The sequence below is a fragment of the Ambystoma mexicanum genome, chromosome 5q (genome assembly GCF_040938575.1).
Source record: "Ambystoma mexicanum isolate Mex_15411 chromosome 5q, UKY_AmexF1_1, whole genome shotgun sequence".
NCBI lineage: Eukaryota > Metazoa > Chordata > Amphibia > Caudata > Ambystomatidae > Ambystoma > Ambystoma mexicanum.
In genome coordinates, this window is record NC_090933.1 from 969,616,932 (window position 1) to 969,689,020 (window position 72,089).

Genomic DNA, 72,089 nt, shown 5'->3' on the forward strand with positions numbered 1-72,089 from the left:
GACAATTTGATTGATACCTTCCATCAAGCAGTCACAAATGACATACACAAACTGCAAGACTCCACACATACGAAACAAGGGCGCAAATGCAACTTGACGCGCCAACAACAATTAGCTTTGCAAAAGTTGGCTTCTAATGAGAATCTGATCTTCAAAGAGGCAGACAAAGGTGGCAATGTGGTAATAATGAATAGGAGGGACTACATTGCCATGGGCCTAGAACACTTAAATTCACCTGGCTGCTATGAAACTTTGCCCTCAAATCCAATTTGCACACTCAGGGCAACAGTCAGCCAACTTGTGGCCAAATGGTACACCAGAGGCCTTTTAACAGATGTTGAAAAACGGTTTCTTACTGTAGATGGTCCAATTATGCCCACTGCCTACTTCCTGCCCAAGATTCACAAACCCTTTACCAGAATACCAGAAGGAAGACCAATCTTGAGTGGGGGTGGTGGGATCTTTGAGCCAATCTCTATGTACATTAATGAATGTCTTGCTCCTCTTGTGACTTCTATCCCCACCTTTATCAGAGATACCATGCACATTTTACACATACTGGATCAATTACCTGTACTTCCAAACATGTTACTAGTGACACTTGATGTCAAAGCACTCTATACCTCCATTGAGCATGCGAAAGCAATCATTAGTGTTGATCATATTTTCCGGGAGCACTCTGCCTCATTTTATGAACACATAGAAATGATTAAAGATCTCTTATCGTGTGCTCTCTCCAACAACGTATTTTTGTTCAACAACATTTATTACCGCCAACTTATTGGAATAGCAATGGGGGCAAACTACGCCCCAGCCCTTGCAAACATATTCATGCATCATTTTGAACAAATGGTTGTCTTTACAAATACTATGTTCTCACCATATATCTATATTTGGAAAAGATATATAGATGACGTAATTCTGATTTGGAATGGCTCCTGTGACACCCTGAATGATTTTGTGAACTATCTTAACACCAACATATGGGGAATTCAGTTTACACAGACTGTTAGCACCAGTAGTATCAATTTTCTTGATTTAACTATTATGATTTCTGATGGTAAACTGATAACCAAAACTTTTCGCAAATCCACTTCAGTCAATTCTCTGCTTCATGCGAGCAGTTGCCACAAGAAATCGGTTGCACGCAATATCCCCAAAGGGGAATTTATACGTGCTAGACGCAACTGCTCAACAAATGAGGATTTTAAAATTGAATGTTCATTTATTCGCAACCGTTTTCTGGAAAGAGGTTATGATAGTCACCTCCTTGACAAAGCTCAACTGGAGGTCCAATCTCTGCAGAGAGAGGTTTTACTCACTCCCAAAGTACGCCCTCAGAGTACTCATAGCAACAAATTGAAATTTATTACCAAATATAACACAGAGAGTTCAAAACTGTATAGCATAGTCAAGAGACATTGGCACATTTTACAATTGGACAGAGATATCACCCCCTGGGTAGATGATTCGCCAAATTTCATCTACACCAAGGCTAGCAATCTTAAAAACATTCTCTCTCCTTCATTTATGTCCAACCCACAATCCAAACCAACTTGGGTACAGCTAGCCAGTATAACTGGTTTTCGTAAATGTGGGGGGTGTTCCATGTGTATGTTCGCACTTGAAACTAAGCAACTAGACTTTGGCCATTTAGGTAGATATTCAATCAACTCCTTCATGAACTGTAATACCAAATTCTGTGTATATTGCATCCTTTGTGTATGTGGGAAGCGCTATATTGGCAGTACAATTCGGCCTTTGAAGATTAGAATCAGGGAACACTTGGCTTCCATCTCTCAAGTAGATTCCAAATACCCATTATCTGTACATTGGCAACAAGTCCACCAAATGGACAACAAGGCTGAAATCAGATTCACTGGGATGGCCAAAGTTTCATTACCACAACGAGGTGGCAATTTGGTTCTGAAACTACGCGAATTAGAAGCGCGACTCATTTGTCGTTTTCGCACGGTCATACAAGGCCTCAATACAGATCATGAACTGTCTGTGTTTTTATGAGCAAAATTGCAATATATAGAATGCTTATTTCAATTGGTATGTAATCTACAAAATTTACCCTCCTCCTTCCCCATGCGGGGGTTTCTTCGTGTGCCATACATCTAGCTGCCGACAATTCTCTCCCCTTCCTAAAAAATTTTTTCTAAGTGCCCATATGAGAGGGTTCAGGAAGGTATGATTCTTCCTCTACGTTTGTTTTGAATTACTGAGTGTCTTATGTATCATCTGCCCCTTGCTTGTCCAAGGAATCCTGATTTCTCTCCTTGTGAAAAGTCAGGCCTTTATCTTTTTGCCTCCTCTATTTTCATTCTAAAGTGTCTACTCGGCACTTACCCACATGGGCTTTGTTAATTTTAATTAATTTAAACATACACCACAATGCTGGGTTAAATTTTATTGCAAATTATTGTAATTGATTAAAGTGAACTTGTTGTCTCAGCTCACTTTGAGTACATCTGTGCATTGTTCGCCTCTTCTAGTCCCTTCTTTAACCGTCTTTCGTTTTATTCGGTCGACACCTCAATACACACAACCAAGATGGCGATCGCACGTCCCTTCACGTACGGCTGCGGTCGCTTTACGTCTGCCGGCTAACATAATAATGTCAGTATGAGTCGCGGCCAGCCGGCTCCATTTCGTTCCATTCAGCGGAGACGCTGGTGAGTTCAACACTTTCACGCAGATCCCTAGGTGGTAGGGACTGCGCGGCTCGCAATTATGTAGCCAGACACGCACCCGCAGCTAATTAATCCGTCTCCTTACCTTTTCCTTTTCCCTCTCATCTTGGACACACGCCAATTGGACGGCCTCTCCCTTCAATTTCTACCTTTAAGATACGCGGAAACGCTTTTATATAAACCCTTGAGTGCAATTGCAAGTGACAGGTACCATTTTGGCATTTGCCTTCGATTTTAAATGCTATTTGACTACAGATGTGGATTTGTCTAATTAGCTGCGCCCATTATTGTCTTTCAGTGGAGCGCATGTTAAATTATTCTCTCATTTACCCTAATCAGGGTAAGTACCTTGCCAGTATTTCAATTCTCAAATGATTGTAAGCTCCAATTTCTCATGGTAATAAATTATATGCTGCCCTAATTAGTTTTACGGCTTTCTCCCTCAGTTCACACTGAACACACCTAACTCACAGGTAAAAAGGCTCCCTTTTCAACACCAATCCAAATGATGTATGGCCCGCTTAGAACCTCCCAGCTAATGATTTTCTGGTTAATCTTTTTCCCCAATTCACTTTGACCTGATGAATCTTACTCATACATATGGTATGTTTTTCCGTTTTTTTCTTTTTATTTATTCTTTCATTTGCAATTGCGTTTGTTTGTATTCTGTCTTGTTTTGTGACTTTTTGAAATTTGTTTAAAAATTGGAAACTTGACTCTTGATATGATGTACCAAAAAATCTTGTGTTTCCGTACTATTAATGTATGTTTTTGTGGTCTTTCACCTTGGATGCACCGATACCTTGGGTCCCCACATCTTGCATCAACCTTGGTTTCAAAATTACTTTTTCCTTCTTTTTCTTGTTTTTGGTTAACCCTGTATCAAAAATGTGTATATATGTACAACTCTGTAGCCTCAGTTGAAGGGCAAGTGCCCGAAACACGTGTCAGGCTACCTCAGTGACAATTAAATTCACTATACCACTTTGGACTAAATTTGTGTTTATGCGCAGTGTGTTTGCAAAACAATTGTTTACTTGGTTCCTTACTTGGCGTTAAATTTGGCAAATCGCGCCTCCTGCATCCACCTGCAGCTTTACTCACTCCAACCAAATATATTAGATCCTTGCGCTGAACCTCAAATCCCCCCTCTTGCCACTCAATTTGGCTACAATAAAACTGTGCAGTACTGGCATGGAAAACGTCATGATGGCAAGAACTCCCCAGAGAGTGCACAGGGAAAACATGAAGAATAGGCTGCCACCCATTTTTGCCTATGTTGTGAGCACAGGAGGGCACTGCCTAACCGCCATTGGGCTACACACACAGTAGCCTGAAACCATTGGGAATGGCAATGCTGATTGCCAAAAGCAACCCAGAACTGTGGGGAATTCATTTTCTTAATCCCAAAAATGGTTGCATTACCAGTACTCACCACTATCAGAAAGCCGGCGTTTTAAAACCACCAGACTTTTGTGTAAAACTGAACAAATTAAACAAAACCAGACCAAGGAAAGACTTGCTAAGAGGTGGATACAATGTAAAACTATATTCTGAAATGACTTGAAGGAAGTAATTATTTAATGTATAGGTAAAAATTGTCAGTTTGATTTGAATGTAGAAAACTGGGAACAAAAAGTGACATTTAGCTGAAACCTGGCTTAATGAAACTGAATTCTGCCTGACAACTACCCCCGACAGGAGTTGAAACTGGATGCTCAGCCACTCTGCCCCTGGCCAAAAGGAGTTAACACCTCTCTGATTAGATTAGGGGTGGAGCAGCTGGGGACTACAGGGAGTTGAAGAAAGGCCTGTCCTGGACTCAGGCAAATGTTATATTGGGGGCGTCGTAAAATAGCTTCCTCTTGGGAGAAACTGGGGGGCAGCTGTGCCTCTGTGAAGAAGCTGGCTTGGGGGAAGTGGATAAACCAGTTATTCCACCCTGTGATGTGGGAAGCCACACCCCTTTTTGACCAGGGCATAATTTTAAAAAGATAGATAACTCATAGTGCAGACTTGTCAGAATTATATAAGTAATATCATTATTTTTGTGATTTTTCTGTGAACATTTTGAGAGGCGTTAGGACCCTGTGATGTATTCTGGGGGGTTGCTAGCGGAAAATAGGGTCTCACTCCAAATGTCTGCATGTTAAAAATCTGACACTTCATCAATTAATGTCCATACTCCTTGCGCACATGTGTGTAATTTTGGGTAAATGTCCGATATTGCAAAACCAGTTAAAAAGCGCAAAATGTTGTCATTTTTGAATGCAAGCCCCCAGGAAGATCAGAGGCGGACAAGCATGGACCATAAGGAATATATAATGTGCACATGTAATTTCAACAAATTGTATATCTGGGAAAGATGTATTTGAATCAAATATAGATTTGTGGGCAAACTGACCAGGGGAGGATCCTCTGAGCCATAAACAGATCTCATCATGATGACAATCCATTTCCTTCCCCCAATCATGGGAGAGGGGAGAATTGGGCCAATGACAAGTAGAGAGGGGCAGGCTTAGCTAGGCCCAGGCACACACCCATTTTCAAAACACATAAAAAGAGACTGCTGGGGCAGGTAGAGACATTCAATTCCATTTGCTGCGGAGCATGCTGACCGACGACTTCACATCCAGAGATCCAATACTTAGACTTCCAAACTAAACAGAGACTACAGAACTTTGAACCAAGAAGGCCCACTGCAAGCAAAAGTATTTGTCAGCAGGCCTCAAAATCATTTGCAAACTATTCCACAGCCGGGCGAGCTGTCTGAATTCTTTTGCCAAGAACTCTTGCCAGTACCCAGAAAGCAGTGTTACATCCAGAATCCACTTGATCTGGACCGGAAAGCAGAGCAGTATCCAGAACCAGAGGCCGCTGAATCCAGAGAGGCTAGACCAGCAGAGCAGAGCTGACCCAGATCGCTGTGAGCAGAACCGGTGCCTGATTGACCTGCCGAGCAGACAGAACCACAGCCGGACGTGTTGACCAGATCCGTGACGAGGCCTAGTTCAAATTTATATTGTCAGTACCTAGCAGAACTGTGCAGAACCAATCTCTTAGTTAAAATAATCTAATCCAAACTATTTTAACCTAAGTAAAACAGCCTCCTAGAAATCGTGTCATCTGTCATCTGTAAAGCTGCACAACTGTCACCTGTCAATTCTGAAGCTGCAAGCTGTCACCTGTCATTTTGAGTTTTACTTTAAATCCGAAAAACTACCTTTATTTAATCATCCGTATCTCTGGAACCGTTTAACTTTCCTCTGAAAGCTCAGAATCTAAGCTTTCCAACAAGCCTAGAACCGACTTGCTACTTCTTATACTTTTGCCACAATCACGATTCACACACTCACGAATTTACCGCGATTTGCTATTTTGGCTCGATTTCTCCACTTGTCAAAATAGCAGCTCCATTCTTTCTTTTGTTAAAATCCGTTTGCAACCTGGTAATAACTCATAGAGCATTTCTAAAGTGAGCCTGAACTAATACCAACACGCATCTCCGACTCACCCTGAATCTCTAGAGGGAATTAAAATCATTGGCACATTTTCCCATCCATTGCCATCACATTTAAAAAGCATTTTGGGCCTGTGTTTCAAACTCCTACCTGTTTCCTCTAAGCTTGCTGGGGGGGAACTGAATTTCGTATTGTATTTGATTGCATTCCTGAGAACTGTGTGCTCCTCTTTCCATCTCCTTCCATTTCTTACATTGCATAGGGGAGGGGGGTGAATTGCCAGAGAAAAAGTGATTATCTTATCTTTTGCTAAAATCATATCAAGTATTTCTGTACTGCATTTTATTCCTCATTGCTTTTCCCTTGAAATCATAAAAGTATTTTTGCTACTTTATCCATCCTATACTAACTCCTCATTGATTGTAAATAAGTGTGCTAGTGCCAGATTACCCATTGTTGATCAACATCTTATGTCTAAGTGTACTATCAGATATTAATTTATTATAAAGTGTGATATATATATATTGTTTAAATTCTCAAATAAACCTTTTAATTTGCAAAACAAACCTACTTCTTGGCTTGGCTTGGTGGGGTCAGGGGGATACTAAGAGGGGGTGTTATACAAGGGTGGTCGTCCAGAGTACTGAACTAGACATAAAAATACATTAATAAGGGTTTTCCTCAGCATCCCAAACTAGGCATTGACTTGGCTGTAGTGTTGATTGAATATCGCTTACAAAAGTGGGGGCTCTGAGCCGGGATATTCTGGGTTAGGTTTACCACTTGTGCAGATTAATACAGTGTGCCAACTGACCAGATGCACATATCCGGTTAGATCACCACGCTGTTTTACACTGTGAAAGCATCCCTCAAAGGAACGCTCTAAGGAAACGGTCTGTTTTGCAAAATAAAATACAAAGTTCTGTAAGTCAGGAAGGAACTCAAATTCCAGAATGACGACCTTTGTAGATATGAAAATAGCCAGAGAGCACTTCTTACATAAGCTATTTGTGAGAGGTGAGTGGACTCATCAGGACCAAACGGTCTGGTTGCAGGCAATCGCGCAACAGGTCACTGAAACAGGGTCAGATATATGGGGAGATCAAGGTCCCCTACATGTGGCCCTGAGCGAACTATATATGGCCCCTAAAGCCAAAGATGAACATAATAAGATTGCCAGGATAGCGGCATATTTGTAGCTATATATGGGAGCCATGCAGGACAAATGTGCTGAAGGCCAAGATCTGGCAAATAGGCAACAGATGGCATTAGAGAAGGCCCAATCTGATCTGGACTCTTCTGAGCAGAGGCTGCTCAGGAGCCAGGAGTCAGAAAATGATAGCAGCCAGTACATTACTAAAATAAAGGAGGATATGGATGTGCTGCAACAGGAAACGGCTGACCAGGATACCAGATTTCTGGCCTTGCAGAAGGAGTACCAAGAAAGTTTGGACTCCCTACTGCAGAGCCAGAAAAAACTGGAGCAACAATTAGATTTCAATAGGGCATGTGCTGAGCAGGTAGTCACCCTGCAAAGCCACCTAGATAGGGAAAAAGAGGAAAGCAATAAACTGATTTTGAAAGACCTGGATACCCAGGCAGAGTTTGACCAGGAGCGCCTGCCTTCCAAAGGCAAAGGGACGACCTGGCGGTACAGATGCAGGCTCTTAGTCAGGAAAGGGATACCTTAGACCAGGAACCAGGAAGTCTGCCACTTAAAAAGGAAAATGGAAGACAATCACCTGGCCCTCCAGGGACTGGGTGACCTCCAAAAAGAACACCAGAACTTGTTAGAGCACACCAGGAGGGTGGAGGATGCTCTGGCAAGAAAGGAGCAGGCCAATAGGGACACAGCTCAGGAGGTAACCCTCCTGCAGCAAAGACTGGCCCAGTACTCCAGGACCAATCAGGAGGCACAGAGAGAGAATGAGGCTCTCTGCCAGCACAATGATAGGCTCCAGCAACAGGTAGCCAAGCAGGAGAGACTGATAGAGTCTAGTAAGGCCTTAACTGAGGAACTGAAAGCGCAGGCTCTTGCATTCCAACAGGAAGCAGGGGTGGATAGAGATGAGGTTCGCTGGGAAAGAGAAACTCCTGAGCATAACCTCAGGAGCCCTAGTACCAGAGGCCTTCATCTCTCCCAGTCCCTGGACTCTGCCACCCCCATGTCCCCTCGCGCACATGAGCCCAGGGCCACGGGGATGGCAGATTACTATCCAGCTAGAAGTATGGGGCTCATAGGCCAGTACCTCCCAGGAATGGATGGGGGGGCATCTGGGTATGGGCACCCAAGCACAGTGCAATTTAGTGGGGAACCCCAGGAGAGTAGGCCCAGTAAGGGCATCCTGAAAACCTCTGCCCAGTTAGGTCAGTGGGGGGGATACCCAGCAAATCCTGGTAGCAAGGAGGGATCTGAAGACTCCTCTGAGCGTCACAGGACACAGGAGACCAGGTCCCCATATTCTGCCAGCCATTCCCAGGCTCGCAGAATCCGGGAAAACCTGGAAGATCAGACGGGCAGCTCTGGGAGCAGCGCTTCTGAGTCGGAGGATGAATGGACCAGGGTTACCCGAACCAAAAAGGCCAATAAGGCAAAAAAGGGCCTTGCTTAAGGACCCATTGAAACAAATAAAGGCAATAAGGAGTGTCATCACGCCTTATCATAAGAACGCCAAGTATTCTGTTTGGGAACACTTGGAGCTCTATGAGCAAATGATGGAGACTTTCCATTTGAAGGACATCCAAAGCTGTATTCAATATGTAAAGTGGACCTTCTCACCAGAATACTCCAGTTTCTTTGCGGGGCTGGAGGATCAAAACCATTCAAGGTGGTCCACATACAGGGCGGCCATCTTCAAACATTTTTCTGTGCACAGAAATCCTCAAGGGGCTCGCAAGGGAGCCTACAATTTGCAATGTGGGGAGGATCAGGCCCCACAAGAGTTTGTGCAAGAATTAAAGCGTGCTTTTGCGCGGACCACCAGAAGGGTGCGCACGGATAGCAGAGAATTTATCAATGCGTTTTTCCATGCCTTACCCAAATACATAATGACCCAGCTCGTGAGAGATTTTCATGAAAAAAGATCTTTAGACTGGGTCATTGAACAGGCTACCCGGATCTATGAGGTGCAGAAGCCTATCGAAAATAAAAATAACGCGCCGAAAACCCCCAAAACCAACAGCACCCCTGCTGCTGCCAAGGTGGCAGAGGAAAGGTTGCCCCCGTTTTAGATTTGGAGATGGGGGGGCCTAAAAACCTGCCTGCACCAAATAATTCACAGCCCAGAAGGCCCTCGGGCCAGTCACAGACAGGGAGTCGAGGAGGTAGTCCCACAAACGGGGTCCCCCGCTCCCCTGACTATGTAAGTCCCCGCTACAAGGGAAACCGACCAATCCTGGGTTATGTGTGGACTCCTCCAGCCCAAGGGGGGGGATCCAGCCAAGCACCTAACCCAGGGAACTTCCCTCCCAACTTCCCACAGGAGGGCAGAAATTCTCCAAATCCTGGGCAGAACTTTTTCCACAGGTATCCACCCAATTTCCAGCCCCAAAATCATCCATCCTTCTTTCCCCAATTCCCTGAGCCCAGACAACCTAATCCGGGAGAGGGGAGGCCAAGGGTGGAGGGGTACCAAAATCTTCCCAACCAGGGGTACTACCAGAGAAGGGATAGCTACCCTTCCCGGGATCAGCCCAGGGGAGAAAATAGAGCCCCGTATCAGCCTGAGCAGGTTTCACAACTTGAGCGCTAGGTCCAAAATATGGCACGGGATCTTGGTCACATACTGAGGGCTCAACAGAACCCTCAGATGAGCATGCCACCGCAGAATGCCCCAAACTCTGGACCTGGTGCTCCAGAACAATGACAGGGGCAGCACCCCGATAACCCACCGGTTTCCAGGGAGGAGGCACAAGGGGAAGGGGGGTGTAAAGCCTTGGAGGAAGCTTCCTTCCCAACTTGTAAACAGCCCCTGGAAAACCAGGAACCGGAAACAAAATCTCCTGCTCCTGAAAGCCTGCCTCCCTAGGAGCAGAGGGGGGGTAGGAGAAACAAAGGACCCAAACAGACCCACTTTATGGAGGAGGTACAGGTCTTCCAATTTGAGGGAGAGGGATCCTCAGAAGATCCTGGGAAAAGGATCTTCTCCTTCAGAGATGGAGGAACTCCTCCCAAGGAAAAATGGGTCCCAAGGGATTCCAATTCAGACTGGGGAGATGTGGAGACTGAGCTACCGCCGCCCATCATCTCATCCCAGAACCCACAATACCGAAATCCCCTGGTTCAAACCCATCCTGGTGACTGCCTCCAAAAGGGGGGGTGGCCCAGAACCGGAACCAGGTGAACCCACAATGGCTCTGATATCCAGTTGCCAACTTTTTCTTTCAGATTCCCAAGGCTCTCCACAGAATTCTGCCCAAATCTCTTCGCTAACAATGTCCAAATCCAGAAAGTTAGCCCACCAGTTGTCCAAAAATATGCATTATCTGTGCCCCCTTGAGGAGAAGGAGGGAAGATACTATGCACCGGTACAAGCACAGGGGCAGGGTACAATTTTGGCACTGGTGGACACTGGATCCCAAGCTACCCTTCTGTCCAAAAGGGCCTTTGAGGAACTAAATGCAGGAAGGGGGGAGAATTACCGTATTCCTCTCACCTCTCTTCCTGGACAATTGCAGAACTTTGACGGGAAGGAAATTCCTGCCGAGGGGACTGCAGATTTGGACATCAAAATTGGGCGACACAAGGTGAAACACCCGGTCATAGTAGTGACTCCAGAGGGCACCCCTTGTTTACTAGGGAATTACCTCCTGAGAAGGTTGTCACCCCTAATAGATTGCGTAAACAAGGTCCTCTGGACCCACATAGCCGACCAATAAAATTAAAACAGAGTGTCAACCATTTTAGTTTAAACGGCACATGCCACATGGTTGAACAAAAATCTGGCCAAGTAGAATTTCACTTCCAGAATAGCCAAATTCCAGACGTGACAGTAATAGCAGTAGGACAACAGACTGGTGGTGGGGGGTCCTCTCTATTTCTGAAAATCAACCTTCCTTCCAGTTTAAGGTGGTATTCCACACTGAAAGGAAACACCTTGAAATTCTTTACTAATCCACAATCAGAAACTCCCACTCCTATAGTCCAGAAAGATGTGAAATCAGCTCAGAGCCTGGCTGATATTCAGCAAATTGGAGAGCAGTTGTTCATCCCTGTTCGGTTAAATGATGGGAAGGACTCTGTTCTCGCTCGAGTGTGTGTGAACAACGGTAAGAGCTTCATCAGCGAAGCCATGTTCCGCCAACTCCCAAAAGATCCAGCCATTCCCACATTCAAACTGATAGACAAATGGGAAATGGACCTGGAAGCACCTAATTTCAAACATCTCCTGCCAAGCAGGTGTATGCTCAAAATCTCTATTGGCAACAAGAGCATAGTCCATAATTGTTGGGTCGTGCGAGACGTCACTGCCGCCTTTTACTTAGGCAGTGACATTCTCAATCGCTTTGCCATTAGTTTGGACCTAATAAACTTCAAAGCTTGGTCCCGATTAGCGGATAATCCCATGGGCTTTGATGATCCAGAAAAAGCATTTAGGTCAGCTCAATTGCTACCTTATGCAGTTGAAATTCAGATCAAAGAGGAAGTCACTATCCCAGAAAGGACCCGACAATTCTCCCTGGAAGTGAAAGTTAAAAGAGGACAAAAATTGAAAAACCCTGATGCTTATATCCTTCTAAATGCTTCTCTCCAACAGCAAGGGTTAGGGGTAAACCCAACACCATTAGTCAACATAGAACATGACACCATTCCAATAGAGGTGGATAACAGTGACTTAAAGAGTATTACTCTAGCCGCAGGCACCATTATTGGAATGGCGGTTCATGACCGACATTTCTCCATTGATTTAGGAAATGAACTGTTAGGACCGATCCCCAAGGACTGTTTTGACAGTGACAGTGAGGACAATACAACACCAGACAGGATTTTCACCCGGCATGGGGGGAACTTCCTGGTGTACACTTCTTGCCCTTATGTTAAGGAAGATGTGACTTGTGACTTCAGGAGGGATGAGGTGATTTTCCAGGTCCATGAGGGCTGCCTTTCCCACCTGAAGCCTCCAGTCCAAATCAGCACTCCGACCAGGGACTTCTCCACCCAGCTGGAGGAGGCCGCTGAGATAGCCAAACCAGAAGTCTTTCCAGGCTTCAGGCAGATGGTGGAAGAGAGAGTCAACCTAGCTGATGCCTGTGTGACTCTGGAACAGAAGCAAAAGTTGAAACTAGTTTTCTTGGATTTCCAAGATCTCTTTGCGGTAGACTCATATGAGTGTGGTCGCACCGACATCCACACCACAACAATTCCCACGGACCCTGGAATGACTCCAGTGTTTGTGAAGCAATATCGCTTGCCTCTCGCATCCATGGAGTCCCTTACTGAAATAATTAAGAACCTTGAGTCCCGGGAATAATCCGTCCAGTCCACAGCACTTTCAATAATCCGGAGCTGGGAATATTGAAGCCAAACGGCCAGTGGAGACTCTGCGCCGACCTTAGGGAGCTCAACAAACGGGTCCATACTTCCCGATGGCCTCTGCCCTACATTGACCAAGGGCTGGCCCAGATTCAGGGCTCACAGGTATTCACAGCAATAAACCTGACCAATGGATACTGGACCATGCCTGTCAGTAGGGAGGACCAATACAAACTGGCTTTTACCTTTGGGGGCCAGCAGTACACATGGACCCGGACTCCCTTTGGATACCTCGACTCCGGCAATTAATTCAACATTTTCCTACATAAGGCCATGCCCGACCTGGGTGCGAGGGGTAACCTGGCTTATGTAGATGATGTCCTCATCAAAAGTTCATCTGTGGAGGAACACATAGCGGAGATCCGTTATGTTCTGACACAGTTGAGGGCCGCCGGAGCAAAACTTTCCTTTCAGAAAGCACAGTGGTGTAGAACCCGTGTTCATTTCTTGGGGCATGAGATTACTCCTCAGGGTCTCTGTCCCCAAGAAAAGAAAGTGGAAGCACTCCAGAAACTGAAAGACCCCACAACTCTGCCGGAACTAAGGAGCCTCCTTGGACTGACTAATTACAGCAGAAAGTTCATTGAGGGCTACGCAGAGATCACTAGACCCCTGATTCATCTCCTGAAGGGGGGGGTCAAGTGGGAATGGGGTCCAGAACAAGCCGAGGCAGTAAGACAAATTAAAAGAAGCCTCTCACAAGCGCCTTGCCTAGCTTACCCTGTCAGAAACAAGGAGTTCTTCCTGGAGACGGGGTTCTCTAATATGTGCTTGACGGCAGTATTATACCAAAAGCATGACAAGGTCAATAAAGTAATCTCCTATGCGAGCAAAACTTTATCCTCTGTGGAGGAAAAATTCCACGATTGTGAGAAGGCACTCCTGGCAACGGTGTGGGCATTGAAGAATTACCGCCCGTTTATCCAGGGGGAACACATCATAGTGGAGACTCCACACCAGCATCTGCAATATCTCCAAAGTGACAGAATCCGGGCCGGAAATGTGAGTAATTCCCGAATTACTTCCTGGATTTTGTCAATGCAAGGATTTCCTGTGGAGGTCAGATATGGCCAAAACAAGAAGAGTCCCCTCGCGCAAGGTCTGGCTGACTTGCATGATTGTGCCAGAGAAAACTGTCTCGAGGACGAAAGTCTAAAAATCAAGGACAACATGGAGCCATACCTTAATTCCCCACACAAAGTCTTTGAAGAAGACAAGTGTGAGGGAATGCCCACTGTCTATGTGGATGGATGCTCTTACCATGTTGACAACGACAGGGAGAAAGAACTGGTGGCTGGCGTAGGGAATGCATGGGTGAAGGAGTTCCTAGAACCCTCCGCTGGACACAAAATTGGTCCCCGAAGTAGTCAGGTGGCAGAATTGATGGCTGTGCATCAGGCCATCCTCACTGCTGTCCAACATCAACTCCACGAACTGGTCATAATCACCGATTTGGATTATGTACGGAACGGGTTCGTGGAGCACCTGGTTAATTGGAAAAACAGAGGCATGTTATGTGCTAATAACAAACCCCTGAAACATGGGAAGTTAATCCAAAACATTGATGATCTGGTCACCTTGAATGGGATGACCATCTACTGGAAAAAGATCAAGGGTCATTCCAAAGTAGAGGGACCAGACAAAACTGGAAATTACTTAGCTGATCAGCTGGCCAAAACCGGGGCCATCCAAGGGTATCTCATAGAAATAACCGGGGCCATCCAAGGGTATCTCATAGAAATAGAGTCCCTGTTGGGGGAAATCCAGGTCACTGCTATCACTAGGTCCCAGACAAATGCTCACAATGATCTTTCAACTGCACAATGGGGTAAGGAGACCCCTGATGCTGATTTAATTACAGCTCAGAAGGGGGATCCAATTATTGGTAAGTTTTACCAACACCTTGAGGACCCTGAGAACTTTCCCCTGACGGTTACCGATTACATTGGGAAAGAGGACCTAAGAGTGTTGATGAAATGTCCAAAAATGTTCCGAATCCAAGACGGTTTGTTGGTAAGGAAATCTGAAGCTGGCCATGATCAGTGGGTGGTTCCTACCTCATTCCGAAGCCTGATGTTAAGTCACGCCCATGATGCGGCCACCGCCGGTCATAGGGGGTTTCACACAACCCTAGAAATCTTAAGAGAGGTAGCATACTGGCCACACATGGGGCAGGACCTCGACCAATACTTAAAAGGGTGTCTTGTGTGTGCACAATTTCAGCCATCATCCCTCACGCACCGTGCACCTCTCCAAAAGAGGGGGATGACACTGCCATGGTCAGATTTGCAAATCGACTTTGTAGGCCCTGTAATCCGCTCGTCTAGAGGAAACAAGTACATGTTGACCGTTACATGCTTGTTTATCAAGTGGGTGGAATGTCTCCCAGCCCCAAACTGCAAGGCAGAAACAGCAGCTTCCCTGATGATTAACCACGTCTTTTCCCGTTTTGGTCTACCTCAAAGGATTGAGTCAGACAGATGTAGTCACTTCACCAGTGAAGTAATGACAAAGATGTGGGAGATACTGGGGTCAAAAGAAAGCTACATATTGCTTACCGGCCCGCTTCTTCTGGGGCATTAGAGAGATACAACCAAACCATTGTGAGCATCTTAAAAAAGTTTGTGGCAGATTCTGGGCCAAGTTGGGATATCCGACTACCTCTGGTCCTAATGGCCATTAGATCTACCCCTTCATCTGCAACCAAAATGTCACCATTTGAGTTGATGACTGGATGCAAGATGGTGCTTCCCCAGCATTTGCTCTACAGAACCCAAGAGCAAACGTTGATAAATGCCTCCACAACTCATGAGTATGTGGAGAATTTAAGGAAACACCTTCAGCATGCTTTTGCCTATGCTCAGTGGAATCTAGAAAGATCAGCCGAGAGCATGAAGACCCACTATGATTTAAAAACTACCCGAAAGGAATATAAGGTGGGTGATCGGGTCTATCTATACAATTTCCAAAGGAACCAGGCCAAACAGCGAAAATTTTTGCCTACATGGAAGGGACCGTTTGAAATTATAGACAAGATCTCCCCTGTTGTCTATAAGATCTGCATCCACAAAGGCAGTCTGGCGGAAGGGGAAGACAAGTGGGTCCATATTAACCAGCTAAAGTGTTGCCATCCCAGGCACACTTTGCAGCAACAGGAGGAGTCCTCTGCAATACCAGAGGGGACCGCTCCAGATTAATTCAGTTCCAACCCTAAAATATCCCACATATAGTCTCTAAAATATTATACTCTTGTAAGCCACTGTCTTTGAATGATAACTTGTATCTCAAAAGTAAAATGTTAGGTATGTTAAAGTATAAAATGTATATGTCTGCCACACCATTAGTAGTGATGGAAAAATGTCTAAGAATAGGTATTGCCGCTTTTCCTTTGTTGTCCTAGGAGAAAGAAAACCTGGAGACTGGCCAAGGAGAACGATCCAAGGACCGGGAGCAAAGATCCGAGGGGCACGGGGTACCGCCCAATATTCCCATCAGGACCGGTGAGGAGAACAGATCGATCCAACTGGATGGGGGAAAAGATGCTGAACTGTGCCATCTACCGGAAGAAGATGAGGAGAACATCCCAGATCTTGCGAGTTCCATCTGAGAAAGGACAGAATGGCCATCGCAAGAGGGGGGGCTTGTGGGATGTTTTTACCCATGCATCCAAGCCCTACAATAAAACTGTGCAGTACTGGCATGGAAAACGTCATGATGGCCAGAACTCCCCAGAGAGTGCACAGGGAAAACATGAAGAATAGGCTACCACCCATTTTTGCCTATGTTGTGAGCACAGGAGGGCACTGCCTAACCACCATTGGGCTACACACACAGTAGCCTGAAACCATTGGGAATGGCAATGCTGATTGCCAAAAGCAACCCAGAACTGTGGGGAATTCATTTTCTTAATCCCAAAAATGGTTGCATTACCAGTACTCACCACTATCAGAAAGCCAGCGTTTTAAAACCACCAGACTTTTGTGTAAAACTGAAAAAATGAAACAAAACCAGACCAAGGAAAGACTTGCTAAGAGGTGGATACAATGTAAAACTATATTCTGAAATGGCTTGAAGGAAGTAATTATTTAATGTATAGGTAAAAATTGTCAGTTTGATTTGAATGTAGAAAACTGGGAACAAAAAGTGACATTTAGCTGAAACCTGGCTTAATGAAACTGAATTCTGCCTGACAACTACCCCCGACAGGAGTTGAAACTGGATGCTCAGCCACTCTGCCCCTGGCCAAAATGAGTTAACACCTCTCTGATTAGATTAGGGGTGGAGCAGCTGGGGACTACAGGGAGTTGAAGAAAGGCCTGTCCTGGACTCAGGCAAATGTTATATTGGGGGCGTCGTAAAATAGCTTCCTCTTGGGAGAAACTGGGGGGCAGCTTTGCCTCTGTGAACAAGCTGGCTTGGGGGAAGTGGATAATCAGTTATTCCACCCTGTGATGTGGGAAGCCACACCCCTTTTTGACCAGGGCATAATTTTAAAAAGATAGATAACTCATAGTGCGGACTTGTCAGAATTATATAAGTAATATCATTATTTTTGTGATTTTTCTGTGAACATTTTGAGAGGCATTAGGACCCTGTGGTGTATTCTGGGGGGTTGCTAGCGGAAAATAGGGTCTCACTCCAAATGTCTGCATGTTAAAAATCTGACACTTCATCAATTAATGTCCATACTCCTTGCGCACATGTGTGTAATTTTGGGTAAATGTCAGATATTGCAAAACCAGTTAAAAAGTGCAAAATGTTGTCATTTTTTAATGCAAGCCCCCTGGAAGATCAGAGGCGGACAAGCATGGACCATAAGGAATATATAATGTGCACATGTAATTTCAACAAATTGTATATCTGGGAAAGATGATTTTGAATCAAATATAGATTTGTGGGCAAACTGACCAGGGGAGGATCCTCTGACCCATAAACAGACCTCATCATGATGACAATCCATTTCCTTCCCCCAATCATGGGAGAGAGGAGAATTGGGCCAATGACAAGTAGAGAGGGGCAGGCTTAGCTAGGCCCAGGCACACACCCATTTTCAAAACACATAAAAAGAGACTGCTGGGACAGGTAGAGACATTCAATTCCATTTGCTGCGGAGCATGCTGACCGACGACTTCACATCCAGAGATCCAACACTTAGACTTCCAAGCTAAACAGAGACTACAGAACTTTGAACCAAGAAGACCCACTGCAAGCAAAAGTATTTGTCAGCAGGCCTCAAAATCATTTGCAAACTATTCCACAGCCGGGCGAGCTGTCTGAATTCTTTTGCCAAGAACTCTTGCCAGTACCCAGAAAGCAGTGTTACATCCAGAATCCACTTGATCTGGACCGGAAAGCAGAGCAGTATCCAGAACCAGAGGCCGCTGAATCCAGAGAGGCTAGACCAGCAGAGCAGAGCTGACCCAGATCGCTGTGAGCAGAACCGGTGCCTGATTGACCCGCCGAGCAGATGGAACCACAGCCGGACGTGTTGACCAGATCCGTGACGAGGCCTAGTTCAAATTTATATTGTGAGTACCTAGCAGAACTGTGCAGAACCAATCTCTTAGTTAAAATAATCTAATCCAAACTATTTTAACCTAAGTAGAACAGCCTCCTAGAAATCGTGTCATCTGTCATTTGTAAAGCTGCACAACTGTCACCTGTCAATTATGAAGCTGCAAGGTGTCACCTGTCATTTTGAGTTTTACTTTAAATCCGAAAAACTACCTTTATTTAATCGTCCGTATCTCTGGAACCGTTTGGGCTAGGAACGAGATTTAACTTTCCTCTGAAAGCTTAGAATCTAAGATTTCCAACAAGCCTAGAACCGACTTGCTAATACTTTTGCCGCAATCACGATTCACGCACTCGCGAATTTATCGCGATTTGCGATTTTGGCTCAATTTCTCCACTTGTCAAAATAGCAGCTCCATTCTTTCTTTTGTTAAAATCCGTTTGCAACCTGGTAATAACTCATAGAGCATTTCTAAAGTGAGCCTGAACTAATACCAACACGCATCTCCCACTCACCCTGAATCTCTAGAGGGAATTAAAATCATTGGCACATTTTCCCATCCATTGCCATCACATTTAAAAAGCAATTTGGGCCTGTGTTTCAAACTCCTACCTGTTTCCTCTAAGCTTGTTGGGGGGGAACTGAATTTCGTATTGTATTTGATTGCATTCATGAGAACTGTGTGCTCCTCTTTCCATCTCCTTCCATTTCTTACATTGCATAGGGGAGGGGGGTGAATTGCCAGAGAAAAAGTGATTATATTATCTTTTGCTAAAATCATATCAAGTATTTCTGTACTACATTTTATTCCTCATTGCTTTTCCCTTGAAATCATAAAAGTATTGTTGCTACTTTATCCATCCTATACTAACTCCTCATTGATTGTAAAGAAGTGTGCTAGTGCCAGATTACCCATTGTTGATCAACATCTTATGTCTAAGTGTACTATCAGATATTAATTTATTATAAAGTGTGATATATATATTGTTTAAATTCTCAAATAAACCTTTCAATTTGCAAAACAAACCTACTTCTTGACTCAGTGGGGTCAGGGGGATTCTAAGAGGGGGGTGTTATACAAGGGTGGTCGTGCAGAGTACTGAACTAGACATAAAAATACATTAATAAGGGTTTTCCTCAGCATCCCAGACTAGGCATTGACTTGGCTGTAGTGTTGTTTGAATATCCCTTACAGTGGTGGAACGGAGATCTCACTCCTGAAACATGTCACTGGGCTGCCCAACAAGTAAAAATGAAGCCTGCATGAAAAGCAGTGCTTTGTTGAAAGAAATCCAAAATCTTATGTTTAAATCTTTTTCTTGGTTGCTGAAACTGCAGAATGACGGCACAAAACACCCGCAAACATCCAATATTCTTGCTGGGTGCTACAAGTCACTTAGTTCAAGAAATCATTATGAACAATGTTCTGAAAAGCTGAATTTGCCAACAAAACATTCACAGCAAAAATGAGCTTGCCTGGGAAATCTGTCAAAATCTGGGCGCAGTATCCGTGGCCGCCTGTATGACAGCTGTCAGTTGATTGCATCATAAGGATTTAAACTTGTACAACTGAAATCTAATGTCTGAAACCTAAGTGACCTGTTATTGAGAGTAACCTGGGTTGTAACTATTTAAATCCCATGGTTTAGAAGCTGGAATAAGTGTTCTTGCTGCTTGTTTTGAAATTACAAGTTTGTTTTAAATCAAGGAAAAATGTAACAAAATGACATTGAATTTAAGCCTGACTGAAAGGAATTATACCAGTCCAACAGCTTTCCCGCACAGAGGCCAGGCATCTCCCTTCTGCTCACTCCACCAGGAAATCACACCTCTGTGATGATTAGATTAGGGGAGGTGAATTTGGTCTGCCAGGGGAAGAAGACAATGGACTTCCAGTCAAAGGAAGGCTAAGTGTGAAGAGTCGTAAAATAGCCTGGGCCTCTGGAGGAAATGGGAGGAGACTGCTTCTAACTGCAGAGAGCCAGATGTTCAACGTGCATATTTGTACACATTTTCGGATAAACTGGACATTGTGTTCCGGACAAAAAGGGCAGAATTCTGTCAAAAGCAGACCCAAGATCCTACAACGACGGGGATTGGAGGATTAGATACTACACAAAATATGTAAACTGTATATATGATTGTGATAGAGATTGCACATATTAGGTGTATCGATCCACGTTCAAGTTATTATGCTGCAACATTTGGTGCTGTTGGCTTAAAAATCCAAGATGGCCGAAAAGCCCACATTTGTGCCAGAATCCAGGAAAACCGCACAGTTTTTGCACACACCAAAATGGTCGCCTGACCTGCCACCCACCAGTGCGAGCGTGATGGGCCAGAAGCGCCATGAGTGAAACGTGGTGCCGAAGGAAAAACAGCAGTGCCTGTTAGCTCAAAAAGCGCTTTGAAATCACCTTTGTTTCTCAGAATGCAAGCTCAAAATGCCTATTTCAAACATTGCAAGATATTCAAAAATCTTACTGAACACCGGCAGACGTCTGGTAGAATGAATTCTTGTGTGCATACCAAATATGGAAAGATGAAGAGCCTAAAATAATGTTCATAACAAAACTGGCTGAGCTGTGGATGTCAGCAGCTTAAGTGAAATGGGATTTAAAGCCACTAAAATTGAAATGTTTAAAATAAATGAGTGACCTACTTTTGAGTGTCACATAGGTTGCAACTGTTTAAATGTCATAGTTTTGAACTTAGAATCAGCGTTCTAGCTGCATGTGTCAAAATTGTAAGTTTGATTTGAATGAAGAAAAGTGGGAAGAAAAGTGACCTTTGGCTGAAGCCTGGCTTAAAGGGACTGAATTCTGCCCGGCAACTACCCCCGACAGGAGTTGAAACATGCCCAGCAACTGTATTCACAGGCCTGGCCTGCCTTCTGCTGCCCCACCAAAAGGAGATCACACCTCTCTGATTGAATCAGGAGAGGGGTACCTGGGAGCAGGGAACAGAACAATGAACTTCCCTTTGCTCCAAGCAATTGCTAAATCAGGGGGTCGTAAATGGCTTCCTCTTGGAAGGAAATGGGAGGGGCACTGCCTCTGTGAGCCAGCTGAGCTTGGAGGAAGTGGACAAACCAGAAATTCCCCCATGTGCTTTGGGAAACCACACCCCTCTGGGCCAGAGCATAATTTTAGAAAGATGGATAATTCATAGTACATAATTGTCAAAATTATATCAATAACATTATTCCTGTGATTTTTTTGTGCACATTTTAAGATGTGTTAGGAATCTGTGGTATGTTCTGGGGGTAGTAGCGGAAAATACGGTATTACTCTAAATGTCTGTATGTTAAAAATCTGACACTTCATCATCTGATGCCCATATTCCTTGCACACATTTGTGTAAATTCTGGAAAAGTTTAGAGATTGTGTTCTGGATGAAAAGGGCAGAATTCTGTCAGAAGTGAACACAACATCTTACAAAGAAAGGGATCGGATGGTTTGGCGCTACAGAAAATATGTTAACTGGACATATAATATTAGAAAAATTGTACATAGATAAATATGCATTTAAGTCAAGAATAGATTTGCGTGCAAAGTGACAAGCGGAGTGTTCTTTCTGTGTGCCATAAAAATGATGTCTCATGACACGGGATGCCTCATAACTCAGTTCCCCAGTCAGGCGACAGAGAATCCTATAGCCTATCAGGATCCTCAGAGGGTTGGGCAAAGAAAGTCAGCCTTCCCACCCACGTTCAAAAGACATAAAAAGAGCCACTGAGACCCAGGTAGGGACATTCACTTTCTACTTCAAACTGATTTCTTGCGAAGCACTTTCCCAGAAGACTCCCGAACCAGAACTTAGAATCCAGACTTCAGAACTTGTAGCAGACAGGCCTAGTCCAGAAGCTGAATCCTTCAGAGGCCTCAGAATCCAGCAACCTAACCAAACTATTCAACAGCCGGGCTGTGCTGTTTGATTCTAGCCATGAACTTTTGCCAGAACCAGACCCAGAGAGCAGTGCTGTATTCAGAACCGCAGACCAGACCGCTGTGCAGTGCCAAGAACTTTTGCCAGAACCAGAGATCCAGACCAGCAGAGCAGAGAGAACCGTAGCTAAACATGTTGACCAGATCTGTGACGAGGCCCATTCCTTCCAAAATTAGGAGTGAGTATCCAGCCAGAGCTGTGCAAAACCAATCTCTTAGTTTAAAATAATCTAATTCAAACCATTTCCACCTATTTAGAACTGCATAGACATCATGTGTCTATTCTGTGATTTCAAACCTGTGGAAGTGTCATTTGTCATTTGAATCTTACTTTATTTCGGAGAATCTACCTCCACTAAATCATCCGTATCTTTTGAACCGCGTGTCTTAGGAGCGAGATTTAACTTTCATTTTAAAGCTAAGAATCTAAGCCCAAAACTGACTTCCTACACCTTATAGTTTTTCCGTAATCGCGCTCGACGCACTTGGAAAAAGTGCAGCGAATTGCAACTAGTTCAATTTCACCACTTGTAAAAAAATAGCTGCTTCTTGCTTTCCATTGCTGAAATTCGTTTTCAACCTGATAATCATTCCTGAATAATTGCTAGTGTTGACCTGAACTAATTCAAAGTAGCTGTCACATACCCTGAATCTCCTATAGGGAGTTAAAATAATTTTTAGCATATTTTCATTTCTTTGCAAATCACATTTAAAAGTATTTTTACCTGTGTTTTAAAATCATCCCTGTTGCTCTAAGCTTGCTAGGGGGAAACTGAATTGGTATTGTATTTGATTGTATTCCTGAAAAGTGTGTGCTCTTCTTCCATCTCCTTATATTGCATAGGGGGGGAGTGAATTGTCAAAAGAAAAAGTGATCATATTATCTCTTGTTGAAACCATACCAGTTTATTTCTGTGCTGCATTATTTCCATCATTGCTTTTCTTTGAAACCATAAAAGTATTCTATGCTACCTTATCCTTTCTGTACTAACTCCTCACTGATTGAAAGGAGTGTGCAATTGTAACATTACCCATTGTTGATCAACATTATATTCATAAGTGTGCTATCAAATATTAATGTATTCATAAAAGTGTGATATATACATATGTAAATATATATATATATATATATATTGTTCAATTTTTCAAATAAATCTTTTAATTTGCAAAACAAACCTACTTCTAGGCTCCGTGAGGTCAGGGGGATTCAAAGAGAGGGGTGTTATACAAGGGTTTATCATCCAGGTCTATGAACTTGTCATAAAAATATAGAAATACGGGCTTCCCTTGGGCATCCCAGACTAGGCATTGACTTAGTTGGAGTGCTGAAATGAAGTCACTTAACAGAGTGGGGGCTCGAGCCGGGATGTCTGGATTAGAACTACCACTTGTGCAGCTTAATACAGTGTGCTAACTGACAGGATACATTAATCCTGTTGGATCACCACTCTGTGTTACACTGTAAAAGCACCCCTCAAAAGAAGGACACTCTAAGGAGACGGTCTGTTTTGCAAAATAAAATACTAACTTCTGTAAGTCAGGAAGGAAATCAATTTCCAGAATGACGACACTAGTAGATATCAAAATAGCCAGAGAGCACCTCTTACATAAACTATTTGTGAGAGGCGAATGGACGGAACAGGACCAGATGGTGTGGTTGCAGACAATCGCACCCGAGATCACTGCAACAGGGTCAGACACATGGAGAGAACAGGGTCCATTACATGTGGCCCTGAGTGAACTATTTATGGCCCCTAATGCCAAAGATGAGCACGACAAGATTGTCAGGATAGCGGCATATTTAAATTTATATATGGGAGCCATACAGGACAAATGTGCTGAAGGCCAAGATCTGGCAAATAGGCAACAGATGGCATTAGAGAAGGACCAATATGACCTGGTCTCTTCTGAGCAGAGGCTGCACAGGAGCCAGGAGTCAGAAAATGAGAGTAGACAGTATCTCATTAAAATCAAAGAGGATATGGGTATCCTGCAACAGGAAAAGTCTGACCAGGATACCAGATTTCTGGCCTTGCAGAAGGAGTACCAAGAAGGTTTGGACTCCCTACTGCAGAGCCAGAAAAAGCTGGAGCAACAACTGAACTCCAATAGGGCATGCGCAGAGCAGGTAGTCACGCTGCAAAGCCACCTAGATAGGGAGAAGGCAGAGAGCAACAAACTGATTCTGAAAGACCTGGATACCCAGACAGAATTTGAGGAAGAACGCCAGAAAGCTGGTGCCTTTCAAAGGCAGAGGGACGACCTGGTGGCACAGATGCGGGCTCTTAGTCAGGAAAGAGACACCTTAGGCCAGGAAGTCTGCCACTTAAAAAGAAAAATGGAAGAAAATCACCTGGCCCTCCAGGGACTGGGTGACCTCCAAAAAGAGCATCAAAACTTGTTGGAGCACACCAGGAGGGTGGAAGATGCTCTGGCAAGAAAGGAGCAGGCCATCAGGGATGGGACTCAGGAGGTAACCCTCCTGCAGCAAAGACTGGCCCAGTACTCCAAGACTAACCAGGAAGCACAGAGAGAGAATGAGGCTCTCTGCCAGGATAATGATAGGCTCCAGCAACAGGTAGCCATGCAGGAGAGACTGATAGAGTCTAGTAAGGCCTTGACTGAGGAACTGAAAGCACAGACTCTTGCATGGCAACAGGGAGCAGGGGCTGATAGAGATGAGGTTCGCTGGGAAAGGGAAACACCTGAGCATAACCTCAGGAGCCCTAGTACCAGAGGCCTTCATCTCTCCCAGTCCCTGGACTCTGCCACCCCCATGTCCCCTGGCGCACATGAGCGAGGGCCAGGGGGGGTCGGATTAGTATCCAGCCAAAAGTATGGGGCTCATTGGCCAGTACCACCCAGGAATGGATGGGCGGGCATCCGGGTATGGGCACCTAAGTACAGTGCAATTTAGTGGGGAACCCCAGGAGAGTAGACCCACTAAGGGCATCCAGAAAACCTCTGCCCATTTAGGTCAGGGGGGTACCCATCAAATCCTGGTAGCAAGGAGGGATCTGAAGACTCCTCTGAGCATCACAGGACACAAGAGACCAGGTCCCCACATTCTGCCAGCCATTCCCAGGCTCGCAGAATCTGGAAAAACCTGGAAGATCAGACAGACATCTCTGGGAGCAGTGCGTCAGAGTCAGAGGATGAATGGACCAGGGTTACCCAAACCAAAAAGGCCAGTAAGGCGTGCCATCACCCCTTATCACAAGAATGCCAAGTATTCTGTTTGGGAACACTTGGAGCTTTACGGACAAATGATGGAGACTTTCCATTTGAAGGACAGCAATAGCTGCATCCAGTATGTAAAATGGACATTCTCCCCAGAATACTCCAGTTTATTTGCGGGGCTGGAGGACCAAAACCATTCAAGATGGTCCACATATAGGGCGGCCATCTTGAAACATTTTTCTGTTCACTGGAATCCTCAAGAGGCTCGCAAGGCAGCCTACAATTTGCAATGTGGGGAGGATCAGGCCCCACAAGAATTTGTGCAGGAATTGAAGCATGCCTTTGCGCAGACTACCAAAAGGGTGCACGCGGACAGTAAAGAGTTTGTAAATACGTTTTTCCATACCTTACCCAAATACATAATGACCCAGCTAGTGAGAGATTTTCATGAGAAAAGGTCACTAGACTGGGTCATTGAACAGGCTACCCGGATCTATGAGGTGCAGAAGCCCATAGAAAATAAAAATAACGCCCAGAAAAGCCCCAAATCAACCAGCACCCCTACTGCTGCTAAGGTGGCAGAGGTAAAGGTTGCCCCCATTTTACATTTGGAGATGGGGGGGCCTAAAAACTTGCCTGCGCAGAATAACTCTATGCCCAGAAGGCCCTCGGCCCAGTCACATCAGGGAGTTAAGGAGGTAGTCCCACAAATGGAATCCCTCATTCCCCTGATATGTAAGTCCCCGTTTTAAGGGAAACCGACCCATCCTGGGTTATGTGTGGGCTCCTCCGGCACAAGGGGGGGATCCAGTCAAGCACCTGACCCAAGGAACTCCCAACCTCCTCTAGACCTACTAGAGAAGCATATTCCAACCAGTTAGTGGTACCCCCATTTAAACTAAGTACTGCCGGAGGAAACAGCTTCCCAGTCAAAGCTGCCCAGCTGTGGAACTCCCTCCCGCCCTGCCTAAGATCTTCCCAATCCTACTCACACTTCAGATCTAGTTGCATCAAGTGGATTAAAGAAAATGATCTATAAACCGGCCTTATGCCTACATAACCTCGGACTAACAAGACGAACTCTGCATACACCCTGTATATAACTGTATATATTCCTTACTCTCCATATAACTGTATATATCCTGTACAATGTATATTTATCTTACTGTCTTGTACTATGTAACTGTTATCTGCAAGTAACTGCAATCTGTTAACATGTGTAACCTGTAAAGCTTAAAGTATTCTTGAACAACGCGCCCGGTTATCCTCGGGTCTGGTGCGCGCTATAAATAAATAAACAAAAAAACAAAACAAACTCCCCTCCTAACTTCCCACATGAGGGCAGAAATTCCCCAAATACTGGGCAGAACTTTTTTCCCAGGTATCCACCCAATATCCAACCCCAAAATCATCCATCCTTCTTTCCCCAATTCCCTGAGCCCAGACCACCAATTCCGGGAGATGGGAGGCCAAGGGTGGAGGGGTACCCAAATCTTCCCAACCCGGGGTACTACTAGAGAAGGGATAGCTACCCTTCCCGTGATCAGCCCAGGGGAGAAAACAGAACCCCGAATCAGCCTGAGCGGGTTTCACAGTTAGAGCGCCAGGTCCAAAATATGGCACGGGATCTGGGTCATATGCTGAGGGCTCAACAGAACCCTCAGATGTGCATGCCGGTGCAGAATGCCCCAAACTTGGGACCTGGTGCTCCAGAGCAATGACGGGGGCAGCACCCAGATAACCCACCGGTTCCCAGGGAGGAGGCACAAGGGGAAGGGGGGTGTAAAGCCTTGGAGGAAGCTTCCTTCCCCACTTGGAAACAGCCCCTGGAAACCCAGGAACCGGAAACAAAATCTCCTACCTCTGAAAGTCTGCCACCCAAGGAGCAGAGAGGGGGTAGGAGAAACAAAGGACCCAAACAGACCCATTTTGTGGAGGAGGTACAGATCTTCCAATTTGAGGGAGAGGGATCCTCAGAGGATTCTGGGAAAAGGATCTTCTCCTTCAGAGATGGGGGAACTCCTCCCAAAGAAAAATGGGTCCCAAGGCATCCAAATCCAGACTGGGTAGATATGGGGACTGAGCTAGCGCTGTCCATCATCTCATCCCAGAACCAACAGCATCACAATCCTCTGGTCCAAACCGATTCTGGTGACTGCCTCCAAAAAGGGGGGGAGGCCCAGAACCGGACCCAGGGGAACCCACAACGACTCTGATTTCCAGTTGCCAACTTTTTCTTGCAGATTCCAATGACTCGCAACAGAATTCTGCCCAGATCTCTACTCTCGCATTGTCCAAAACACCACAACAAAAAAATTAGCCCACCATTTGTCCAAAAATGTGCATTATCTGTGCCCCCTTGAGGAGAAGGAGGGAAGATACTATGCCCCGGTTCAAGTACAGGGGCACGGTACAATTTTTTCACTGGTGGACACTGTATCCCAAGCTACTCTTCTGTCCAGAAGGGCCTTTGATGAACTAAATGCAGGAAGGGGGGAGAATTACCGAATTCCTCTCACCTCTCTTCCTGGACAACTTCAGAACTTTGACAGGAAGGAAATTCCCGTCGAGGGGACTGCGGATTTGGACATTAAAATTGGGTGACACAAGGTGAAACACCCGGTCATAGTAGTGACTCCAGAGGGCACCCCTTGTTTACTAGGGAATGACCTCCTGAGAAGGTTGTCACCTCTAATAGATTGCATAAACAAGGACCTCTGGACCCAGACTAGCCGACCAATAAAATTAAAACAGATTGTCAACCATGTTAGTTTAAACAGCACATGCCAGACTGGTGATGGGGGGTCCTCTCTATTTCTGAAAATCAACCTTCCTTGCAGTTTAAGGTGGTAATCCACACTGGAAGGAAACACTTTGAAATGCTTTACTAATCCACAATCAGATATTCCAACTCCAAAAGTCCAGAATGATGTGAAATCAGCTCAGAGCCTGGCGGATATTCAACAAATTGGAGAGCAGTTGTTCATCCCTGTTCAGTTAAATGATGGGAAGGACTCTGTTCTCACCCAAGTGTGTGTGAACAACGGTATGAGCTTCATCAGCGAAGCCATGTTCCGCCAACTCCCAAAAGATCCAGCCATTCCCACATTCAAACTGATAGATGAATGGGAAATAGATCTGGAAACACCCAATTCCAAACATCTCCTGCCAAGCAGGTGTATGCTCAAAATCTCCATTGGCAACAAGAGCATAGTCCATAATTGTTGGGTTGTGCGAGACGTCCCTGCCGCCTTTTACTTAGGCAGTGACATTCTCAATCGCTTTGCCATTACTTTGGACCTAATAAACTTCAAAGCTTGGTCCCGATTAGCAGATAATCCCATGGGCTTTGATGATCCAGAAAAAGCATTTGGGTCAGCTCAATTGCTACCTTATGCAGTTGAAATTCAGATTAAAGAGGAAGTCACCATCCCAGAAACGACCCGACAATTCTCCCTGGAAGTGAAAGTTAAAAGACGACACAAATTGAAAAACCCTGATGCTTATATTCATCTAAATGCTTCTCTCCAACAGCAAGGGTTGGGGGTAAACCCAAGACCATTAGTCAACATAGAACATGACACCATTCCAATAGAGGTGGATAACAGTGACTTAAAGAGTATTACTCGCCGAAGGCACCATTATTGGAATGGCGGTTGATGACCAACATTTTTCCATTGATTTAGGAAATGAACTGTTAGGACCAATCCCCAAGGACTGTTTTGACAGTGACAGTGATGACAATGCAACACCAGACAGGATCTTTACCCGGCATGGGGGGAACTTCCTGGTGTACACTTCCTACCCTTATGGTAACGAAGATATGACTTGTGAAGGGATGAGGTGATTTTCCAGGTCCATGAGGGCTGCCTTTCCCACCTGAAGCCTCCAGTCCAAATCAGCACCCTGACCAGGGACTTCTCCACCCATCAGGAGGAGGCCGCTGAGATAGCAAAACCAGAAGTCCTTCAGGCAGATGGTGGAAGAGAGAGTCAACCAACCTAGCTGATGCCTGTGTGACTCTGGAACAGAAGAAAAAGTTGAAACAAGTTTTCTTGGATTTTCAAGATCTCTTTGCGGTAGACTCATATGACTGTGGTCACACCGACATCCACACAACAACAATTCCCACGGACCCTGGCATGACTCCAGTGTTTGTGAAGCAATATCACATGCCTCTCGCATCCATGGAGTCCCTTACTGAAATAATTAAGAACCTTGAGTCCCGGGGGATAATCCGTCCAGTTCACAGCACCTTCAATAATCCGGTGCTGGGAATATTGAAGCCAAACGGCCAGTGGAGACTCTGTGCCGACCTTAGGGAGCTCAACAAATGGGTCCATACTTCCCGATGGCCTCTTCCCTACATTGACCAAGGGCTGGACCAAATCCAGGGGTCACAGGTATTCACTTCAATAGACCTGACCAATGGATACCTGACTGTGCCTGTGAGTAGGGAGGACCAATTCAAACTGGCTTTTACCTTTGGGGGCTAGCAGTACACATGGACCCGGACTCCCTTCGGATACCTCAACTCTGGCAATGAATTCAACATTTTCCTACATAAGGTCATGCCTGACCTGGGTGCAAGGCGTAACCTGGCTTATGTAGATGATGTCCTCATCAAAAGTTCATCTGTGGAAGAACACAGAGCGGAGATCCGTTATGCTCTGACACAGTTGAGGGCCGCCGGAGCAAAACTTTCCTTTCAGAAAGCACAGTGGTGTAGAACCCGTGTAAATTTCTTGGGGCATGAGATTACTCCTCAGGGTCTTTGTCCCCAGGAAAAGAAAGTGGAAGCACTCCAGAAACTGAAAGACCCCACAACTCTGCGGGAACTAAGGAGCCTCCTTCGACTGACTAATTACAGCAGAAAGTTCATTTAGGGCTACGCAGAGATAACCAGACCCCTTATTCATCTCTTGAAGGGGGGGTCAAGGGCAAATGGGGTCCAGAACAATCTGAGGCAGTAAGACAGCTCAAAAGAAGCCTCTCACAAGCGCCCTGCCTAGCTTACCCTGTCAGAAACAAGGAGTTTTTCTTGGAGACAGGGTTCTCTAATACATGCTTGACTGCAGTATTATATAGAATCCAGGAAAACCGTGCAGTTTTTTCACACACCAAAATGGTCACCTGACCTGCCACCCACCAGTGTGAGCGTGATGGGCCAGAAGCTCCATGAGTGAAACGTGGTGCCGAAGGAAAAACAGCAGTGCCTGTTAGCTCAAAAAGCACTTTGAAATCACCTTTGTTTCTCTGAATGCAAGCTCAAAATGCCTATTTCAAACATTGCAAGATATTCAAAAATCTTACTGAACACCAGCAGACGTATGGTAGAATGAAGTCTTGTATGCATACCAAATCTGGAAAGATGAAGAGCCTAAAATAATGTTTATAACAAAACTGGCTGAGCTGTGGATGTCAGCAGCTTAAGTGAAATGGGATTTAAAGCCACTAAAATCGAAATGCTTAAAATAAATGAGTGACCTACTTTTCAGTGTCACATAGGTTGCAACTGTTTAAATGTCATAGTTTTGAACTTAGAATCAGCGTTCTAGCTGCATGTGTCAAAATTGTAAGTTTGATTTGAATGAAGAAAAGTGGGAAGAAAAGTGACCTTTGGCTGAAGCCTGGCTTAAAGGGACTGAATTCTGCCCGGCAACTACCCCCGACAGGAGTTGAAACTTGCCCAGCAACTGTATTCACAGGCCTGGCCTGCCGTCTGCTGCCCCACCAAAAGGAGATCACACCTCTCTGATTGAATCAGGGGAGGGGTGCCTGGGAGCAGGGAAACAGAACAATTAACTTCCCTTTGCTCCAAGCAATTGCTAAATCATGGGGTAGTAAATGGCTTCCTCTTGGAAGGAAATGGGAGGGGCACTGCCTCTGTGAGCCAGCTGAGCTTGGAGGAAGTGGACAAACCAGAAATTCCCCCATGTGCTTTGGGAAACCACACCCCTCTGGGCCAGAGCATAATTTTAGAAAGATGGATAATTCATAGTACATAATTGTCAAATTATATCAATAATATCATTATTCCTGTGATTTTTCTGTGCACATTTTAAGAGGTGTTGGGACTCTGTGGTATGTTCTGGCGGGTAGTAGCGGAAAATAGGGTATTACTCCAAATGTCTATATGTTAAAAATCTGACACTACATCATCTGATGCCCATGTTCCTTGCGCACATTTGTGTAAATTCTGGAAAAGTTTAGAGAGTGTGTTGTGGATGAAAAGGGCAGAATTCTATCAGAAGTGAACACAACATCTTACAAAGACAGGGATCGGATGGTTTGGCGCTACAGAAAATATGTTAACTGGACATATAATGTTAGAAAAATTGTACATAGATAAATATGCATTTAAGTCAAGAATAGATTTGCGTGCAAAGTGACAAGGGGAGTGTTCTTTCTATATGCCATAAAAATGATGTCTCATGACACGGGATGACTCACAACTCAGTTCCCCAGTCAGGCGACCGAGAATCCTATTGCCTATCAGGATCCTCAGAGGGTTGGGCATAGAAAGTCAGCCTTCCCACCCACGTTCAAAAGACATAAAAAGAGCCACTGAGACCCAGGTAGGGACATTCACTTTCCACTTAAAACTGATTTCTTGCGAAGCGCTTTGCCAGAAGACTCCAGAACCAGAACTGAGAATCCAGACTTCAGAACTTGTAGCAGAGAGGCCTAGTCCACAAGCTGAATCCTTCAGAGGCCACAGAATCCAGCAACCTAACCAAACTATTCAACAGCCGGGCTGTGCTGTTTGATTCTAGCCATGAACTTTTGCCAGAACCAGACCCAGAGAGCAGTGCTGTATTCAGAACCGCAGACCAGACCGCTGTGCAGTGCCAAGAACTTTTGCCAGAACCAGAGATCCAGACCAGCAGAGCAGAGAGAACCGCAGCTAAACATGTTGACCAGATCTGTGACGAGGCCCATTCCTTCCAAAATTAGGAGTGAGTATCCAGCCAGAGCTGTGCAAAACCAATCTCTTAGTTTAAAATAATCTAATTCAAACCATTTCCACCTATTTAGAACTGCATAGAAATCATGTGTCTATTCTGTGATTTCAAACCTGTGGAAGTGTCATTTGTCATTTGAATCTTACTTTATTTCGGAGAATCTACCTCCACTAAATCATCCGTATCTTTTGAACCGCGTGTCTTAGGAGCGAGATTTAACTTTCATTTTAAAGCTAAGAATCTAAGCCCAAAACTGACTTCCTACACCTTATAGTTTTTCCGTAATCGCGCTCGACGCACTTGGAAAAAGTGCAGCGAATTGCAACTAGTTCAATTTCACCACTTGTAAAAAAATAGCTGCTTCTTGCTTTCCATTGCTGAAATTCGTTTTCAACCTGATAATCATTCCTGAATAATTGCTAGTGTTGACCTGAACTAATTCAAAGTAGCTGTCACATACCCTGAATCTCCTATAGGGAGTTAAAATAATTTTTAGCATATTTTCACTTCTTTGCAAATCACATTTAAAAGTATTTTTGCCTGTGTTTTAAAATCATCCCTGTTGCTCTAAGCTTGCTAGGGGGAAACTGAATTGGTATTGTATTTGATTGTATTCCTGAAAAGTGTGTGCTCTTCTTCCATCTCCTTATATTGCATAGGGGGGGAGTGAATTGTCAAAAGAAAAAGTGATCATATTATCTCTTGTTGAAACCATACCAGTTTATTTCTGTGCTGCATTATTTCCATCATTGCTTTTCCTTGAAACCATAAAAGTATTCTATGCTACCTTATCCTTTCTGTACTAACTCCTCACTGATTGAAAGGAGTGTGCAATTGTAACATTACCCATTGTTGATCAACATTATATTCATAAGTGTGCTATCAAATATTAATTTATTCATAAAAGTGTGATATATACATATGTAAATATATATATATATATATATATATATATATTGTTCAATTTTTCAAATAAATCTTTTAATTTGCAAAACAAACCTACTTCTAGGCTCCGTGAGGTCAGGGGGATTCAAAGAGAGGGGTGTTATACAAGGGTTTATCATCCAGGTCTATGAACTTGTCATAAAAATATAGAAATACGGGCTTCCCTTGGGCATCCCAGACTAGGCATTGACTTAGTTGGAGTGCTGAAATGAAGTCACTTAACAGAGTGGGGGCTCGAGCCGGGATGTCTGGATTAGAACTACCACTTGTGCAGCTTAATACAGTGTGCTAACTGACAGGATACATTAATCCTGTTGGATCACCACTCTGTGTTACACTGTAAAAGCACCCCTCAAAAGAAGGACACTCTAAGGAGACGGTCTGTTTTGCAAAATAAAATACTAACTTCTGTAAGTCAGGAAGGAAATCAATTTCCAGAATGACGACACTAGTAGATATCAAAATAGCCAGAGAGCACCTCTTACATAAACTATTTGTGAGAGGCGAATGGAAGGAACAGGACCAGATGGTGTGGTTGCAGGCAATCGCACCCGAGATCACTGCAACAGGGTCAGACATATGGAGAGAACAGGGTCCATTACATGTGGCCCTGAGTGAACTATTTATGGCCCCTAATGCCAAAGATGAGCACAACAAGATTGTCAGGATAGCAGCATATTTATATTTATATATGGGAGCCATACAGGACAAATGTGCTGAAGGCCAAGATCTGGCAAATAGGCAACAGATGGCATTAGAGAAGGACCAATATGACCTGGTCTCTTCTGAGCAGAGGCTGCACAGGAGCCAGGAGTCAGAAAATGAGAGTAGACAGTATCTCATTAAAATCAAAGAGGATATGGGTATCCTGCAACAGGAAAAGTCTGACCAGGATACCAGATTTCTGGCCTTGCAGAAGGAGTACCAAGAAGGTTTGGACTCCCTACTGCAGAGCCAGAAAAAGCTGGAGCAACAACTGAACTTCAATAGGGCATGCGCAGAGCAGGTAGTCACGCTGAAAAGCCACCTAGATAGGGAGAAGGCAGAGAGCAACAAACTGATTCTGAAAGACCTGGATACCCAGACAGAATTTGAGGAAGAACGCCAGAAAGCTGGTGCCTTTCAAAGGCAGAGGGACGACCTGGTGGCACAGATGCGGGCTCTTAGTCAGGAAAGAGACACCTTAGGCCAGGAAGTCTGCCACTTAAAAAGAAAAATGGAAGAAAATCACCTGGCCCTCCAGGGACTGGGTGACCTCCAAAAAGAGCATCAAAACTTGTTGGAGCACACCAGGAGGGTGGAAGATGCTCTGGCAAGAAAGGAGCAGGCCATCAGGGATGGGACTCAGGAGGTAACCCTCCTGCAGCAAAGACTGGCCCAGTACTCCAAGACTAACCAGGAAGCACAGAGAGAGAATGAGGCTCTCTGCCAGGACAATGACAGGCTCCAGCAACAGGTAGCCATGCAGGAGAGACTGATAGATTCTAGTAAGGCCTTGACTGAGGAACTGAAAGCACAGACTCTTGCATGGCAACAGGGAGCAGGGGCTGATAGAGATGAGGTTCGCTGGGAAAGGGAAACACCTGAGCATAACCTCAGGAGCCCTAGTACCAGAGGCCTTCATCTCTCCCAGTCCCTGGACTCTGCCACCCCCATGTCCCCTGGCGCACATGAGCACAGGGCCACAGGGATGGCAGATTAGTATCCAGCCAAAAGTATGGGGCTCATTGGCCAGTACCACCCAGGAATGGATGGGCGGGCATCCGGGTATGGGCACCTAAGTACAGTGCAATTTAGTGGGGAACCCCAGGAGAGTAGACCCACTAAGGGCATCCAGAAAACCTCTGCCCATTTAGGTCAGGGGGGTACCCATCAAATCCTGGTAGCAAGGAGGGATCTGAAGACTCCTCTGAGCATCACAGGACACAAGAGACCAGGTCCCCACATTCTGCCAGCCATTCCCAGGCTCGCAGAATCTGGAAAAACCTGGAAGATCAGACAGACATCTCTGGGAGCAGTGCGTCAGAGTCAGAGGATGAATGGACCAGGGTTACCCAAACCAAAAAGGCCAGTAAGGCGTGCCATCACCCCTTATCACAAGAATGCCAAGTATTCTGTTTGGGAACACTTGGAGCTTTACGGACAAATGATGGAGACTTTCCATTTGAAGGACAGCAATAGCTACATCCAGTATGTAAAATGGACATTCTCCCCAGAATACTCCAGTTTATTTGCGGGGCTGGAGGACCAAAACCATTCAAGATGGTCCACATATAGGGCGGCCATCTTGAAACATTTTTCTGTTCACTGGAATCCTCAAGAGGCTCGCAAGGCAGCCTACAATTTGCAATGTGGGGAGGATCAGGCCCCACAAGAATTTGTGCAGGAATTGAAGCATGCCTTTGCGCAGACTACCAAAAGGGTGCACGCGGACAGTAAAGAGTTTGTAAATACGTTTTTCCATACCTTACCCAAATACATAATGACCCAGCTAGTGAGAGATTTTCATGAGAAAAGGTCACTAGACTGGGTCATTGAACAGGCTACCCGGATCTATGAGGTGCAGAAGCCCATAGAAAATAAAAATAACGCCCAGAAAAGCCCCAAATCAACCAGCACCCCTACTGCTGCTAAGGTGGCAGAGGTAAAGGTTGCCCCCATTTTACATTTGGAGATGGGGGGGCCTAAAAACTTGCCTGCGCAGAATAACTCTATGCCCAGAAGGCCCTCGGCCCAGTCACATCAGGGAGTTAAGGAGGTAGTCCCACAAATGGGATCCCTCATTCCCCTGATATGTAAGTCCCCGTTTTAAGGGAAACCGACCCATCCTGGGTTATGTGTGGGCTCCTCCGGCACAAGGGGGGGATCCAGTCAAGCACCTGACCCAAGGAACTCCCAACCTCCTCTAGACCTACTAGAGAAGCATATTCCAACCAGTTAGTGGTACCCCCATTTAAACTAAGTACTGCCGGAGGATACAGCTTCCCAGTCAAAGCTGCCCAGCTGTGGAACTCCCTCCCGCCCTGCCTAAGATCTTCCCAATCCTACTCACACTTCAGATCTAGTTGCATCAAGTGGATTAAAGAAAATGATCTATAAACCGGCCTTATGCCTACATAACCTCGGACTAACAAGACGAACTCTGCATACACCCTGTATATAACTGTATATATTCCTTACTCTCCATATAACTGTATATATCCTGTACAATGTATATTTATCTTACTGTCTTGTACTATGTAACTGCTATCTGCAAGTAACTGCAATCTGTTAACATGTGTAACCTGTAAAGCTTAAAGTATTCTTGAACAACGCGCCCGGTTATCCTCGGGTCTGGTGCGCGCTATAAATAAATAATTAAAAAAACAAAACAAACTCCCCTCCTAACTTCCCACATGAGGGCAGAAATTCCCCAAATACTGGGCAGAACTTTTTTCCCAGGTATCCACCCAATATCCAACCCCAAAATCATCCATCCTTCTTTCCCCAATTCCCTGAGCCCAGACCACCAATTCCGGGAGATGGGAGGCCAAGGGTGGAGGGGTACCCAAATCTTCCCAACCCGGGGTACTACTAGAGAAGGGATAGCTACCCTTCCCGTGATCAGCCCAGGGGAGAAAACAGAACCCCGAATCAGCCTGAGCGGGTTTCACAGTTAGAGCGCCAGGTCCAAAATATGGCACGGGATCTGGGTCACATGCTGAGGGCTCAACAGAACCCTCAGATGTGCATGCCGGTGCAGAATGCCCCAAACGTGGGACCTGGTGCTCCAGAACAATGACGGGGGCAGCACCCAGATAACCCACCGGTTCCCAGGGAGGAGGCACAAGGGGAAGGGGGGTGTAAAGCCTTGGAGGAAGCTTCCTTCCCCACTTGGAAACAGCCCCTGGAAACCCAGGAACCGGAAACAAAATCTCCTACCTCTGAAAGTCTGCCACCCAAGGAGCAGAGAGGGGGTAGGAGAAACAAAGGACCCAAACAGACCCATTTTGTGGAGGAGGTACAGATCTTCCAATTTGAGGGAGAGGGATCCTCAGAGGATTCTGGGAAAAGGATCTTCTCCTTCAGAGATGGGGGAACTCCTCCCAAAGAAAAATGGGTCCCAAGGCATCCAAATCCAGACTGGGTAGATATGGGGACTGAGCTAGCGCTGTCCATCATCTCATCCCAGAACCAACAGCATCACAATCCTCTGGTCCAAACCGATTCTGGTGACTGCCTCCAAAAAGGGGGGGAGGCCCAGAACCGGACCCAGGGGAACCCACAACGACTCTGATTTCCAGTTGCCAACTTTTTCTTGCAGATTCCAATGACTCGCAACAGAATTCTGCCCAGATCTCTACTCTCGCATTGTCCAAAACACCACAACAAAAAAATTAGCCCACCATTTGTCCAAAAATGTGCATTATCTGTGCCCCCTTGAGGAGAAGGAGGGAAGATACTATGCCCCGGTTCAAGTACAGGGGCACGGTACAATTTTTTCACTGGTGGACACTGTATCCCAAGCTACTCTTCTGTCCAGAAGGGCCTTTGATGAACTAAATGCAGGAAGGGGGGAGAATTACCAAATTCCTCTCACCTCTCTTCCTGGACAACTTCAGAACTTTGACAGGAAAGAAATTCCCGTCGAGGGGACTGCGGATTTGGACATTAAAATTGGGTGACACAAGGTGAAACACCCGGTCATAGTAGTGACTCCAGAGGGCACCCCTTGTTTACTAGGGAATGACCTCCTGAGAAGGTTGTCACCTCTAATAGATTGCATAAACAAGGACCTCTGGACCCAGACTAGCCGACCAATAAAATTAAAACAGATTGTCAACCACGTTAGTTTAAACGGCACATGCCAGACTGGTGATGGGGGGTCCTCTCTATTTCTGAAAATCAACCTTCCTTGCAGTTTAAGGTGGTAATCCACACTGGAAGGAAACACTTTGAAATGCTTTACTAATCCACAATCAGATATTCCAACTCCAAAAATCCAGAATGATGTGAAATCAGCTCAGAGCCTGGCGGATATTCAGCAAATTGGAGAGCAGTTGTTCATCCCTGTTCAGTTAAATGATGGGAAGGACTCTGTTCTCGCCCAAGTGTGTGTGAACAACGGTATGAGCTTCATGAGCGAAGCCATGTTCCGCCAACTCCCAAAAGATCCAGCCATTCCCACATTCAAACTGATAGATGAATGGGAAATAGATCTGGAAACACCCAATTCCAAACATCTCCTGCCAAGCAGGTGTATGCTCAAAATCTCCATTGGCAACAAGAGCATAGTCCATAATTGTTGGGTTGTGCGAGACGTCCCTGCCGCCTTTTACTTAGGCAGTGACATTCTCAATCGCTTTGCCATTACTTTGGACCTAATAAACTTCAAAGCTTGGTCCCGATTAGCAGATAATCCCATGGGCTTTGATGATCCAGAAAAAGCATTTGGGTCAGCTCAATTGCTACCTTATGCAGTTGAAATTCAGATTAAAGAGGAAGTCACCATCCCAGAAACGACCCGACAATTCTCCCTGGAAGTGAAAGTTAAAAGACGACACAAATTGAAAAACCCTGATGCTTATATTCATCTAAATGCTTCTCTCCAACAGCAAGGGTTGGGGGTAAACCCAAGACCATTAGTCAACATAGAACATGACACCATTCCAATAGAGGTGGATAACAGCGACTTAAAGAGTATTACTCGCCGAAGGCACCATTATTGGAATGGCGGTTGATGACCAACATTTTTCCATTGATTTAGGAAATGAACTGTTAGGACCAATCCCCAAGGACTGTTTTGACAGTGACAGTGATGACAATGCAACACCAGACAGGATCTTTACCCGGCATGGGGGGAACTTCCTGGTGTACACTTCCTACCCTTATGGTAACGAAGATATGACTTGTGACTTCAGAAGGGATGAGGTGATTTTCCAGGTCCATGAGGGCTGCCTTTCCCACCTGAAGCCTCCAGTCCAAATCAGCACCCTGACCAGGGACTTCTCCACCCATCAGGAGGAGGCCGCTGAGATAGCAAAACCAGAAGTCCTTCAGGCAGATGGTGGAAGAGAGAGTCAACCAACCTAGCTGATGCCTGTGTGACTCTGGAACAGAAGAAAAAGTTGAAACAAGTTTTCTTGGATTTTCAAGATCTCTTTGCGGTAGACTCATATGACTGTGGTCACACCGACATCCACACAACAACAATTCCCACGGACCCTGGCATGACTCCAGTGTTTGTGAAGCAATATCACATGCCTCTCGCATCCATGGAGTCCCTTACTGAAATAATTAAGAACCTTGAGTCCCGGGGGATAATCTGTCCAGTTCACAGCACCTTCAATAATCCGGTGCTGGGAATATTGAAGCCAAACGGCCAGTGGAGACTCTGTGCCGACCTTAGGGAGCTCAACAAATGGGTCCATACTTCCCGATGGCCTCTTCCCTACATTGACCAAGGGCTGGACCAAATCCAGGGGTCACAGGTATTCACTTCAATAGACCTGACCAATGGATACTGGACTGTGCCTGTGAGTAGGGAGGACCAATTCAAACTGGCTTTTACCTTTGGGGGCTAGCAGTACACATGGACCCGGACTCCCTTCGGATACCTCAACTCTGGCAATGAATTCAACATTTTCCTACATAAGGTCATGCCTGACCTGGGTGCAAGGCGTAACCTGTCTTATGTAGATGATGTCCTCATCAAAAGTTCATCTGTGGAAGAACACAGAGCGGAGATCCGTTATGCTCTGACACAGTTGAGGGCCGCCGGAGCAAAACTTTCCTTTCAGAAAGCACAGTGGTGTAGAACCCGTGTACATTTCTTGGGGCATGAGATTACTCCTCAGGGTCTTTGTCCCCAGGAAAAGAAAGTGGAAGCACTCCAGAAACTGAAAGACCCCACAACTCTGCGGGAACTAAGGAGCCTCCTTCGACTGACTAATTACAGCAGAAAGTTCATTTAGGGCTACGCAGAGATAACCAGACCCCTTATTCATCTCTTGAAGGGGGGGTCAAGGGCAAATGGGGTCCAGAACAATCCGAGGCAGTAAGACAGCTCAAGAGAAGCCTCTCACAAGCGCCCTGCCTAGCTTACCCTGTCAGAAACAAGGAGTTTTTCTTGGAGACAGGGTTCTCTAATACATGCTTGACTGCAGTATTATATCAAAAGCATGACAAGGTCAATAAAGTAATCTCCTATGCGAGCAAACACTTGAAAAATGTCACCTCTAAATGATAGCGCAGCCCTAAGCGAATGGTAAATGTCCGATTCAAATTGAATTTGTAACTGGACAAAAAATACAGTGAAACAAAGAGTCCAAAGCAATAGATTCTTCAGTCAAAAAAACGCTGTTGAAACAGATTTTATGAGTTGATGCAAAAACAAGACTGCCGGCACGTGTTTCGACCCAAAACAACAGGTCCTTTTCAAGGCAAGACGTATGTTATTCAAACTGAGTTGGAAAACCCAAGCCTCCTTAGGGGCAGATATATGGGCCAATTCTAAAGTAGTTGATTCTCCTCAAGAATATGAACAGCAAATAACTGAAGCAGTCTCAGTTACTGATACATTGTAGTGAATTCCCAGAACATGGGAGTTTGTTCAAACGTTGCAACTGTAAGTTCAGGGGCTGGTTCCCCACTGTGGCATGAGTCCAAACGCTTCCTATGCGAGCAAAACCTTATCCTCTGTGGAGGAAAAATTCAACGATTGTGAGAAGCCACTTCTGGCAGTGGTGTGGGTATTGAAGAATTACCACCCGTTTATCCAGGGGGAACACATCATAGTGGAGACTCCATACCAGCCTCTGCAATATCTCCAAAGTGACAGAATCTGGGCCGGAAATGTGAGTAATTCCCGAATTACTTCCTGGATTCTGTCAATGCAAGGCTTTCCTGTGGAGGTCATATATGGCCAAAACAAGAAGAGTCCCCTCGCGCAAGGTCTGGCTGACTTGCCTGATTGTGCCAGAGATAACTGTCTCGAGGACAAAAGTCTAAAAATCAAGGACAACATGGAGGCATACCTTAATTCCCCACACAAAGTCTTTGAAGAAGACAAGTGTGAGGGAATGCCCACTGTCTATGTGGACGGATGTTCTTACCATGTTGACAACAACAGGGAGAAAGTACTGGTGGCCGGCGTAGGGAATGCATGGGTGAATGAGTCCCAGAACCCTCCGCTGGATACAAGATTGGTTCCCGAAGTAGTCAGGTGGCAGAGTTTACGGCTGTGAATCAAGCCATCCTCACTCCTGTCCAACATCAACTCCACGGACTGGTCATAATCACAGATTCAGACTATGTACGGAACGGGTTCGTGGAGCACCTGGTTAATTGGAAAACCAGAGGCATGTTATGTGCTAATAACAAACCCTTGAAACATGGGAAGTTAATTCAAAACATTGATGATCTGGTCACCATGAATGGGATGACCATCTACTGGAAGAAGATCAAGGGTCATTCCAAAGTAGAGGGACCAGACACAACTGGAAATGACTTAGCTGATCAGCTTGCCAAAACCGGGGCCATCCAAGGGGATCTAATAGGGATTCCCTGTTGCGTCAAATCAGGTCACTGCTATCACTAGGTCCCAGACAAATGCTCACAATGATCTTTCAACTCCACAATGGAGTAAGGAGATCCCAGATGCTGATTTGATTACGGCTTAGAAGGGGGATCCAATAATTGGTAAATTTTACCAACACATTGAGGACCCTGAGAACTTTCCCCTGACGGATACCGATTACATTGGGAAAGAGGACCTTAGAGTGTTGATGAAATGTCCAAAAATTTTCCTAATACAAGATGGTTTGTTGGTAAGGAAATCCCAAGCTGGCCATGATCAGTCGGTGGTTCTTACCTCATTCCGAAGCCTGATGTTGAGTCACGCCCATGACGCGGCCACCGCCGGTCATAGGGGGTTTCATACAACACTTGAGATCTTAAGAGAGGTTGCATACTGGCCACATATGGGGCAGGACTTCGACCAATACTTGAAGGGGTGTCTTGTGTGTGCACAATTTCAGCCAACATCCCTCACACACCGTGCGCCTCTCCAAAAGAGGGGGATGACACTGCCATGCTCAGATTTGCAAGTCGACTTCATAGGCCCCGTGATTCGCTCCTCTAGGGGAAATAAGTACATGTTGACGGTGACATGCTTATTTACTAAATGGGTGAAATGTCTCCCGGCCCCAAACTGCAAGGCAGAAACAGCAGCTGCCCTGATGATCAATCACATCTTTTTTCGCGTTTTGGACTACCCCAAAGGATTGAGTCCGACAGAGGTAGCCATTTCACCAGTGAAGTAATGACAAAGATGTGGGAGATACTCGGGGTTAAAAGGAAGCTACATATTGCTTACCAGCCAGCTTCTTCTGGTGCAGTAGAACGTTACAACCGAACCATTGTGAGCACATTAAAAACGTTTGTGGCAGATTCTGGGCCAAGTTGGGATATTCGATTACCTCTTGTCCTAATGGCCATCAGATCTACCCCTTCATCTGCAACTAAAATGTCACTGTTTGAGCTGATGACTGGACTCAGGATGGTGCTTCCTCAGCATTTGCTTTACAGGACCCAAGAGCACACATTGATCAATGCCTCCACAAAGCATGAGTATGTTGAAAATTTAAGGAAACTCCTCCAACATGCTTTTGCCTATGCTCAGCGAAACCTAGAAAGATCGACCGATAGCATGAAGACTCACTATTATTTGAAGAATACTAGGAAAGAATACAATGTAGGGGACCGGGTTTAGCTATACAATTTCCAAAGGAACCAGGCCAAACAGCGGAAATTTCTGCCTACATGGAAGGGACCTTTTGAAATTGTAGACAAGATCTCCCCAGTCGCCTACAAGATCTGCATCCCCAAAAGCAGTTTGGCGGAAGGGGAAGACAAGTGGGTCCATATAAATCAGCTAAAGTGTTGCCATCCCAAGCACACTCTGCAGCAACTGGAGGAGTCCTCTGCAATCCCAGAGGGAGCCGCTCCAGATTAATACAAGTCCAACCCTAAAATATTCAACATATAGCCTATAAAATTCTAGGATTCTTGAATGCAAATGCCTCCTGATGTATAAAATGTATATGTTCACCACACCATTAATAGTGGTGGGGAAAATGTCTACGAATATGTTTCTGCCGCTTTGCTTTGTCATCCTAGGTGAGAAGAGAGAGAGATAAACCATGGAGACTGACCAAGGAGGACGACCCGGGGACCAGGAGCAAAGGTCCGAGGGGCCCAAGGTGCTGCCCGAAACTCCCATGAGGACCGGTGAGGAGAACCGACCGATTCACCCTGATGGAGGAAAAGATGCTGAACTTGGCCATCTGCGGAATCGGAAGAAGATGATGCATACATCCCAGCGCGTGGATCAAAACATCCTTTGCACCCGACTCCCCCTCGACTCGAAATCAAAGCGCAGTCGGGCGGGGGGGCTTGTTAGGTGTATCAACCCACGTTCAAGTTATTATGCTGCAACATTTGGTGCTGTGGGCTCAGAAAATCCAAGATGGCAAAAGCCCACATTTGCGCCAGAATCCAGGAAAACCGTGCAGTTTTTTCACACACCAAAATGGTCACCTGACCTGCCACCCACCAGTGTGAGCGTGATGGGCCAGAAGCTCCATGAGTGAAACGTGGTGCCGAAGGAAAAACAGCAGTGCCTGTTAGCTCAAAAAGCACTTTGAAATCACCTTTGTTTCTCTGAATGCAAGCTCAAAATGCCTATTTCAAACATTGCAAGATATTCAAAAATCTTACTGAACACCAGCAGACGTATGGTAGAATGAAGTCTTGTATGCATACCAAATCTGGAAAGATGAAGAGCCTAAAATAATGTTTATAACAAAACTGGCTGAGCTGTGGATGTCAGCAGCTTAAGTGAAATGGGATTTAAAGCCACTAAAATCGAAATGCTTAAAATAAATGAGTGACCTACTTTTCAGTGTCACATAGGTTGCAACTGTTTAAATGTCATAGTTTTGAACTTAGAATCAGCGTTCTAGCTGCATGTGTCAAAATTGTAAGTTTGATTTGAATGAAGAAAAGTGGGAAGAAAAGTGACCTTTGGCTGAAGCCTGGCTTAAAGGGACTGAATTCTGCCCGGCAACTACCCCCGACAGGAGTTGAAACTTGCCCAGCAACTGTATTCACAGGCCTGGCCTGCCGTCTGCTGCCCCACCAAAAGGAGATCACACCTCTCTGATTGAATCAGGGGAGGGGTACCTGGGAGCAGGGAAACAGAACAATGAACTTCCCTTTGCTCCAAGCAATTGCTAAATCATGGGGTCGTAAATGGCTTCCTCTTGGAAGGAAATGGGAGGGGCACTGCCTCTGTGAGCCAGCTGAGCTTGGAGGAAGTGGACAAACCAGAAATTCCCCCATATGCTTTGGGAAACCACACCCCTCTGGACCAGAGCATAATTTTAGAAAGATGGATAATTCATAGTACATAATTGTCAAATTATATCAATAATATCATTATTCCTGTGATTTTTCTGTGCACATTTTAAGAGGTGTTGGGACTCTGTGGTATGTTCTGGCGGGTAGTAGCGGAAAATAGGGTATTACTCCAAATGTCTATATGTTAAAAATCTGACACTACATCATCTGATGCCCATGTTCCTTGCGCACATTTGTGTAAATTCTGGAAAAGTTTAGAGAGTGTGTTCTGGATGAAAAGGGCAGAATTCTATCAGAAGTGAACACAACATCTTACAAAGACAGGGATCGGATGGTTTGGCGCTACAGAAAATATGTTAACTGGACATATAATGTTAGAAAAATTGTACATAGATAAATATGCATTTAAGTCAAGAATAGATTTGCGTGCAAAGTGACAAGGGGAGTGTTCTTTCTATATGCCATAAAAATGATGTCTCATGACACGGGATGACTCACAACTCAGTTCCCCAGTCAGGCGACCGAGAATCCTATTGCCTATCAGGATCCTCAGAGGGTTGGGCATAGAAAGTCAGCCTTCCCACCCACGTTCAAAAGACATAAAAAGAGCCACTGAGACCCAGGTAGGGACATTCACTTTCCACTTAAAACTGATTTCTTGCGAAGCGCTTTGCCAGAAGACTCCAGAACCAGAACTGAGAATCCAGACTTCAGAACTTGTAGCAGAGAGGCCTAGTCCACAAGCTGAATCCTTCAGAGGCCTCAGAATCCAGCAACCTAACCAAACTATTCAACAGCTGGGCTGTGCTGTTTGATTCTAGCCATGAACTTTTGCCAGAACCAGACCCAGAGAGCAGTGCTGTATTCAGAACCGCAGACCAGACCGCCGTGCAGTGCCAAGAACTTTTGCCAGAACCAGAGATCCAGACCAGCAGAGCAGAGAGAACCGCAGCTAAACATGTTGACCAGATCTGAGATGAGGCCCATTCCTTCCAAAATTAGGAGTGAGTATCCAGCCAGAGCTGTGCAAAACCAATCTCTTAGTTTAAATAATCTAATTCAAACCATTTCCACCTATTTAGAAGTGCATAGAAATCGTGTGTCTATTCTGTGATTTCAAACCTGTGAAAGTGTCATTTGTCATTTTAATCTTACTTTATTTTGGAGAATCTACCTCCACTAAATCGTCCGTATCTTTTGAACCGTGTGTCCTAGGAGCGAGATTTAACTTTCATTGTAAAGCTAAGAATAAAAGAAGAAAATAATAAATTAATTCTTAAAGACCTTGATTCTCAAACTGAATTTGGTGAAGAGCGCCAGAAAGCTGGTGCATTAAAAAAACAAAGGGACAACCTGGCTGCACAGAGGGGTACTCTAATTCAGGAAAGGGACACCTTAGGCCAGGAAATCAGTTATTTATAAACCAAGATGGAAGAAAATCACCTGACCCTTCAGGGACTGGGTGAACTCAAAAGGGACTACGAAAAACTGGTAGAGCACGCCAGAAGGGTGGAAGATGCTCAAGCAAAGAATGACCAGGCCAGTAAGTATCAGACTCAGGAGGTGACCCTCCTTCAGCAAAATTTAGCCCAAAATTCCAAAATTAGACAGGAAGGACAGAGAGATAATGAGGTGCTCTGTGAGAAAAATGACAGGCTCCATAGACAGGTAGCTATGCAGGAACAACTAATAGAGACCAGTAAGGCCTTGATAGAAGAACAAAAGGGTCAGGTTCTTGCATATCAACAGGGAGTAGGGGCTGAAAGAGATGAGGTCCGCTGGGAGAGGGAAACCCCTGAGCATAACCTCAGGAACCCTGGCACCAGAGACTTTAATCTTTTCAACTCCATGGGCTCTGCCACCCCCCTGTCCACTGACTCATATGAGCCAAGGGCCACGGGGATGGCAGACATCAACCTAAGGGGAAATATGGGGCCAATAGGTCAGCGCCTCCCAGAAATGGATGGGTGGGAATCTATGTATGGGTTCCCAAGTGCTAGGGCCACCTTCTCTGATCATTGAGACTCCAATGAGGGTAGAATCAGAGAAATGGACCCTCAGAAATATCACTTATCCAGAGATCAGACGGCAAAATTTAGTGGGGAATTCCATGAGGGTAGGCCCACTAAGAGTATATTAAAAACCTCTTCCCAGCCAGGACAGCAAGGAGGAGTCAGAAGACTCTTCTGAGAGCCCCAGGACTCAAGAAACTAGGCCCCCACATTCTTCCAGCCATTCCCAAGCTCGCAGAATCTGAGAGAGCCTAGAAGACCAGACAACTACCTATGGTAGCAGTGCCTCTGAGTCAGAGGATGAGTGGACCAGGGTGACCCAAACCAAAAAAGCCAAAAAAGTCAAGAGGGCCTTGCTCAAGGATCCCCTGAAACAAATAAAAGCCATTAGGAGCGTCATCACGCCCTACCACAAGAATGCAAAATATTCAGTTTGGGAGCACCTTGAGCTATTTGAACAGATGATGGACACTTTCCATCTGAAGGACAGCCAAAGCTCTATTCAGTATGTGAAGTGGACATTTTCTCCTGAGTACTCCAGCTTCTTTGCGGGGCTGGAGGATCAGAATCATTCCAGATGGTCCACCTATAGGGTGGCCATCCTGAAGCATTTTTCCGTTCACAGGAACCCTCAAGAGGCTCGCACGGTAGCCTACAACTTCCAATGTGGGGAAGATAAGGCCCCACAGGAATTTGTTCAGGAATTAAAACGCACCTTTGCGCAGACCACTAGAAGGGTGCGCACTGACAGTAAAGAATTTGTAAACACCTTCTTTCATGCTCTCCCTATGTATATCATGACACAGCTACTGAGGGACTTTCACGAGAAAAGATCCCTAGACTGGGTCATTGAACAAGCAACGCACATTTATGAGGTGCAGAAGCCACTGGAAAATAAAAATAGTGGAAAAAGCCCCAAAAACAACCAACACACCTGCTGCTGCTAAAGTGGTGGAGGTGAAGGTTGCCCCCATTTTAGATTTAGAGATGGGGCCTAAAAACCTTCCCTCACAGAATCCAAACAACCCTAAACACAGAAGGCCCTCGGGCCAATCACAAACAGGGAGCCAGGGAGGTAACCCCACAAATGGAACCCCTAACTCCCCTGACTACATCAGCCCACGCTACAAGGGAAATAGACCCATCCTGGGTTATGTGTGGACTCCTCCAGCCCAAGGGGGGGGTCCAACCAGACAGCAGGAAACCGAGGGAACTTCCCTCCTCACTTTCCCCAGGAGGGCAGTAATCCCCCAAATGCCAGACCAAATGTCTTTCCTAGGTACCTGCCAAATTTCAACCCCCAAAACAATCCATCCTTCTTTCCCCACTTTCCTGAGCCCAGATAGCCCAATCCGGGAAAGGGGAGGCCAAGATTGGAGGGGTACCCAAACTTCCTTAACCCAGGGTATTTTGTGAGAAGGGATAGCTACCCTTCCCGGGATCATTCCAGGGGAGACATGAGGACCCCGTACCAGCCAGAGCGGGTGTCCTAACTGGAGCGCCAGGTCCAGAACATGGCACAGGATCTGGGCTGCATGCTGTGGGCACAACAGAACCCTCAGATGAGCATGGCTGCTCAGAATGCCTCAAATCCAGGATCTGGTGCTCCAGAGCAATGACGGGGAAGGACCCTGACAACCCACCAGTTCCCAGGGAGGAGGCACAAGGGGAGGGGGGTACAAAGCCTTGGAGGAAGCTTCCCTCCCCACTTGTGGAAAGCCCCTGGAAACCTAGGAACCGGAACCAAAATCTCCTGCCCCCGAAAGTCTGCAACCCAAGGAGCAGAGGGAGGGTAGGAAAAATAAAAAGCCCAAAAAGACCCATGTTGAGGAGTAGGTACAAATCATCCAGTTTGAAGGAGAGGGATCCTCAGAAGATTCTGGGAAAAGGATATTCTCCTTCAGGGATGGGGGAACTCCTCCCAAAGAAAAATGGGTCCCAAAGGATCCAAATCCAGACTGGGTAGATGTGGGGACTGAGTTGAAACCGCCCATCATCAGTACTCAGAAGGACCAGCATGAAAATCCCCTGGTTCAAACCCATGTTGGTGACTGCCTCCAAAAAGGGGGGGGGCAGCCCAGAATCAGAACCAGGGGAACCCAAAACTTCCCCAATATCTAGCTGTCACCTTTTTCTTGAAGATACCCGAGAGCCCAAACAGAATCAAGGCCAAATCACCTCTCTTTCAGTGTCCAAAGCAAAGAAACTAACCCACCAGTTGGGCAAAAATGTGCATTACCTCTGCACCTTTGAGAAAAAGGAGGGAAGATTCTATGCCCCGGTCCAAATACAGGGGCAATGTACAATTTTGGCACTGGTGGACACTGGATCCCAAGCTACCCTTCCGTCAAAAAGGGCCTTTGATCAACTGAATTCGGGAAGGGGGAGAAATACCAAATTCCTCTCACCCCTCATCCTGGACAACTTCAGAACTTCAACGGGAAGGAAATTCCCATTGAGGGGACTGCAGATTTGGACATTAAAATTGGGCGACAAAAGGTGAAGCACCCAGTAATAGTTGTAACTCCAGAGGGCACACCTTGTTTACTATGGAATGACATCCTGCGTAGGTTGTCTAAACAAGGTCCTCTGGACCCAGACTAGCTGACCAATAAAATTAAAACAGAGTGTCAACCATGTTAGTTTAAATGGCACATGCCACATGGATGAACAAAAACCTGACCAAATAGAATTCCACTTCCAGAATAATCAAATCCCAGATGTCATAGTAATTGCAGTAGGAACACTCTGAAATTCTTTACAAATTCACAATCAGAAAATCCCATTTCTATAGTCCAGAAAAACGAGAAATCAGCTCAAAGCTTGGCTGATATTCAGAAAATTGGAGAGCAGTTGTTCATCCCTATTCAGTTAAATGAAGGGAAGGACTCTGTTCTCGCACGAGTATGTGTGAACAACGGTAAGAGCTTCATTAGCGAAGCCATGTTCCGCAAACTCCCAAAAGATCCAGCCATTCCCACATTTAAACTGATAGACAAATGGGAAATGGACCTGCAAACACCCAATTCCAAACATCTCCTGCCTAGCAGGTGTATGCTCAAAATGTCCATAGGCAACAAGAGCATAGTCCATAATTGTTGGGTCGTGCGAGATGTCCCTGCTGCATTTTATTTAGGCAGTGACATTCTCAATCGCTTTGCCATTAGCTTGGACCTAATAAACTTCAAAGCTTTGTCCCGATTAACGGGTAATCCCATGGACTTTGATGATGCAGAGAAAGCATTTCGGTCAGCACAACTGCTGCCATATGCAGTTGAAATTCAGATTGGAGATGAAGTCACCATCCCAGAACGGACCCAACAAATCTCACTGGAAGTAAAAATTAAAAGAGGACAGAAACTGAAAAATCTTGACGCCTGTGTCCATCTGAATGCTCATTTCCAACAGCAAGGGTTGGGGGTAAACCCAACACCATTTGTCAACATAGAACACAACACCATTCCAATAGAGGTGGATAACAGCAACCTAAAGAGTATCACTCTGGCCGCAGGCACCATTATTGGAATGGCGTTTGATTACTGCCATTTTTCCATATTTTTAGGTAATGAACTGTTAGGACCAATCCCCAAGGACTGTTTCGACAGTGATAGCGATGATGACGCAACACCAGACAGGATCTTCACCCGGCATGGGGGGAATTTCCTTGTGTAAACTTCCTGCCCTTATGGTAAGGAAGATGTGACCTGTGACTTCAGGAGGGATGAGGTGATCTTTCAAGTCCACGAGGACTGCCGCCCCACCTGAAGCCATCAGTCCAAATCAGCGCTTTGACCAGGGACTTATCCACCCAGCTGGAGGAGGCCGTTGAGATAGCAAAACCGGAAGCCTTTCGAGGCTTCATGCAGGTGGTTGAAGAGAGAGTCAACCTAGCTGATGCCTGTGAGACTCTGGAGCAAAAGCAACAATTGAAACAAGTTTTCTTAGATTTTCAAGATCTCGTTGCAGTGGACTCATGTGACTGTGGTCACACCGACATCCACACAACAACAAATCCCACACACCCTAGCATGAATCCAGTGTTTGTGAAGCAATATCGCTTGCCTCTCGCATCAATGGAGTCCCTTACTGAAATAATTAAGAACCTTGAGTACCGTGGGATAAATCGTCCAGTCCACAGCACTTGCAATAATCCGGTGCTGTGGATTTTGAAACCAAACAGCCAGTGGAGACTCTGTGCTGACCTAAGGGAGCTCAACAAATGTGTCCATACTTCCCGATGGCCTCTTCCCTACATTGACCAAGGGCTGGCCCAGATCCAGGGGTCAAAGGTATTCACTGCAATTGACCTGACCAATGGGTGCTGGACCGTACCTGTCAGTAGGGAGGACCAATACAAGCTGGCCTTTACCTTCGGGGGGCAGCAGTACACATGGACCCGGACTCCCTTCGGATATATCAACTCCGGCAATGAATTTAATATCTTTCTACACAAGGCCATGCCGACCTGGGTGAGAGGGGTAACCTAGCCTATGTAGATGATGTTCTAGTCAAAAGCTCAACTGTGGAGGAACACATAGCAGAGATCCATTATGTTCTGGCACAGCTGACGGCTGCCGGAGCAAAACTCTCCTTTCAAAAGGCACAGTGGTGCAGAAGCCATGTCAATTTCTTGGGGCATGAGATAACTACCCAGGGTCTCTCTCCCCAGGAAAAGAAAGAGGAAGCACTCCAGAAATTAAAAGACCCCACAACTCTGCGGGAACTAAGGAGCCTCCTTGGATTAACTAATTACAGTAGAAAGTTAATTGAGGATTACGCAGAGATCACAAGACCCCTGATCCATCATTTGAAGTGAGGGTCAAGTGGGAGTGGGGTCCAGAACAAGCCGAGGAAGTAAGACAACTCAAAAGAAGCCTCTCACAAGCGCCTTGCCTAGCTTACCCTGTCAAAACAAGGAGTTATTCTTGGAGACAGGGTTCTCAAATACAAGCTTGACCGCAGTATTATATCAAAAGCATGACAAGGTCAATAGAGTAATCTCCAATGCGAGTAGGACTTTATCCTCTGTGGAGGAAAAATTCAACGATTGTGAGAAGGCACCCCTGGCAATGGTGTGGGCATTGAAGAAATTGCCACCCGTTTATCCAGTGGGAACACATCATAGTGGAGACTCCACACCAACCTTTGCAATATCTTCAAAGTGACAGAATCTGGGCCGGAAATGTGAGTAATTCCTGAATTACTTCCTGGATTCTGTCAATGCAAGGCTTTCCTGTGGAGGTCAGATATGGCCAAAACAAGAAGAGTCCCCTCGCGCAAGGTCTGGCTGACTTGCATGATTGTGCCAGAGAAAACTGTCTCGAGGACAAAAGTCTTAAAATCAAGGACAACATGGAGGCATATCTTAATTCCCCACACAAAGTCTATGAAGAAGACCAGTGTGTAGGAATGCCCACTGTCAATGTGGATGGGTGCTCCTACCATGTTGACAACAACAGGGAAAAGGATCTTGTGGCCGGTTTAGGGAATGCATGGGTGAATGATGCCCGAGAACCCTTCGCTGGATACAAAATCAGTCCCCGAAGTAGTCAAGTGGCAGAGTTGATGGCTGTGCATCAAGCCATCCTCACTGCTGTACAACACCAACTCCACGAACTGGTCATAATCACTGACTCAGATTATGTACGAATGGGTGAGTGGAGCACCTGGTTAACTAGAAAACCAGAGGCATGCTATGTGCTAATAATACACCATTGAAACATGGAAAATTAATCCAAAATATTGATGATCTGGTCACCTCGAATGGGATGACCATCTACTAGAAAAAGATCAAGGGTCATTCTAAAGTAGAGGAACCAGACAAAACTGGAAATGACCTAGCTAATTAGCTGGCCAAAACTGGAGCCATCCAAGGGGATCTACTTGAGATCGAGTCCCTGTTGAGGCAAATCCAGGTCACTGCTATCACTAGGTCCCAGACAAATGCTCACAATGAACTCTCAACTGCACAATGGAGTAAGGAGACCCCAGATGCTGATTTGATTACGGCTCAAAAAGGGGATCCAATAATTGGTAAGTTTTGTCAACACATTGAGGACCCTGAGAACTTTCCCCTGATGGATACTAATTACATTGGGAAAGAGGACCTCAGAGTGTTGATGAAATGTCCAAAAATGTTCCGGATTCAAGACGGTTTGTTGGTGAGGAGATCCATTGCTGGCCATGACCAGTGGGTGGTCCCTACCTCATTCCGAAGCCTGATGCTAAGTCACAGCCATGATGCGGCCACAGCCGGTCATCAGGGGTTTCATACGACACTAGAAATCTCGCGAGAGGTTGCATACTGGCCACACATGAGGCAGGAGCGTGACCTCGACCAATACTTGAAGGGGTGTCTTGTGTGTGCACAATTTCAGCCAACACTACTCACACACTGTGCTCCCCTCCAAAATAGGGGGATGACACTGCCTTGGTCAGATTTACAAGTCGTTTTAATCAGGCCCGTGATTTGCTCCTCTAGGGGGAACAAGTACATGTTGACCGTGACATGCTTGTTCACTAAATGGGTGGAATGTCTCCCGCACCCAAATTGCAAGGTAGAAACAGCAGCTGCCCTGATAATCAATCACATCTTCTCGCGTTTTGGACTACCCCAAAGGATTGAGTCAGACCGAGGTAGCCACTTCACTAATGAAGTGATGACAAAGATGTGGGAGATACTTGGGGTCAAAAGGAAATGACACATTGCCTACCGGCTAGCCTCTAGTGGTGGAGTTGAGAGATACAACAAGACACTTGTGAGCATATTAAAAAAGTTTGTGGCAGATTCTGGGCCAAGTTGGGACATTCGACTACCTGTTGTCCTGATGGCCATCAGATCTACCCCTTCTTCTGCAACAAAAATGCCACCGTTTGAGCTGATGACTGGACGGAGGATGATGCTTCACCAGCATCTGCTCTACAGAACCCAAGAGCAGACCATGATAAATGCCTCCACAAATCATGAGTATGTTGAGAATCTGAGAAAACACCTTCAACATGCTTTTGCCTATGCTCAGCGGAATCTAGAAAGATCTGCAGACAGAATGAAGACCCACTATGACCTTAAGACAACTAGAAAAAGAATACCAAGTAGGAGACTGGGTTTACTTGTACAATTTCCAAAAGAACCAGGCTAAACAGCCCAAATTTCTTCCTAGCTGGCGGGGTTCTTTTGAAATTGTAGACAGAATCTCACCAGTCGCCTACAAAATCTGTATCCCCAAAGGCAGTTTGGCAGAAGGGGAAGATAAGTGGGTCCACATCAACCAGCTGAAGTGTTGCCATCCTAGGCATACTCTGCGGCAACTAGAGGAGCCATCTGGAAACCCAGAGGGGGACATTCGGATCCCTAGAAAATTACAACTATGAAAAACCAGTCCACCTGTTAAAAATCAGTAGTAATTAGAGGCAGGAAAGACTATCAATTGTATGTCCAATGTATGCATCTGCACCACTACATGAATAGTGGTGGGGAAATGTCCGTAACCATGCTCTGTTCTGTCATCATAGTATTGAAACCATGGATTCTAAGCACCAAGGTGGACCACTCGGGGACCAGGAGGAAAAACCCAAGGGGCCCGGAGTATCCCTACAGACTCCCACCCGGAACCGGTGAATGGAACCTATCGATCCAGCACTGATGGGAGAAGCAGACAAATTTTTCCACTTGGACCAAAAAGAAAGTAAGACATCCCAATCTCCCGACTTCTCCTTGATGGGTGGTCAAATTCAAGTCATGAGGGGGGGCTTTGTGGGATGTATTAACCCACTTATGCTCTGCCCTGTGGCATCACTGTTTTCTGATGGTGCCAGAATTGTCAAAATGCCCACAAAACCCTTGTGCGCGCCAAAACCTATGGAAATCGCGCTTTACAACACGAAAAGATGGCTGTCAAATCTACCATGCATGTTGTCTGTGGTGGAACATAGATCACACTCCTGAAACATGTCACTGGGCTGCCCAACAAGTAAAACTGAAGCCTGTATGAAAAGCAGTGCTTTGCTGAAACAAATCCAAAATCTTGTGTTTAAATCTTTTTCTTGGTTGCTGAAATTGCAGAATGATGGCACAACACACCCACAAACATCGAATATTCTTGCTGGGTGCTACAAGTCACTTAGTTCAAGAAATCATTATGAACAGACAATGTTCTGAAAAGCTGAATTTGTCATCAAAACATTCACAGCAAAAATGTGCCTGCCTGTGAAATCTGTCAAAATCTGGACACAGTACCCGTGGCCGCCTGTGTGACAGCTGTCATTAGATTGCATCATAAGGATTTAAACTTGTACAACTGAAATCTAATGTCTGAAATCTAAGTGACCTGTTACTGAAAGTAACCTAGGTTGTAACTATTTAAATCCCATGGTTTAGAAGCTGCTTGTTTTGAATTTACAAGTTTGTTTTAAATCAAGAAAAAAATGTAACAAAATTACATTGAATTTACGCCTGACTGAAAGGAATTAAGCCAGTCAAACAGCTTTCCCCCACAGAGGCCAGGCATCTCCCTTCTGCTCACTCCACCAGGAAAGCACACCTCTGTGATGATTAGATTAGGGGAGGAGAATTTGGTCTGCCAGGGGAAGAAGACAATGGACTTCCTCCAGTCAAAGGAAGGCTAAGTGTGAAGAGTCGTAAAATAGCCTGGGCCTCTGGAGGAAATGGGAGGAGACTGCTTCTAACTGCAGAGAGCCAGATGTTCAACGTGCATATTTGTACACATTTTTGGATAACATGGACATTGTGTTCTGGACAAAAAGGGCAGAATTCTGTCAAAAGCAGACCCAAGATCCTACAACGACGGGGATTGGAGGAATAGATACTACACAAAATATATAAACTGTATATATGATTGTGATAGAGATTGCACCTATGTAAATATGTATTGTACTAAAAGTAGATTTTATGTTCAAAGGGACAAGGGGAGGATTCTCTGACTCATAAACACACATCATCATGGTGACACCCTGTTTTCTTCTCCAATCAAGGGAGAGAAGAGACTATAGCCAATCGCCTGCCTAAAGCGGCACGCTTAGGATAAACCAGCACACACCCCCTTTATGATAAGCATAAAAAGAGACAGATGAGGACTTAAAAACACAAAGATTAACCCACTAACCGATTGCTGGCAGAGCACCCTGCGAGAGAACCATCCATTTTCCTTGCTCCTGACTCCAGAAACCTGTCAAGCAGAAAGGCCCATTCCATTAGTTGAACCATTTTCAACTAGGCCTTGAATAACCAGAACCAGAAAGAATCCCACAAAACTAAAGGGGGACAAAAGAAACAGCCGGGCTGTGCTGTAACTGCTTTCCTGCTAAAAGAATTATTACCAGAAACAAAAGATACAATCCCGTTGTGCTGTGCTGTGACCAGAGAACCCTTGCAGACCTGATCCAGTCATGTGCTGAGCTGTGACCAGAACCATTGCAGACCCAGTCCAATCCAGTGTGCCCAGCAGTCTGTCCCAGAACCAGAATCCCTGACCAGAATCCCTGACGGTTATGTTTGAAACCCATATAGTGAATATCCATAGATAGGACTGTGTCACTAGCATATGTACTGTCCATAGTCCAATCCCTATCTAAACCTATCCTCTCTTGTATTTAGAACCTGATATTGTTAGGAGTAGTTTGAATTGTCAGAACTTTCCTTGCGCTGAGTTTCTCTCATTTGTTTCTAAAATCATAAATCAATAGTGTTGTGAATAAATAAATTGAATCCCAGAAAGAAATTGATTATTCACCACGTGAAGGGTCCCTGGCCAGGAGTGATGGAGATTCATGTGTGGCATTCTCTTTTTCTATAGTCATAACCTAGTATAAAAGAAATCCCATTTGTCTTTTAAAAGTGTATCCCTGTTTTCCCATTCTTGCGCCTATCTCAGAAAAACGACCTCCACAAAAACGTCCATAACTTCTGCTTGTAGCAAACATCCACAGCTTTCCATTGAACCAATATCCGTATTCCAAATCCATATAGTTTTCCCGCGATCGCAATTACCGCACACAAAAAAGTTTGCCGCAAATTTTGTTTTTGGAAATTTCTATCATGTGTGAAACAGCTTTTCATTGCACCCAACCTCAGTTTTAACTTTTCACGTTGCTCATTAGTATCAAATTATTGATTGTGTTTGTCTGCAACTGTCTAAAGTGGCTCCCATAAGAATTTAAACAATTTCAGCAATTTAAACCAGATTTAGTGTTTTACCAATTCCATTTTCAAGATAACCTTAAAACCGTTTTGACAGTTTGCCAATCAATTCTGTTTCTCTCTTATGTTTGCTGGGCGGAAATTGGGATTGACATTTTGTTTGAATTCTGCATTCCTGAATACCTGCTCTCTCTCCTCCTATCTCTTTACATTGCCTGTTGGGGGGTGAGGGGTGTGCAGGGGGAAATAGTAACCACATTGCTATTTCATTTGAACACACACACACACAAGTATTATTTCTGTGCTGAATTGTTTTGCCCACTATTGCTCCTTGTGATTAAAGAGATTGCTTAGTGTTACATCACCCCATTGGTGATCATTGTATACCCATTAAACATAGTGTGATTATATTGTGAATACATAAATAAATATTTTAACTTTGCAAACCAGCCTGATTCCTGGTTCAGTGTGCCCGGGGGGGGGGGGGGGGGGGTTTCAGGAGAGGTGCTTCATATGAGTGGTACATCGTTCAGAATAAAAGACCTTTTAGACACAAAATAAATAAGGATTTCAGTTGTGTATTACATGCTAGGCGTTGACTTAGGTGAAATGCAGGATTGAAATCACTTACAAACCACAACTCCTCTTAACTTTCTGTGAATATTTCCTTCAGTAAATCCCTTCTGAAATTCCATCTCACAACATCTAAGGCTTTGCATTTAATCATTAGATACCTCATTGGGAAACAGACGCTAGCACGTGATTCACTGTCTAAGCCCTTTCTGTGCTCCGAGAAAACAACTGAACTGTACATTTCGACATGCGACTGAATCTGGTCTAGTTCTTCCAGCCTCTAAGAAGGAAAGAGATACAAGTGGCCATTCCACCCAAAGCCTACAGGGATTTTGTAGGCTGATATTACTTTGCATTCTGGTATTTTCAGCCTGTCATTTTCAAAGCACCAGCCACACTCTTTTTGCTGAACCTGATTGGTCCAAGTACTTTTTTGCACTGTTTCGTAAGTCTTGAAGGCACAGTTGAAAAACCTCACAGCACATCTTTTTAGGCAGTAGGCAGACACCTCCTAAAACCAAATACCTAGAAAATGTGTCACAGTCTCCCACTAGGCTCCAGGATGACAGTCCCTAGTATAAGAGTGAACTGGGACCAAGCTACCAATACAAACAACAATTATCAGAGTTACCAAAACTACTCTCCTAGAAGAGATAGTTACCCTTCTAGAGAAGAATCGATATATGACCAAAGGCCACCTGTAATATTCACAACTTGAGCAACAGGTCAAACACTTAACAGAGAGCATTGGCTAAATCATAAGATCTGAACAGAGAAATACTGATTCTGATGCTCACAGAAACCTTGTCCAGAATGAGTCGACAGGTCAGGGTGGGCAATGACATGTAGAAATAGTCCCAATTCAAAATACACAAGGAGAATAGGAAAGGGGCATGTGACAGAAAAGATATGCCAAGCCTTAGAAGAAGTTTCTATTATCTCTCACTGAAATACCCCTGAATATGCTGAATAAACTGGCAGAGCCCAAAGTTGAACCCTCCTTACAATCAGATAAAAATAAGAAGGTGAAATTTGGTGAAAAGAATGTAACAATTATATTTGAAGAAGAGGAGAATTTTGTAATGATAAAACCCAGTGTTTCTTCCTTGGCAAATGTAATATTTCATCCAAAAGTTAAGAGAAATATGACACAGAGCAGGAATGAATAGAAAGAGAGTGGCAAAGAAAACCATAGACACCAGACCCAAAAGGAAAACAAAACAGCTGATGGTTGGAAGGTTCAGAATTAATCTTAACCTCTGGCATTGATCTGGGCAGCCCTCCTTACCATTGTTCTTCGCCTACCAAGCCATTACAAAAGGGGAAAGACCATTTGCAAATCAGGCTTGGTCCGACTGCAAAAGGGGCAGTCCAGCGGAACTGCTTGGTCACATCCCTTCTGCATGAGATCACAACCATTCCCAAACATTGTTCGGCTTCGTTGGCAGTAGCTTGGGTCTCTAGACCCAGTAGGCACAGGACCCACATCTGGACATACCCGTCTCACTTGGGGTGAGAGGTGATGACTGGAAGGATTAGAATTAATTTTAACCTTTGGGCAACCCTCCTGCCAATTGGTCTTCCTCTGTCAAGCCATTACCAAAGGGGAAGGGGCATATGCAAATAAGGGTTGGTCCGACCACAAAGGGGACAGTCCAGCCTGAATTGCTTGGTCACATACCTCCTGCATGAGACCATATGGATCCCCAAACATGATGCGTTTACAGAAATAGAAATCATAATAGGGTGACACAGACTCACCCATCGGGTGATAGTCGTGGCACCTCATGGCACTGTATTAAAAGGTACCAATTTACTTCAGGGGTTTTTGCCTCTGATTGATTGCTTGAACCACGTCACTTGCACCCAAACTCCCTGTCCGACCAATCTAAAGAGAAGGGCCAATTATGTTAGTTTGAATGACACTTGTCACTTGATTGAAAAGGATCCTGACTGAGTTTAGATTCATTTGTCTCAACACTGAAGTCTCTGAATCATTATCCTATTAGTAAAAGAACAAGATGATAGTGAAGGGACTTACCCAGGAATGCATCTTCCTCCAATTACTGAATGGTTCGCCTCTATGGATGGGAATATAATGAAATTATATCCACTGCAGACCTCAAGTGAGGATAAAGGTACACTGTGAATTAAATCAGGAGAAATAAATCAGCAGTTTAACGCCACAACAAATGAAAGGAGAACTCATATTCTTCCCCATTCAACTCCATGGAGGCAAGGGACTGGTTCTCCCCAAAGTTTAATTAACACAAGAAAAAAGTTTCATCAACAAAAGATTGTTTAGGAAATTACAGATTAATCAGAAAATATCTACATTGATTCTGATAGATAAGTGATCATCTGGACTCAAATCATATGAATTCCAGTAGGTGTATGCTGATATCAAAATTGGAAACAGAAAGGTAAATCATAATTGTTGGATTGTGAGAGATGTAATTTCTGTTTTTTTAGTCAGGAATGACATATTAGATAGATTCACAATTCATTCAGATATTATTAATAACAAAGGGCCTCATTACAAGTACGATGGTGCAGGAAAAAATTGCTGTTACCACTGCATTACTGCCACAATACTGCACTGCCTTACTATAACTTTGCCTGTGAGGTGGAGGAAAAACCTCCATCAATATGCTGGAGGTAATTTTAGTTCCGCAAATAAATGGCCAAATCGGCAGAATTACTGCCAGTCGCAATTCTGCCGCAACCCCGATGGAGTCCTATGGACCCATAAATGGGGACTAACACTACCATACCACCACTTGTAATACAGCGGCAAGTCTGCCAGACCAAGTGGCAGTAACGGTAAGTCTATTTGGTGGTATTCCATTTGATTTATCACCAGAATGCCGCCAAATGTGTTACGCGACATGCATCCATGAACACGCTGTACCGCACTGACGCTACAAGTATTGAATACTTTATCAAATATCAAGATTGTAGCAACCAAAAAGCATGTTTAGCAATGGTACTTGTGTCCCGCTAATGCTACATTCCCAGCGTAGCAGAGCTGAACTATGCAGGATCCAATTTGATCTTCATGCACATTACGGTATGATCAATGGATTTGACATCCACCCCTACATTACCTTGACGTCACAGGTTTATTGATGGCTGACATTTTTCACAGGTGACTGCAATCCCAGTTTGGCTCAGTGATAGCCAGTTTCTGGAACTCCGAGCAGCAATACAGGTTAGAACCTCCCCTCTATCAGTCTATACTTACGATCAATGAATACTGACCATAAGTGGTAGAATTAAATGTATCCATGTACCATATGAGACCATTGGTTACTTGGCTCTAGCCCTAGAGATACATTCTGACATTGTCAATAGATATTACTTTGGCCCCAACTGGCACTCTGTTGAACTGTTTAGATTAAGACCCGGACTCACTGGCCACTAGAAAACAAGGTTTAACATTCGTAAGCATCATGGAAGTGGATGAGAATAATATGTTGATACGCTGGATACTTTACTACTGAATGCATTTCGTATTTGTTTTTTTTCTCTACATGCTGTTTACTTTGTTGTCTTTGATTGTCTCGTCTTGTGGCCCAACATGCATTAAGATTTACATTATTTTGTATATTATTTTCTCTTTATTTAACCCATTATTGTTTTAAATGAATGTTTTTGACATGACGGTATGTATATTGTTATTTTATTCACACTCATGCCCTTTTGCTACAAATTACTTGTTCTCACAAATTTGGGACTACCCATGTGATGTTTTATTTGCTGTCGATTTTGGGTGATCAGTTATGTATCTTGAATATCCCGATCGGGGAAATATGGTATGACATTTCTGTGGTAAACAAATTTGGTTTTGGATGTCATGATGGTCGAACTGATTTATCAGATGATAGAATTAGGCCCTGTTGAAGTACTCATATAGTCCGAAATGCATTGGTAATAGCTGCATATATACATGGGCCAGAACTCCTGTTGTGCATATTAATATTGGAAATGTGTTCAATATATCCCTGCATAAAGTCATTCCTAACATCCATTGAACACACTACTTTATGGGTTAATAAAAGGATTATACAACCATATGAAAATTCCCTCTGAAATGTTCAGAATGTGCAAAAACTTGACAATGCCTGTTATCTTCCCCTTGGTATGGGTTATCATATGTTTTGTAACCATATACCCCGATAATATTGGTTTTTGGTTGGAGGGACAGTCTCCTCTCAGTTTTCTTTTAAATAAGTGTCACACCATCGCCATTCTAGGGACAGGGAGTGCTTCTGTCATGATGCCCGCTCCCGGGGAGCCGGTTCAAGCCCTGCGTCCCCGAAAGCGGACATCCCGTCCCCAAGGAAGGACCCAGCAACCCCATATAGGGGCCCTTTGGACAGAGTCCTGGCACCTATGGCGCCAGGCTCATAAAAGACATCAGTCCTGGCGCCATAGGCGACAGGCTCATTATGGGAGTGCTTGGGTGCACTTACCTGATGCAGACAATGCTGCAGGATCCCGGCCTCCTTGAGGCCTGACAGGAACTACTTTACCTGTGGGACTAATTTACCATCCGGGCGTGGTCGGGGAAGGATACATACCTGATTGGAGGAAGGATACATACCTGGAACTTCTTCCAAGGCTATTTAAACCCCACCCGAACAGCCACACGTGCTTTGCGTTGTTCTACATCTAGCAGCTGGACGCTCACCGTGTCTGCTCCTGCATCCTGACTTCTGCCACGCCTGTCAGCATCCTGGATCACCTGCAAAGGAAGAGAATAAGAGAACAGAAGAAGGAAAAGTCCTTACCTGCTAAATCCGCATCCCGGAGGCATCTCACCGACAATCCTGAAAAGGAAGACTTTTATTTAAAAGCTCATTGCGTCGATCGCTGCAGCGCCACATTCCACTCACCTTTACAGGGCGCCTCCATGTTCAGCAGCGATTATCCAGATTCGCAGTCACGCCCCAGCGCCTAGGGAGAAAAAGACCAGAACAAAAGGTGAGAGAGAGAAGGGAATAAGGAAAGCTAAATCTCCATGTTAAGACTTACCTGTTGATTCATTCCCTCTTCATTTCGGGTCCGCGCCGCATCCTGGCATTTCCGGACCCCGGCCCCTAAGGGGAAAAAGAGACATCAGCGTTAATGAGCGAATGAAAAGACATTACCAAAAAACGCTCATTAAAGACTTACCTGATTTCTACAAGGATTTCACCTCTCATCTCGGGTCGGTGCCTGTTCCCCGGCATTCCGTACCCCGGCCCCTATGGGGAAAAAGACACTAGCATTAGTACATTAATGCATGGACACAAGGGGAACCTCTTATCAAAAAACTTACCTGGAAGCCAAGCAAGTTTGGTTCTCACCAATCCGAAAATCCAGTGAAGTAACTGGATACCAACGCGCCCCTGCATCATAAGCAGGATGGAGAGCTCGTCCTTCCAGACCCTAAGGTGAGACGGTACGAGGAATCACAGAAGGGTTTCGAGGAGGGTGAGAGGGGAAAGTGGGAGGCCGATTGCATTACCCCGCAGACAGTGAATCCCCTATTTTCGCCTACAGAAGGATACTTCTGCAAGCCAGACAAGCCAGATTTGGGGGCCCGGTCCAGTCCGTCTTCCGAACCCTGCGCATCACCTTAGAAGAGGTCACAGCAGCGCGAACCAGGCCAGTGCCTCCATGGGAGTCAGGTGAGCGTTACAGAACGCAAAGCCTTCCTACAAATTCCCACCCAGGCGCTATGGAAAGTTTTGAGACTGATCAGTTGGCCCAATTACTGGGGGAATTACGGGCCGAAGTACATGCCGCTCGTCAAGAGACTAATACCCTCAGGAGGGAATTAATAATATCAAAGGAAAGAACTGATGACCTGGCCAGACAGCTTTTGCAAGGTCAAGCTGGGCAAACTCCTCTACCCGGTTCCGGAGGGAACCCCGCTCCTGGTGTTTCCAGTAACCCTGTGCAGATTAATCTACCTGGAAACATGCCGCTGGCCCCACCCGAACGCTTTGCTGGGGACCCCAAACGATTCGCCGTATTCATGAATCAGTGTCGCTTGCACTTCCTATGCAGACCTGGGGCCTTCCCTAATGATCGGACCAAGGTAGCCTTTGTATTGTCATATTTCAGCGGCTGCGCTGCCGATTGGTCAGTTCCACTGGTTACTCAAGATGACCCGATTCTCCGTGATTTTCAAAGGTTTCAAGCAAGCATGGAAAGGTTATTTGCTCGACACTCTCAGGGGCAGGCTCTGGATGACGAACTTCTATCCCTGCGAAAGGGCAATCAGGACCTCCTATCCTATATTGCAACCTTTAATAGACTAATTGTGGAAACGGGATGGCCAGAGGACAAAAGAGTCACGTTGTTTTATCGAGGCCTACGCGGAGAACTTAAAGATGTCTTGGCCCAAGTTGTAAATCCGCCCCAAGAATGCACAGAGTATATAGACTTAGTGGTCCAATTGGATCACAGACTTCAAAACAGAAAAGCAGATCGGTCCAGGTTTGAGACCCGGGTGTTGGTCAAGACCCATGCTAATCCCAAGGGAGTTCATGCCTTTGAGCCTATGCAAATTGGAGGGGTTAAAGGACCCTTAACTCAAAAGGAACGTGAAAGGAGGCGACAGTTAAAATTATGTCTTTATTGTGGGAATTCTGGACACTTTCTACGAGATTGCCCGGCAAAACCGCCCCGAAAGGCGGTAGGAGCCGCTGATAAAAACCATGAAGACTCTGTTTCGGGAAACGACTCCGCCCGACAAGTGTAGGGGTCCGCTTGCCGAGCTTGAAAACTAACTCTCAGACCTCGCATTTCATTGTGCCAATGGTTCTCGTAGATCCAGAACAGCCTAAGCGGTTGCATGCAATAAAGGCATACATCGATAGTGGGGCTATTGGAAACTATGTGGATCGTGAATTGGTCTCTAGGATTAACCTCCCTCTCCGTCCTAAAACCAGCAAAGATGTCATCACCACAGTCGATGGAACTGAAATTGCCTCTGGACCGGTAACACATTCCACTACTGAGGTGACTCTTATTGGTCCCGACGGCCATCGGGAGGGTGTTGTGTTTGATGTAATAAAGGCTCCACAGTTTCAGGTTATTCTTGGAATCCCTTGGTTAGAGACACATAATCCTCAAATTGATTGGTGAGCTAAGAGAATAACCTTCCCGGATTGTACACAAACCTGCTACCCAGAAAACCTGAAGATTAATCTAGCATCTGTAACCTCTACCTCCATGCAACTACCTCCGGAATACCAAGACTTTCAGGACGTCTTCCAAAAGGAACAGGCCAACACGTTACCTCCTCACAGATCGTACGATTGCCAAATCGATCTGGTGCCCGGTGCACAACCCCCTTGTAGCAGGATTTATGCCCTTACCGAACCTGAGAATCTGCATTTGAGACAATATTTGGATCAATACCTAGCTAATGGTTTTATTCGCCCGTCAAAGTCCCCGGCATCCTCGGCTTTGTTCTTCGTGCCCAAAAAAGAAGGCGACCTTAGAACTTGTATCGATCACCGCGCATTGAACCAGATAACGGTTAAAAACTGTTATCCTCTGCCTCTGTTCCCTGAACTCCTTGACCAGGTGAAGGACGCCTGCATATACACCAAGTTAGATCTCCGGGGGGCTTATCATCTGGTACAAGTTAAAGAAGGCGACGAATGGAAAACTGCCTTCCGTACTAAATACGGATTATTCGAGTACCAGGTGATGCCTTTCGGATTGTGTAACGCGCCGGCTGCCTTCCAATACTTCATGAATGATGTCCTTCGGGAACTCATCGATGTTTGTGTTGTCGTATATATGGATGACATTCTGGTGTACTCCTCTTCGGAATCTGATCACAGAAAACACGTCAGGGCAGTACTTGAAAAACTGCACCAACACAAACTATTTGCTAAATTAGAGAAATGTGTTTTCCATACCACAGAAGTCGAGTTTCTAGGTTTCATCCTGACACCCAAAGGAGTCCGAATGGACTCAAGAAAAGTGGATGCCATCCTCAAATGGCCATCACCTAGCTCTGTAAAAGGGGTTCAAAGCATGCTCGGCTTTGCCAATTTCTATCGCATGTTTATCCCGGAATTTTCACGCGTGGTACAACCCATTACTGCACTCTTGAGGAAAAATAAACGTTTTGAATGGTCTGAAGAAGCCGAGCAGGCCTTTCAGGATTTAAAAGCTAAGTTTACCTCCGCACCTATATTGAAACACCCGCGTCCAGACCTCCCTTATGTCGTCGAGACTGACGCATCCAGCCTAGACATGGGAGCTGTCCTGTCTCAAAGAGATCCCGAAACCAACCAATTGCATCCCGTAGTATTTTGGTTCAGAAAATTCTCGGCACCCGAGGTTAATTATGCAATCACGGACAAAGAACTGTTAGCCATTAAGTCCGCTTTTAAAGCCTGGCGGCATTATCTGCTTGGCGCTCGACATACCATCACAGTGATCACTGATCACCGGAATTTACAGTATTTGAAAACCGCCAAGGCTCAGTCATCACGGCAGCTCTGATGGGCTTTGTTTTTCGCTGAATTTGATTTCGTGATTACCTATCGACCTGGCTGCAAGAATGGCAAAGCAGACGCCTTATCCCGAATTGGAATGGGAGAATCTGATACAAACAAAGAACCAGTACCAATAATTCCCGAACAGAGGATTCTAGGCATGACTTCGTTACAGATGCTTGAAGATATTCAAGCCAGAGTGAAACAACTCCTGGACCCTACAACGTTACAGGATTGGATACAAAAGGGATCAGACTTTACCATAGATAATGGTTTACCTTATTTCCAAGGATGCTTATTCCTGCCACATAAGGAATTACACGAACTAGTTATTTCCGGTTATCATGCTACATTAATAGAGGGACACCCCGGTATTGCCAAGACAGAAGAAAAGGTGAAACGACAATTTTGGTGGCCCTCTTGGCGAAAAGATGTTAAATCTTTTGTGATGTCCTGTGGTGTTTGCGCCCAAAATAAAAGTCAAAAGAAAAGACCAGCCGGTCTCCTTCAACCTCTAGACATACCACCACCACCCTGGCACACCCTATCAATGGATTTTATTACGGACCTGTCTCCTTGTTCGGGGTACAATACTATTCTGGTAATTGTGGATTTGTTTTCCAAAATGGCCCACTTTATTCCTTTGAAAGGTTTACCTTCAGCTTCTGTCCTAGCCAAAGAATTCCTCGAAAATATTGTTCGGCTACATGGATTCCCATCTATACTAATCTCTGACCGGGGAAGCCAATTCATTTCCCACTTCTGGCACAAATGTTGTCAAATGGCGCAGATCGACGTAAGATTATCGACCAGTCACCACCCTCAGACCGATGGTCAGACCGAGAGGACAAATCAGACCCCTGAGCAGTACTTACGGTGTATGTTACAGCAATCTGAAAGCAACTGGAAAGACATTCTTTGGATAGCCGAATATGCATATAATAATTCGGTACACTCTGGAACTGGCCACAGTCCTTTTTATACTTTGTTTGGGCATCACCCTCGAACCTCAAACCTTGACTCACCTCAGAACCTCGGAATGCCTGCAGTAGAACATCTGCATTCTACAATTACCCAAGCCTTCAAAGAGGCAACTACGCATTTACAACAAGCCAAGAGAAAATACAAGGAGAATGCTGATCTACATCGGAGTGAAGCACCTCCGAATCAGATTGGGGATCAAGTGTGGTTAGCTGCCAGTCATTTACCACTCAAAGGGCCTCGAACTTTTAACCCAAAATATCTGGGACCTTATTCTATTACGGCAATAATTAACCCAGCGGCTGTTAAACTTGATTTACCAGCTAGTATGCGAATTCACCCTGTTTTTCATGTGTCACTTCTGAAACCAGTGGTACCCGGAACCCGACTACTCAAACCTCCAGAACCTATTCTAATAGATGGGGAGCCCGAATTGGAAGTGAAGAACATTTTAGACTAAAAAATGTTTAGGTCAAAACTGTTCTACCTAATTGATTGGAAGGGGTACGGACCTCAGGAGAGGTCGTGGGAACCCAGCGACCATGTGCATGCACCTCGATTAGTCAGGAAATTCCACCGACTCTTCCGAGACAAACCGAAACCCCCGGAGGGAACAACCTTGGGAGGGGCTTTGGGGGGGGAGTGCTGTCATGATGCCCGCTCCCGGGGAGCCGGTTCAAGCCCTGCGTCCCCGAAAGCGGACATCCAGTCCCCAAGGAAGGACCCAGCAACCCCATATAGGGGCCCTTTGGACAGTGTCCTGGCGCCTATGGCGCCAGGCTCATAAAAGACATCAGTCCTGGCGCCATAGGCCTGACAGGAACTACTTTACCTGTGGGACTAATTTACCATCCGGGCATGGTCGGGGAAGGATACATACCTGATTGGAGGAAGGATGCATACCTGGAACTTCTTCCAAGGCTATTTAAACCCCACCCGAACAGCCACACGTGCTTCGCGTTGTTCTGCATCTAGCAGCTGGACGCTCACCGTGTCTGCTCCTGCATCCTGACTTCTGCCACGCCTGCCAGCATCCTGGATCACCTGCAAAGGAAGAGAAGAAGAGAACAGAAGAAGGAAAAGTCCTTACCTGCTAAATCTGCATCCGGAGACATCTCGCCGACAATCCTGAAAAGGAAGACTTTTATTTAAAAGCTCATCGCGTCGATCGCTGCAGCGCCGCATTCCACTCACCTTTACAGGGCGCCTCCATGGGCGCCTCCATGTTCAGCAGCGATCATCCGGATTCGCAGTCACGCCCCAGCGCCTAGGGAGAAAAAGACCAGAACAAAAGGTGAGAGAGAGAAGGGAATAAGGAAAGCTAAATCTCCATGTTAAGACTTACCTGTTGATTCATTCCCTCTTCATTTCGGGTCCGCGCCGCATCCTGGCATTTCCGGACCCCGGCCCCTAAGGGGAAAAAGAGACATCAGCGTTAATGAGCGAATGAAAAGACATTACCAAAAAACGCTCATTAAAGACTTACCTGATTTCTACAAGGATTTCACCTCTCATCTCGGGTCGGTGCCTGTTCCCCGGAATTCCGTACCCCGGCCCCTATGGGGAAAAAGACACTAGCATTAGTACATTAATGCATAGACACAAGGGGAACCTCTTATCAAAAAACTTACCTGGAAGCCAAGCAAGTTTGGTTCTCACCAATCCGAAAATCCAGTGAAGTAACTGGATACCAACGCGCCCCTGCATCAGAAGCAGGATGGAGAGCTCGTCCTTCCAGACCCTAAGGTGACACGCTACGAGAAATCACAGAAGGGTTTCGAGGAGGGTGAGAGGGGAAAGTGGGAGGCCGATTGCATTACCCCGCAGACAGTTAATCCCCTATTTTCGCCTACAGAAGGATACTTTTGCGAGCCAGACAAGCCAGATTTGGGGGCCCGGTCCAGTCCGTCTTCTGAACCCTGCGCATCACCTTAGAAGAGGTCACAGCAGCGCGAACCAGGCCAGCGCCTCCGTGGGAGTCAGGTGAGCGTTACAGCTTCTTCCTAGAGATAGTGTTAGTGGTCCTTGAGTTTATTTCTGATATCAAATAAGTTTGTACTTGAGTGTGCCATAAATTGTTCCTCTCAGTAATGGGTCACATGATCTACCATGGCCAAAATGTACCAGTTCCCTGAGATGGTCTCAGGATCCAAAGTACCCACAATGTCCATGCCTGTTCTCTCGAAAGACTGCCGAACCATGTGTAGTGGAATTAAGGGGCCTTTTTGCCACATCAGATTGGATATTTGGCAAATATGGCAGATCCTTACAAAAGCAAATGGGCAGATAGCCTGTCAGCTGTCTTAGTCACTTCTAACTGACCTGCCAAAGGAATTGCATGGGCCACATCTATCTGGAACCTCCTGTGGCACTAGGGCACATCCAACTTCTGGTTGACCCCTACCTCAGACTTTTTTGGGCTCCATGTATAGGAGGCTATTCGTCCAGTACACCTTGAATATCCTTAGGGTTTCCCCCTGAGCCTGTTTCTTTGTCTGCTCACACAGACCAGCCAGAATTGCAAATGGTATCCTGACTTTGGCCTCTAGCTGATGACAACATATTCACTAGTTGGCACTGGCACGCACTTGAGGTCGGAAGTTGGCATATCCTCCACCTCAGATTGTGGTTCTAGGCCTAAAGGCAACCCCAAGATCACTGAATTGGGTATCAATTCAGTAGGCACCTCAGTGGCCTCTGGGCCCTCTCTGGCAGGAGCAAACACCTCTGTGGTTTTAGGATACAGATTGGGTAGTACTAGGGTACCCAGCCTTTCACAATCTCCAAATGAAATAGCTCATGCGTCCATGGCCTCAACTGATGGTTCCTGTGCTGCTTCTTTGGCCCTAGATCTAGTGACTGTAGCAATGATTTTGGCATTAGGCAGTTTATTCCCCAAAAGACAGTCCACTTAAATTGCGTCTTTGACAGCGGCCAAGCAGTGGGAGATTCTGCCCTCAAACTAAACTCCATGGTAGACAGAGGACTTTGGGTAAGACTGTCAAACACCTTGACTAACTTGTCTGGACCAGAAATTATCTGGTCCTCTTGCACCCACCCTTGCCAGACAGAGGTGATACTCACAGTAGTATCACGTAGCACTGGGGCTTTGTTCCCATTCATGAAGCCATGCTCCAAAAATAGCTGAATAATCATGGGAAACGGGGCCTCAGCTGGAGAACCCAAACGCCTCCCACTCAGAGTCAGTAGAGAACATTTATCCAACCCCTGGTCTAGTGGGAATTTATTATCTATGATGTGCTCACTAACTATTGCTTCCTCCTCCATGAGAAAAGCAGAAACTATGACTCGCTTGGGTTTACTCTTGCAACTTGGATTTCCTTTCCTATGGGTTATCTCTCCACATATAAAGCAGAATCTTGGGGCTGTTGATGCGGGTTGATGGATCACTAGGAGACGTTTGGTGATCAAGTGTGTTTCAAAATGATGAGAACCGCAGGTTTGCTTGCGTCAATGAGTGATACAATGATTTAGAGGTTTGATTTGAGCTGTGATGTGAAGTCCTCATGGTTCAATGGTATGATGCAGTGGTTCAATGCCATCTAAATGATGCTTGAGACAGACAGGGCCTCTGCCGGATAGATGCAGTATGAGCTAGATTGATGGTTCTGCAAATGCGGTTTGAAGTTCGAAGATGAGTGCCAACGACTCCTGAATTTTCAAAAGTGGCAGACGCAATTCAAATGCAGTTTGAGTTGGCTTGAGCAATTAAAAACAGGGGACCTGCTTGCTTTAGACCATTGGATGCTGCGAGTCCCACCTAGGGGCCTCTAGGGAAAGGTTGTCCTTTTGGTCTTGTGCTCTCCTATCCTAGGGAGGTTTACAAGCAGAGTGGTAGGCCCTGATCTTCAGCAAAGTCACCCTCAGTGTGCTCTTGTAATGGGTAGGCTGCAAAGCTTGCCTCTCACTCCTTCACCTCAATGGCTAAGGACTTTAGAAAGGTCAACCACAAAAGGTCCAGAGGAGTTCTTCTTGCTGTCCAGGAATGAATCAAAGAAGGAGTGGGAGACCCCCTCTTTTATAGGTAAAAGACCACACGTGATTGGGGAAAGCAAGCCCAAGGATCTCTTTTGATTAAAATATCCTTTGCTGCTGTGCATGTTTGCTGCTTTTATTTGCATTTGATCTGTTGTAGTGTGCTCAAAGTTGATGCGTATTAATTTGAGACAGAGAGCATTGGCCAAACATCTATGATAAGAAGCGGTGCATCATGTGACCCAAAAACTTAAGGCACTTCAAGATATGAGTGGCAGTTGCAATGGGGTGAGTGCAACATGACAGTTATGCCAAAATGGACAGCACACGAACATTTATAATGGCCTCAACCTGCCTGTAAACACAAACTGCCCCTTTCTCTAAAACAGATCTATTCCAACTGAAGAATATGTCTCTGCTAAGCTAGACATGGGTGGTGGGTTCTTGATGAATACATTTAAGTGATACATGCAGCAATGTACCTAATGGTCTAACAAAATAGTACTCCTTTACCTATATTCCTCTCTCCCACCCTGCATTTCTTTTCTTGAATCCCTCTCAATCAGACTCTCTCCTCCCTTTGCTCCTTCCTTCTGACCTCCTCTCTTGAACTTAAGCCAATTCTTCTTAGAGCCAACCATTATGTGCTCTGATTCGCCATTGCACTCTGCAGAAGGGTCTGGCTAATCTCTCATGCTGTTATCCTGTCTCGCTCTTCAAACATTATCTCATATCAGGCACTTTCCCCACCTGCTTTGAAATAGCCAGAGCTACATTTGCAAAAAGCCATTGGCTTATCCTAATAACCCTGTTAATTACTGGCTTGTGTCCCTTCCTTCCCCACTACTCAAATGTCCCTGAGCTCATTGTCCTTAATAGTATAACCAATTACCATTGTGACAACAATCTCTTAGTTCTGATGTAATCTGATTTGCAGTCATCACTCTATGGAAATTGCTCACTCATGTGTCTAATTTCCTAACCACTGCACACCAACCAAAGCTTTTATTTACCCTCTCCCTTCGCAAAGTCTCTTCTTGCTTCAACACTATTGAACACTCCCCTCTCCCACTCATTAAACCTGGAAGATGATTTACCTGTGACAAAATCAGCTCGCTAACAACTCTTATGATCATGAGAGGACTTTGCAACCCAGGAAAGACAAGCTATCAGGGCACTGCCATAATCATGGGTTACCTGGTGGAAATATGGGGTGT